This window comes from Capricornis sumatraensis, chromosome 17 (assembly GCF_032405125.1).
Source record: "Capricornis sumatraensis isolate serow.1 chromosome 17, serow.2, whole genome shotgun sequence".
Classification (NCBI taxonomy): domain Eukaryota; kingdom Metazoa; phylum Chordata; class Mammalia; order Artiodactyla; family Bovidae; genus Capricornis; species Capricornis sumatraensis.
The window spans coordinates 12,044,450-12,114,753 of record NC_091085.1 but is presented as its reverse complement, the minus strand read 5'-3'; the positions used below and the strand labels follow the sequence as shown (position 1 = coordinate 12,114,753).

The 70,304-nt window shown below is 51.3% G+C and overlaps 1 protein-coding gene across 1 annotated transcript; it reads left to right on the top strand.

Annotated features, from left to right (window-relative positions):
• The first annotated feature begins 9,951 nt into the window (after window positions 1-9,951).
• FHDC1 (FH2 domain containing 1) lies at window positions 9,952-44,102 on the top strand. Its single transcript, XM_068990211.1, has 12 exons — window positions 9,952-10,425; window positions 20,553-20,614; window positions 21,544-21,646; window positions 27,268-27,353; window positions 27,441-27,541; window positions 32,053-32,123; window positions 32,225-32,332; window positions 34,065-34,135; window positions 36,190-36,307; window positions 39,644-39,808; window positions 41,824-43,852; window positions 43,996-44,102. Exons 1-12 carry the CDS (start codon window positions 9,952-9,954, stop codon window positions 44,100-44,102), a joined length of 3,495 nt encoding a protein of 1,164 aa, XP_068846312.1.
• Window positions 44,103-70,304: the final 26,202 nt, after the last annotated feature.

Genomic DNA, 70,304 nt, shown 5'->3' with positions numbered 1-70,304 from the left:
TTCATCAAATACATGTTTTAAGAAGAGCAAAGATGAAGTAAATCTCAGTCTATATTAGAGAGAAAGGGAGAGGGAGAGAAAGATTCAAAAATTAGTTTGTGGCCTCACTACTAAGCCAGAGGGGATTCGGTGTGTCACTGCGGTCCCCAGAGGACCACACTGCTTGAGCAAATAAGCCTGTCTCAGAACTGTGAGGTCTTCCTTAGATTGCATCCTGACATTTGCCTCATTTTGGTTTGAAAGTTTTCTTTCATGGCTTCCTGGGCGGCTCAGACAATAAAGAATCTCCCTGCAATGCCGGAGACCTGGGTTCGATTCCTGGGTCAGGAAGATCCCCTGGAGAATGGAATGGCAACCCGCTCCAGTATTCTTGCCTGGAGAATCCCGTGGACAGAGGAGCCTGGTGGGCTGCGGTCCATGGGGTCACACTGAGCCAGGCAAGACTGAGCGACTCAGCACCCACACCAAGAGATCCAAATCTGAAATGCTCCATGTAGGAGAAACTAAAAACTTCTCAGGCCGAGGAGCAGAGGCTGAAAGAAATACAATGAGCTGGGCAAAGGAAATGAAGCCCTCAGGGAAGGACAGCCTAGGGAGAGGGAGGGAGAGCTGCAAACAGAATTCTTCAGTAGGGCTTGCAGCTGGCACCTAGGAGGCCACTTTGAGCCCCTGCCACGCTCCCAGGAGGCCCAGCTGGCCTGGAGAGGTGCGGGCTGGCCACAGCCCAGGAGCCCAGAAGTAGCAGCAGCAGCAACCTCCTGGCCACAAACTCCAGGAGCTGCGCTGACTTTGGGCAGCCTGGCTTCAGGAGTCTTTCCGGGCTCCCCGCAGAGTGGCTCGCACATTACTAGGAAACAGATGAACTGCAGGTCTTAACTCCTGAGCACAGTCTTAGATGAGATGAAGGTGTGGCTCACAATGAGTGAAGGATAAATTGTCCTCCCAATTTGCAGCATCAGATCCAACCCAGTGGGACATTAGAGTGAGAACTGTGTTCTACTCTGTTCAAGGGCGTTTTGGCCGCCTCATATGCACAACAAAGAGAAGAAGAATGAAAATAAATATGTCTCTTTCAAGGTCAGCACACGGTGCTGCTCAAGGGAAATGGGAGGGAATCAAGGTGGCGGAGTACAAGGAAGTGGAACTCACCTCCTCCTGCAAATACATCAAAAATGCATCTCTATACAAACTGAGTGAAATGGGGTGCTTCACACTGCAGGAGATGAAGGAAGGATGCTGCCAGAGTGTCAGATGGAAGATGGCCATCTCCTCCCTGCAGGCACCTATGCAGACCTACAGAAGGTTTCAAACGGGTGGGTAATGGGATGAAATCAGGCTTTGAAAAACGCTGACCCGACAGCAGAGTCAGGAGAAGAGAGGCAGAAAGACTGCTGAAGCAGTGGATACAGGAGGCCAGGTTTCAATTGTCCAAGCTGCAAAATAGAAAAGGTAGGATTTCTAGGATGGTTGTGAGAATCAAGCGGGATGCCTGACACACAGCCAACAGCAAAGAAACATCACCTCCTCCTTCCTCTCACTGGGGCTGGTATAGTGGCGGTGGATATAAAGTACAGATGGAGTAGATACCACTTGGTAAAGAGCAACAAATGTGGCAAATACTTGGATATAAAAGATGTAAAAGAGAAAAAGAACCCAGAGGAAAACTGGGATTTTAAAGTTTAAAAATCTGGTCTTGGGATTTCCCTGGAGGTCCAGTGGTTACTGACTTGGACTTCCAATGCAGGGGACGCAGGTTCCATCCTTTGTTGGGGAACTAAGATCCACATGCCTTGTGGCCAAAAAACCAAGACGTAAAACGGAAGCTGTATTGTAACTCATTCAATGAAGACTTTTAAAAAAATGGTCCGCAACAAAAAAATAGGTTTTTTAAAAAATCAGGTCTTAAATAAGAGGGGCAGGTGGAAGAGTACTAGTACTGAGAGACAGATGTGACTTTTGGACAAGGAGTTTGGACTTGAACCATTACAGCGGCAGTGAGTACGGATACAGAGGTGGAGTCAGATGTGAACTCACCTCGGAGCTCGCGTTCTCCTGCCTCTCAGTTTCCCCAGACACTCCTTAGGACACCTAGCTAGGTTGTGTTTGTCAGTCTTTACTGTTCTTCTTTTAAAAGCTCCCTGGGGAGTTGTATATCCAAGCATCAGGCTCTACAAATTCTGGACCCCTGTGGGTTGAAGTCAGAAGGCAGTACCCATGGGATAAGGGGAAATAAAGAGCTAGAAGAATCCAGTTACTGTCCTCAGAGGACAAGAAGGGTCAGTAGAGGAGGCCGGAGAGACAGAAGGCCTGCAGTCAGGATGCTGCAGGGACATCAAAGGGCTGAAGGACTGAGGATGGGTCACTGGACTTGACCCTGCAAAAAAAAAAAAAGTGACATTTTAAAATGCACACTCAGTACATTGTGAGGAAGGGGGCTTGCTGAGCAAGAAGTGTCTGTAGATGCCTCATCAGGCAAGGTTAACATAAAAGAAGAGGATGCCATTAGCGCTTCACTTTGCTATTCTGTAATTTAACTTTTGGGCTTCCCTGGTAGCTCAGATGGTAAAGGTCTGCCTACAATGCAGGACACCCGGGTCGGGGAAGATCCCCTGGAGAAGGGAACGGCAATCCACTCCAGTGTTCTTGCCTGGGGATTCTAATGGATGGAGGAGCCTGGTGGGCTACAGTCCGTGGGTTCGCAAAGAGACACGACTGAGCGACTTCACTTTAACTTTTGTCTCTGCGGTCAGTATTCCTTTGAGGCCATCTCTTCTGTAACAGACACTCAGCACCCCTTGAGATTTTCCGCGGTCTTCCCTGGATCTCCTTTTCTTGATGGTAGTGTAAGCTTGCTGGGCAGGATTTTGTTTGGGGTTGGGGGGTTGTTTGTTCTCCGTTTTGCCCTAATAGCTTCTCGTTTTCTATCCACGTGGAGGCCAGGAATTCTGTCCTGGGAATTCAGGGGCAGTGGACCAGGGCACAAAGGCGGAAGTCCTCAGGCACCAGAAGCTGGATAAGCCCTGGTCTGTTATCTGCGAGCGCAGAGCCAAAGGTAGCAATGACTTCATCCTCGCAGAGGGCACCTCCCCACCCCTGCAGCTGATTTCCCATCAGCCGCTTCGCTCGGGATGGGTTTTCTTTGATTACTCCTTTCTCACTGCCTGGCGTCACAAGTCACTTTGAAAAAAGATGCGATTAAACCGTTCCCGGGTTTCCTCCTGTGAGGGGCCTTTCCCAGACAGCTCTGTTTATCCAATCAGTCCTGGGGTGGACTTTTTCTTTTATATATAACTGAAAGGTTTCTCTTACCACTATCATTGAGGAGATTAAAGAAAAAAAAAAAAAAAGTAACTTACCGGATGGCAGGGGCCAGGGAGAAGCTGATTTGGGAAGCTACGGGCCCGGCAGGGACTCGGCCCCGCGGGCTGGGACAGTTCACCCCGGTACTGACTCCTCCTCCCGGTAGAAACAAGTGTGTTAGGCAGAGGGTGGCTTGGCACGCGTTTGTGTGTGCGCGCGGGGTTTGAGCGTGCATGAATGTGCTAATATGCGTGTGCGCGCGCGTGTGCAGAGGCAATGGTGTTGGGGAGGCTGTCGCAGGCTGCTTTGTGGAGCCACTTGCCGGTTCAGAACCAGTTGGCGCCTCCCTTTGCTGGTTCCAGGAAGACACCTGGTTTTTCTGCACAGTCCGTACCTCTCTGTCCCCTGCCGCCCCTCGACTTTCCTCGGTGGCCGCTCTGCGCCAGCCTTCGGGTGCCGGCAACCACGCCCCCGAGGTCCCGCGCAGGTGAACACGGCAGCACCGGCGTGGGCGCTCACGGAGGGAGGGCGGAAGGGCCGAGCAGGAAGGGGCGTGCTGCCCTTTGCGGCTGGCGCTGGGAGCAGCCTGGTCTGCAGCATTGTTACCTGCGGCAGCGGCCGCGCCCCGCCCCGCGCCGCCCTGCCCCCTCGCGGTCCCGAGCTGACGAGGCTGCAGCAGCAGGGAGGAGGCGGCGGCGCCGGGAGGCTGCGGACGGGTAGGAGAGGAGCGCGCGCGGGGAGCACCGGCCGCGGGTAAGTGAGCGGTGCGGCCCCAGAGGAGCTATCGCTGCTCGGGAGTACCCGGGGACGGAGAATCCTCCACTCCGGAGGAGCGGATCAGCCCGGACCCGGTGCTGGGGCGCCGAGTCTCGGCTGTCTTGGAGCTTCACCAGGAAGGCTGGGGAGGTTTGAGCTCCCCTGACCTTGTGGCTGCAGTCGCCCGGCAGCAGAAGACAGCGATCGACCCCCTAGAGGGGAAGACGCTCCGGTCTGGACGCGCGTACGTAGAACCAGATAGGTCCCCGGACGCCTCCGGGTTAAACCTCGGCTGGCTGATTGAGCTTTAGCTGCGAGGACGCGGGTAAATTGCGCTCCCACTGGATCCCCGCCCATCCAAGAGCGCGCAGCGAGGGGCGCCGCGCCGGGTCCCTGGGCAGCTGGGAGCCACGACTCGCCCCTCCTGCCAGTGGGCGCGGGGCTGGCCAGAACGGCGTCCGGGTGATGCGGGCCGACGACAAGGCGGCACTCGCACTGGCACGTCCGCTCGGCCCGTGCGAAGTTCAGGTTGGAAGTTGAACCCTGCGCTCGTCGAAGTTGAGGGAGGAAGAGGTGGGCTGGCGGGTCACCTCCAGCCGCCGCGGTGCCCCAGCTCGGGGACCCGGGGCTGCCGGTTTAATCCCCTGACCAAACACCAGGCGTCTCCCGTCTGTTCTCGCCGGCTCTGCCCCGCTCCCTTTGGCCGCTCCGCACTGCGGCCGCGAGGCTCTTTCCCCCGCGCCCGGGACTCGGACCCCGCACCTGGGAAAGCGTCTCCGCGGAGATTCGAGAAGCGGGCGGAACCCGCCAACCGGGAGACCCCCTCCTTTGTGGGTTCCTCTGCCTCTTCTCTCCACACCCGGCTTGCTCTGCCCCCGTTTGTCACCTCCCCTAGTGAGCGAGCCCCCCACTCCGCTTGGGGGAGCCGGGCTCGGCGGCGGGGCGGGGCCCCGGGGGTCGGCGGGGTCCCCGGAGGCGCGGGGCGGAATCGCCGACCCCAGCGGGGCCGGGGAAGGGCGCGTCGGTGCGGTGGTTGCTCCGGGACCTTCTGCCGGAGGACTCTCGCCCGGCGCTCCCGGGAGGCGCAGGGTCCGGCCGGGCCCCGGCGTCCGCCAGACGGGCCCGCGTGTCCCAGCGTCGAGGGCGGCCGGGGCTCCCGGCGCGCTCCCCGGGCCCGCCGCGGAGCCTGCGCGGCGCGTGGGGGCGTCTATCTGGGCCGCGCACCGGCGCCCTCGCCCTCACCCTCCCGCCGCCGCCCAGATAAGGAAGCGCAGGCGCCGGCGGCCCAACCGGCACTGGCCAAACGGGGCTCCCCGGGGACTCGGGCGGAGGCAGCGCCCTCGGAGCCTTTCGTGCGGCCGGGCCGGTGGCGCTTCGGTGAGTGGCTGGGGCGGGACACGAGCCGGGGGTTGGGGATGGAAGGACGCGGTGGACCGCTCGCCAGTGCAGAGACCTGGGGAACTGCTGGGCCTTCAGAAAGAAATCGGGTCCCGGTGTCCCTCACGCCGACTCCTCGGGAGTCCATTTTCAAACAGCTGTTTGCATAGAAACTGCCCCTGGGGTTTGACTGTCTGTGGCCCCCTCTCTCCTGACCCACGGTTGTCTTCCTGGAATGAATCCCAAGCGCTTTTTTCTCTTTAGAGCATCCTTGGGCGCCTGTGTGCTTTTTTTTTTTTTTTTTCCCCTCCCTCTTGGTTTGGGGACATTGAGAGAAGCTGAAAATGTACATTTAAAACACAGGCGTTTTTCCCTCTGCTCCCACGGTGTTGCGCTCAGGGGTGTCTGTGGATTGTTGTGCGACAGCGGATTAACTGCGGGGACTGAAAGCATCTTGGGTTCTTCGCTGCTGGTGAAAGTGCCAAGGTGAAGAATTGGTTGGGTGTTGTCAGCTCTGGTTCCACTGTGTGGTTGACGTTTTGTGTTCAATAATCAAGAAAGGTTTTGAAAGATAGATGATGGGGGGAGGCGTTTTCCCAGTAAGTTGGTGGGAGCAAACATTCTGTGTTTTAGAACTGACTGTTCCTTCCCCACCCTCTCCTCTCCCCCCAAATAAAACAGAGCTGTGGGTTCCTCTGCCTCTTCTCTCCACACCCGGCTTGCTCTGCCCCCGTTTGTCATCAGAAGGGTGTGGGACAGCCTTTCCTCCCACCTCATCTGTGACACAAGTCAGGAATCAAAGGGAGAGGTTTTTCTGGTAGGTTTTGCCTGGCGTTTACTTTTGCTTATTGTTGACCTAGCGGGTGAGTGATCAGCTGAGCAACAGGGCCCTACTAACCCTCTTTCAGGGAAACTCTGAGCCCCGAAGGAGCTTTCAGGAACACGTTCTCCTCCTAAACACACTGTGAAATGAAATACACTTATCCTTTTCTTCCCTGCCACTCACTCCCTTCAAGAGCTTCAACACTGTTTCTGACACCAAGAGCAAAGGCAAGAGTTGGGCTCCTTTGAAGACCCTTATAAACATTCTCATTCTAAGACTTTTTGCTTACTGATCAGCTCGAACATCCCCTTATTAAAAACCCATAGTTGGAAGATGCTCAGCTGAGCTACAACCTCCCCAGGAGGGACCTCCACTTGGATTTACCCCCAGTGGGTCCTGATTAGCAGTCAGGGGACTTGAAGAGAAGTTCTCATCTAAAGAGACGGATTGTGACACCTCTATGATTTACTCAGGGCTGGGCATTTGTCAACCTTAGCAGCCGTCCCCCCTGCTGCTGAGGTCCCCAACCTGTAGGTGAAATGTTAAATACAAGCCTGTCTCTCTTTGCCCTGGGGGAGATTGATGAGACACTTGACATTTTCCAGATAGAGCCCAAAGCTCATTGCATTGTCCGGAAGGCAGCTGCCCACTGTGTGAAGCAGTCTGCTTCGGGGCTGCGTCTCCTGGGTCCTCGCGGGCTTGGAGAGTACACCTTTACGTCTGTACTGCGGACAAGCTTTAACCTGGCACTTTGTGTGCCACACTTTGTGTGTCCTCCGTTTTAGTATCTCATGGGACTGTGGAAAGGGTTAGAATGTCTGTCTGCACTTTCTTTTTCCTGCCATCTCTTTGACATTGGAAATCCTGGCCCAAGGGGGAAGCCCTGTCAAAGCCCCATTGAGGCTCCTAGCAAAAGCATTAGCATCTTAGCTAATCATTGCTGGAGAACTCATTCATTAGAAGCTGTTGGGGGCCTAGGATCCTTGTATGTTACCCTGGGAAAAAATTAGCCAGACAACATACCAGGCACAATGTTGTAAATTTTCTTTTGTTCCTTTAACTGTCTAAAATAGCATTCTTTCTCAAGACAGAATAGTGGTTAGAATCCTGCCCATGCAAAACCAACTAGTGTCACTTTTTACTTTGACAAGCTTTAAGCTTGTACTTCCTCTGCAGAAAAGGCTATACTCAAAAGAACCTATGTGCTTGGGGCTTTGGTATTAGGAGACAGTGTTGTTGCACGACCTTTCTCTCTCTTTATTAGTATCTTCACATTAGCTATGGGAGGCTTAATGGCACAGCTGGGCATATACTAACACAGCAGCAAATGAGTTACTTCTTTCTAGGATGGGGACGTTTTTAGCTCATCACCATTCTTAACAGGGATAATCTATAAACAAGTCAGCATATCTGGAATTGGAGGTGAATTGGAGGATTAGCAGTTCTTCTATATATGAGATATTTCGTGTATAGAAGTATTTTAAAATATGTAAGGATAAACTGCCAAGATTACCTGTACAGTCTTGAGAGAAGAAGAGTTCAAATATAACTATAAACTGTAATTGACAATGAGTCATTTGCTTTAGGGGTGCCAACTATGAAAACAGCCTAGTTACGCCCCTAATGATAATTATGAAAATTCCTTTTAAAAGCTGGTTGCATCTCTAGTGAGTTGTAAGTTGGCTTGGATAAATATTTTCAGTTTTACTTTCTAAAATATTATCCCATGATGACACTTCACACAACAGTGTGAGTGTATTTAATGCCACTTATGTGCACTTAAAAGTGTTTAAAATGCTAAAAAAAGTTACCCAATTATCCTATTTTCTACCCATATATAATTTTTAGAACTTAAATATTTAAATGCTTCGTAAAAACATTTGTTCTTGTGTAGAAATATAATACACAATGACTAAGTATTGAGAAGGGACAAAGGTCACAAACCTAGTGACTTAGAAAGCAGAGACTGGAGATATTAAAGGTATGTTTCTAGTAGCCAAGGGCAATTTAGCATTTTACTTATAAACCCAGTACGTATTTTAAAGCAAATGCAGTACTTGTGAAAATAAAGAGAAATTGTATATGCATCTGCTCCCAGTTGTTAGTAATAGCTAACCACGTACCAGGCGTCTTGGTAAGGGTGTACATGTATGAGCTCATTTATCTCACACAAACCAATGGAATGGTATATGCTTACAGTGTGGAGTACAGAGGAGGATGCTGAAAGGTAAGTTAAATAATCTACTTCAGCCCAGGTTGCACCCCCAAAGAAGTAGCAGACCTGGCATCTGAGGAAGAGACTCTGTTTTGGAGTCTTCCCTCCTCCTCCCGAGGCAGGCCTGCCGTTTGTGTGTGATTCTGTGTGAAACGTTTAATAACACTTACTCCTGTAGAATTCTGCTGTGTTTGAGGAAGGTGCGTAAGTGAGTGCTGTAGAAGGGTGATTCCTCTCAGAAGTCCAGGCTAAAATGCCCCTCCCTGGGACCCTTTGTCACCTGGACAGAACAGCCCCCTTTTACACGCCCACACACTTGGGTGCACACGCCACAGCCTGCTCAGGGCCCTGTGCTCTGTATCTCCACTCACCTGTCCTCATAGCTGAAGAAATGTAGTTGTTTTGACCCCTGTTTTCACACCAGATTCTGCAACAGCTTCACACCAAAACCAAACATTTAAAGGTCAATAAAAACATAAGCCACTGAGATAAGCCCGTGACTGAGCGGATGAGGGGTAGACATGTGACAGGCGTGGTTCGGGCACCTCCCCTCTTGTGCAGGTGTCTGCTCTGCCAATAGTCTCAGATGGAGCAGAAGAGGCAGAGAAGCGCTCTGACAGCGCACAGAGTGTCTTAACACAGGCCCGAAAGCGCTGCTGCGGGAGCGAGTGTGGAGGTCAATCCCAGCCTCCTAAATTTACAAACGAGAAAGCCCAAGTCTAGTGAGGGGAAGTGGCCCTTCTAAAATTGTAAGCAGGAAAGCTGGGTTTAGAGCTGGAACCTTTCATTTTCATGCCTGGCATTCTTTCCTCTGGGGAGAAGCGGCATCACCAAGTATAGGTGGAAGATGGTGGCCTTGATTCTGGGAGAAGGTTTGGCCATTAGTTTATCATATGTGCAAGGTGAAGGATGCCCTTTGACCCGCTGACCCGGGGACATGTCCCTGCTGGAGAAAGGCAGAGTCGCTAAGGCTGCAGCCATCTGGGTAATTTCCCCAGGGATGGGAGATCCGCTGCCCCAAGGAAACGAGCCAGTTAGTGAACAAGTAGCTTATTCAGAAAGTGAGCTGAACCTATCGCAGGTTCTTGGTAAATATGTGTTTTATTGGTGAATGGAAGGTTTCCAGGTGGGGTTTACCATTGCTGCTTTGGCAGCATTTCGAGGTAGTAAAATTTGGTTCACGTTTAGAAAGCTATTAGGCCCTTTCCGTGCTCTTCTGGACCTGCGGCCCCTCGTTGATTTTAACATCCAGCTGCTCTGGGAGGACTGGCAGTGGCCTGGGAAGGGAGTCGCCATGTAGCAGTGTTCTCCTGAACGGAACTGAAAGGTGTCTTGTCTTCGCAGGTTTGGAAGAGGACACACCACCCCGCTGCCTTTTCTCTGGCGGCCTACTAGCAGATGGAAAAGCATGGCGCTAGTTTGATGGCTGTGTCTGCTTCCCCAGGGGCAAGAAACTGCCTCCTGAGAAGGCGCCGGTGCTATGCATGTTATGAACTGTGTCTCCTTGGTCAGCGATAAAGGCAATGGGAACACCGCCATGGCAGCCGGCTTCATGACTGCGCAGGCACCGCCCCCGCCGCCTCCCCCGCCACCGCAGCTCGGTCCCTACTCGGGGGAGGGTCTTCCCCCCTCCCCGCCCCCTCCCCCTCCGCTGCCAGGGGGACCTCCGGGGCCCCCACCTCCTCCGGGACTACCCCCAAACTCTCACCTGAACGGCTACAGCCAGCTTGGTAAGAAAAAGCGGATGAGAAGCTTTTATTGGAAAACCATTCCAGAAGAGCAAGTTCGGGGCAAAACCAACATCTGGACCCTGGCAGCCAGCCAGCAGCATCGCTACCAGATCGACACCAAGACCGTGGAGGAGCTGTTTGGGCAGCAGGAAGATGCCACCATGGCTCCCCCTTCCAGGAGGGGAGGCTCTTTACACTCGTCCTCCAGGGAGGCCAGAGAAGAGGTAAGAGTGGCCCACGGCAGGGCGTGGCTCCTCGTGCTGCGTGGTTTTGTGTTTGGGTATGTGCCTCCGTTCCCAAACGTGCTAGAGGCACCGAGAAATGAGATAACCCGAGTGAACATGCTCTGAAAATGAAAGGAGGGCCGTGTATGATGAGCCTGAGCTAAGCAGCAAGACAGTGTAGGAGGCCTGCGAGCCGTATCCTCCCAGACATCCCAGAGGACCATGACCTCATGCGGAGAACATGCTGTCTGGGGCCTCGCTGGCCTCCCAGCCCAGCCCTGCCTCCAGCACATCTGCATGTCCCACGCCCCTCCCTGCACCCCGGGAGGAAGAGCTCCGCTGAAACAGAACCCTGCGCTTCTGAACTCAGTTACTTGACAGTCACTGGAGCTCTCTGAGACAAAATGTCTTTTATTAAATAGCATCATTAAGTAATGTACATCCTTAGACATTTATCTTTGTTTTTCCCTCCAGTTTTCTTTCCACACGTGTTTTGGGGTGGTCTTTATTCCTCTGGCCTCCTAATTAAATTTTGGCCATTGTGGAACGGAGATTTCTGACAGCTAAAGCATAACGCTATTTTCAGATAGACTTTCTACAAAGCACGTTTCCAGTGAACACGAACTGCGTTACTTTGAGAAAAATAGAAAGCTAGCAAGTTCTGAAAAGTTAAGTGAAAACATGGCCCTAGAGAAACAGGTCACCATGTCTTATAGAAACTGAGGCAAAACGACCTTTGTAAGTATTCTCTGTTTAGAAACATGAAGGTAAACTAAGACAACTCTACTTGCTAGAAGAATTAGGAAACCAAGAGGGAAAAGAATAGTGACACCCCCCAAAATAGGGGCAATAGCAATGCATTATTTTTTAATCTGTTGGAAAGGAGCAAGGAAAATAGGTTAGAGATAGAGCTGACTAGATAGGAGAATGGGCAGGGCTCTGGAATGAAGTAGTAGCTCTCCACATTACTGAATTCTTGAGCTGGCAGTATTGACCTCTTTTCTCTGTCTGGGGGCCCTTGAAACTGGCTGTATGGTCCCCTGTTGAGACAGCCAAGTTTTTATGAAATGCGGAGAACCCTAGGAGTGGAATTAGGCGTGAGCTGAGAGGCGTGTGAGAGGAGGTCTCCAGGACATGCTCAGTGTCCTGGCTTTCCCTGCTCTCTCTCAGAAATCTCTTTGATTTCTGAGCGCAGAAGGAGCAGGAAGTCGTCTCTTCAGTGCCCTGGCCTGTGACCTCACTTCCAGCAGAGGCGCCTGCTGGACAGTAGGTCATCCTCACCGTTGTTCCCCGGCTCTGCTTGCTGGCCTGCCAGCACTTTGAAGGAAAGAGTGGATGGGGGCCCGGAGTCAGAACACGTGTCTCAGGAAAGCCCATCACAGACAGAAGGGGGTCTGGCCAATCGGGCCCTCAGGGAGGCTGCCGGCCAGGTGTTCAAGAGGCTGTACGGAACTTGCTGCTGGATGTTTGTGATTTCAAGAGGGATTAAGACCCACTCTGATGGAAGGAACAGGAGGGGCTTGTAACATCTTTTCCCAACTAAGGCAGAAGCAGAAATGTCTGTATCTTAGGCCAGATCTAAAATTCAGGTAAAAGAGTCTTTCTCTTCCCCGCCCTTAACTCTAGGTACATCTTTTCTTTTCTTTCTTTCTTTTTTTTTCTTTAACTTAAAAATAACACAAAACCTGAAAGTGAATAATTATATTTTAAATTGTGGTGATATGTACATAGCATAACATTCACCCTCTTAAAATTTTTTAAAACTGTTTATTGACTTGGCTGTGCCAGGTCTTAGTTGCAGCATGTGGGATCTGCTTTCCCGACCAAAGACTGAACCTGGGCCCCCTGCATTCGAAGCACAAAGTCTTAGCCGCTGGACCATGAGGGAAGCCTCTCTGAACAGTTTTTAAGTGTATCGTTTAGGAGCATGGAAACATTCACGATGTTGAATGGCCACCGTCACCATCCATCCACAGAAGTGCTGGCATCTTGCAAAATGAAAACTGTCCCCCCTGTCCTCTCCCCTCGCCCCTGGCAGCCCCCTTCCCCTTCTGTCTCTGTGAGTCTCACCACCCTAGGTACCTCGCACAGTATTTGTCTTTTTGTGACCGGACTGTTTCACTTAACACAATGTTTTCAGGGTTCACCCATGTTGTAACATGTGCCAGAACTTTCAGGCTAATATTCCATCGCATGTATATATCACGGGGTTTCCCAGGTGGCTCAGTGGTAAAAGATTCCGCCCGCAAAGGCAGGAGTTGTAGGTGACTCAGTTTCGATCTCTGGGTCAAGAAGATCCCCTGGAGGAGGAAATGGCAACCCACTCCAGGACTCTTGCCTGGAGAATCCCATGGACAGAGGAGCCTGGTGGGCTACCGTCCAGAGGGCCACAGAGAGTCGGACAGGACTGAGTGACTGAACATGCAGGCATATGTTCATCGCATTTTATCTAGTCATCCTTGATGGACACTTGGGTCGCTCCCACCTTTTGGTTTTTGTGAATAATGCTGCCGTGAATGGTGGGTGCGCAGATATCTTTTAACACGTGTAGGTCCTAATCTGAGAGACAGCTGTCTAGAAAGAAAAATGAAATCACCATGACTGTATTATAAGGTGATCTAACTCTTCAGCTCTTCAGCACTCAGGATAAGTAGAGAAGATAGATGGATTTAAGGGTCGATTAGGTAATATCGTCACACCACAGGGGTCCAGAATTCATTTCCAGTTCTCATGCTATCTCCAACATGGCTCAGAGTAAGAAGTATCACACATACTACATATACTTCTTTTTTTTTTTGGCGAAAGAATACAGTACGTGCTATTTTATTCCCTCATTAGATTTTCTTCTAGAGAAGTTACAGCCCATTCTAACACTGGACTGTGTTAGAATGGTAGTCTAACACAGTCCAGTGATACATCTTCTGATTCCCTCAGTAGTAAGTGGGGTCCAGGGCTGAAACTGGGCAAACTGAAGCACACACAGGGAGCCTGTACAGCCAAGGAGGCCCGTCCTGAGCCTGGAAGTGGGGCTTTCCAACCTGCTGCCACACAGCTCACAGTTCTGGAGACTCAGACATGCCACGGATCCAGTTATGTCCCCTTGAAATGTAATAACCTCCTACAGAAATGACCTGCCATTATGCAGTTGGCTGGTCAACTTATAAAGCTTATAAAGCATTACAAATAAGTTCCATTATACTCTGAAGGAAGAAGTTACTGGGAGACAGGGAAGAACTGGATTTGAGAATGGCTAAATTTAGGAAGAGCAACATTTAAAATAGTAAATTAGAACATTTAGTAAGGGGGAAAAGGTTATGAAATACTGTCTGTGTATCTTTGTTAGCTAAAAATTAACTTGAAGAGGCTACAGATGCTACAATAATAAATTGCAATAAAGTAACTAGAAATAACAAACCATGTTCTTGGGGTAGTAATAAAGAAATTCAACTCAAACTCCATCTTCTTTCCTGAGTTTAGTGGTTTCAGGTCTGAGAAGCCCCTGTCCATCTGTTAGCGTTGCTCTTCAGCCCCCCAGAGCTGGTTACTTAGGGCTGCATTTGTCTCCCTACAGAATCTGAAATGCTCTGAAGGGGAAGAGAGTCCTAGCCATGTGGTCTCCTCCAAAGAAAGTAAACTGAACTGCCAGAAGTGAGCCAAAGGAGCAAAGGGACTGTCTTATAAGACATCAGTAGTAGAAGTAGTTTGTCGCTCAGTCGTGTCCGACTCTTTGGGACCCCATGGACTGTAGCCCACCAGGCTCCTCCCTCCATGGGATTCTCCAGGCAAGAGTACTGGAGTGGGCTGCCATTTCCTTCTCCAGGGGAGCTTCCCGACCCAGGGATCGAACCCAGGTCTCCCGCATTCCAGGCAGACGCTTTAACCTCTGAGCCAACAGGGAGGCCCCAAAGACATCAGTATGATGGGTCAAAATAGGTGTTCACAGAGAAAACTGTGAGATGAATGGGGTCTGAGGACATAATGTGGAACCTGGTGACTAGTTGATAACACTGTATTTGCTAAGAGAGTAGAACTTCACTCTGCTGCTGCTGCTGCTGCTAAGTCGCTTCAGTCGTGTCCGACTCTGTGCAACCCCATAGACGGCAGCCCACCAGGCTCCCCCGTCCCTGGGATTCTCCAGGCAAGAACACTGGAGTGGATTGCCATTTCCTTCTCCAATGCATGAAAGTGAAAAGTGAAAGTGAAGTCGCTCATTCCTGTCTGACTTCTCGACCCCATGGACCGCAGCCCACCAGGCTCCTCCGCCCATGGGATTTTCCAGGCAAGAGTACTGGAGTGGGGTGCCATTGCCTTCTCTGAGAACTTCACTCTACACACACACAAAAGAGAAATATGTTAGGTGATGGATGTTATTTAACTAAATGAGGAGAATGTATATCAGCATACAGTGTGTGTATATATATCAAATCACCATGTATTCCTTAAATTTCTTACAATTTTATTTCTCAATTACATGTCCATAAAACTGAAATTTGAAAAAATAAATGTAAACGTTGAAACACTTGAGGTCATTCACTGTTGTGTCTGTAGTAATATTATAATTACTGTTCGTTACTCATACCACATAAGAAAGAATTAAAATTGCTTATTAGAAAAAGGGAGGATGGGACAGAGAGAGGGAGGAAGGAAGACTGGCTTTTCCAAATTTGTGAACAGTAATGTTATTTTCTCACATAGTAATTCAGGTATCAGTCATTCTTTGTCAGCTTCTGTTCTAGTCCCAGAATGTTCTGAAGTCTGAGACAAGTAAGAGGTGGCCTCCAGCGGTGGGGAGGGGAGGTTAGTGTGTAATGGGGACGGAGCCTCAGTTTGCAAGATGAAGGGTTCTGGAGATGTTTACATGATAGTGTGAGTGTACCTATTACCGCTGAACTTTACACTTTTAACATGGTTACCTGTTATGGTAAAATGGTAACTGTTATGTGTATTTTGGGGCTTCCTGGGTGGCTCAACTGGTAAAGAATCCTCCTGCCATGCAGGAGACCTGGGTTTTATCCCTGGTCGGGGAAGATCCCCTGGAGGAGGGCATGGCAACCCACTGTAGTACTCTTGCCTGGAGAATCCCATGGACAGAGGCGCCTGGCGGGCTGCAGTCCACGGGGTCACAAAGAGTCAGACACGACTGAGTGACTCAGCACAGCACAGCACGTGTGTGTTCCACCACAATTTAAAAGGAAAGTTTCTTCTTCCTGAAATAAATATGAGAGGCAGAGTTTGGAGCAGGTGGATGAGAGTATAAGAATGGTAGGAGAAAGGCGAAGTGCTTAGCTGGAGGTTTCACCAGCTTCCCTGAGCACGGAGACAGCACTGCTGTCTCAGTGCTGCAGAGGGGCCTGAGCCCTGGCCCTGGCGGCCTGCGGGGAGGCTGTTCCTAGAGCTGCTGGGCTCCTGCCCTCGCATCTCGGCTCCTCTGTGCACCGGGGGTAGTGATCTCGCAGGCAGGCCCCTCCTGGGAACGGTCACGAGCTCTTTGCACACTGAGGGCACGGCTGTGGCAGGCTGTGGTGTCCCGAGGAGTTGATAGAATTGATTGAACTGGTGGGGAGGGAGGGGCCGGGTCAGTGACCCTGTTCTTGGGCTGCTGGAGTGCACTCCTGGGGGTGACTCAGAGCACCAGCACCTCCTGCCCCACACTGCCGGGTATCTGAACCTCCAGCCAGCCTTTGGGGAAGTGAGATAAGCTAATTTACACGCGTCCTGATAACCCTCTTCAAAGGACTGTGTGATAACACCGCTTTGGGAGGTTCACAGGCGATGCCCTCTGAGAGGAGGCTGCCCGCACTGGGCACAGCTGAGGAGGCCTGGGGAGAAGGGCGCCGTCCCCACCGGGTTCTCGGCCACCTCACTTTCCTGTTCTTTGCAGGAGGCCCTGGGTGCCGGTTTCCCTTTAAGACACTTGGTGCTGGCCAACCCAGGCATTCCCCGAGGAGCCCCTCTAATGACGGACCAGGTTCTGAAGCTTCGCTTCAGGCTGTGGAGACCGCTGCTGCCCCAGGCGTAGCCCCCGTGCCGCACCCCCCCAGCTCAGAGCTCTGCTCCCAGAACCTGGGTGCTGTCGTCCATCCCACGGAACAGCCCTGGGGTCACCGGGGCTTTGGCCAGGCCTATGGACCACTCTCTGCAGACCTGCCCCCATTCCTGGAAAAGCATCTCAGTGTGAATACTAGGCTGGTGGGGACCTTCGCTGTTTCTCTGTATTCCTGTATCCTCAGCAGAAGGGAAGGTCATAAGAAATAGGTGAATAGGAACCAGAGAGAGCCTGCTGCTTTGGGAAGGTATAAAATGACACCCCTAAGGCTCAGTTTCCTTATCTGTGAAATAGGAACAATGACAGTGATTTCTCCACCTGCTTTCTCAACAGCAGCAGCAGTGGTTCCAGACTGAGCGCACGGGGTCCCGAGGGTTACGGGTGAAGAGGCTGAGGGCGGGGCTGGGCGAGGGTGCTGCCGTCAAGGTTAGATATAGCAGGAGGCGGTAGTCGAATGAGAAAGGATAAAAGGTTTGTCCCCATTCTGGGTAGATATGAACGCAGAAAAGCTCTTCAGATCAGTGTGCATGCTCTTACTTTTTAGTTGTGAATTCTAATAACCACGTCGTTCTCTGTCTGAAATCCGGATTCCTCTTTTTGGTGTAAGCTCTCCTCTTACAGGATGTGAAGTGTGACTTTCTCTCCCATCTCCTCTCCCCTCCCTTCACACTGAACTTGAACTGTAATCCCTGGGTAGGATTCCAATAAGGAGCCTGTCCTTTTAGCTTAGGAGTTTATTTTACGGCTGGCAGGTGATTGTGTTAAGATGAAATAAACCCCTCAGATAGTAAATAATGTGATTGTTTAAGATTAGTCTTCAAAAGCAGGCAACCATACTCTTGTAAAAATTTAACCTTCTAGCCAGGAAGTCCCATTAACTTTGGTTAACAATCTTGCTGCCTCTTATAAACTTAGAAGCAGGCCCAGAGATCAGGAATTTAATCTGAAACCTGATTCTTTTCTGTTCACAATGAATCACATACATTTGGAAAGAAAGAGTGTTCCTATTTAGCTTGTTTCCCTCCTCCAAAAAACAAATGGGGAAAATGGGAGAATTTTAAGGTTATCTTTCCTCCAGGTATTCTGGCTGGATATTTACTTCCAAAGAAATGGCTTCTGTGTTTAATAATACCCACCCCCTAAAAAGGGGCTTCCCTGATGGCTCGGACAGTAAAGAATCTGCCTGCAATGCAGAAGACATGGGTTGGATCCTGGGGTAGGGAAGATCCCCTGGAGGATGGCACGGCAACCCACTCCAATATTCTCACCTGGAGAATCCTGTGGACAGAGGAGCCTGGCGGGCTACGGTCCACAGGTCGCAGAGAGTTGGACACGTCTGAGTGACTGATACTACTACTACCTCCAAAAAAGGTTCTAATTTCCAATCTGATAAGCCCTCCCCACTTATTACAGTAGTTCTCCTGTGTCTGCAGGGAATGCTTTCCAAGACCCGGGTGGATGCCTGAAACCATGAACAGTACCAAACTCTGTATATACAGATGGTCCCATGATGTTTTTGACTTAAGGTTTTTCAACTTTACGATGGTATGGAAGCAATAGACATTCAGTAGAAGCCGTGCTTGGGCTTTTGAGGTCTGCTCTCTCTGCACTGGCCGTCTGCGGCACAGTCCCATCTTCCGAGACTGGGCAGTGGGCGTGCGGCCGCTCCCGGCAGCCAAGCCATCTCGAGAGGAAGAAGCCGGCGCACTGACAGACGTTGTTTTGCACTTCCAGTACAGCGTTCCGTCAGTTACAGGAGGTGTTCAGCACTCCATTATAAAATAGTCTTTGTGTTAGATGACTTTGCTCAACTGTAGGCTCACGCAAAGGTTCTGAACACTTTTAAAGCAGGCTGCGCTACGCTGTGACGTCAGCCGTTTAGGTGTGTGAGGTGCACTTTTAGCATTTTAGCTCGTGATGGGTTTCTCGGGACATAAGCTGCGGAAGATCTGTACTGTGTTTCTCCCGGTACATACACAACTGTGATGAATTTTAATATCGGCTAGGCACAGTAGGAGCTTAACAACAATACGGAATAGTAAAATAGAACGGTTATGATGTTGCTGAACAGAGTTTATCTAAAAAAGACAGAAAATTTTATTTGCGCCAAATTGAGGACTATAATCCGGGAACAGCCTCTCAGGAAGCTCTGAGAACTGCTCCTCTCATTAGATACAAAAGCACAGTTGTATCAGGTTTTGAGACCGAGGGCTGTACATCCTACACAATCCAGATCTACCCACACCAAGTGGGTGATGGGCCATGGTGGCCCCTTACAAGATTAAGAAGGAAGGTTATCTCCTAAGGAGTTATCTCGTTGATGCCAAGAGAATGTTGCCTTTTATGGGTGAGCAGGTATTTCTGCCGATGGGGAGTTTTGGTCGATGCGTAAAACAGATACACAATTCACACTAGAGGAGAAGAGGAGGCCAAAGAGCAGAGGAAAAAAATTGTTTACATTTTCCTTGCTTTGCCTTAGAATAGGAGTTTTTATTTCATGAATAATAATGTATTGTAATAAAAGTTATGTGAATGTGGTCTCTCTCAAAATATCTGGCACAAATGTAATGCCTTTTCCAGCATAACGAAGCACTTATGCACTGTGGCTGTAACTTCTGCAACTTCAGGTGCAGCAGCAAAGCTAGGAGGAATTTCTTTTTCCTTCCTACAATTTCATGGGTGGAAGATTCTTTCTGACCATAGATCTTAGCAACCTTAGCAAATGAGTTTTTTCTTTCCTTATTAAGTTAAGAACTTTCACCTTTTCACTTAAAGGAAGCTCTTTACAGCCTCTCTTTGGCATATCTGAGTTGCCAGTGTAACCACGCTTGTGCTTTGGGGCCATTACCAAGTAAAATGAGCAAGCATTGTGAACGCAAGTGCTGTTATACCATGCCAGTAACCCCATAACCCATAGCTACTGAGTGACGAATGGGCAGGACACGCTGGACAGGGGGTTGACTCACGTCCCTGTGGATGGATCGGGATGGTGCGAGGATTCCAGAAATGCTCGCATGCCAAAAAAAAGCATCTTAGACTTGGTAAAATACAGCCTAGAAGTTTTCCCTTATAAATTCCCTTTTAAATTCTGAAAAAAGTGTAGGACACTTTCTTACCTCCTCCTTTAAAAGGGGTACTGGATCTATATAGTCTCCTTGAATGAAAATAAAATTTTTGTTTAGAAAAATACTAAGAATTTTATTACGTTTCTGAAAATAACAGTGTTGGTCTTTTAACATCCCTAAATCAGGGTTGGAGCTCATGCCTCAAAATCTTCAGAGTTCAAATCTCATATGATTCTTGCTATGCTAAGACAGCTATTTCCAAATTGGGGCTTTTAAATATGGGCTGTGTTGTTCTAAGAGGAAATTGTAAAATTTAGAAAATGTTGATATAGTTTATTTAAGATTATGCAATATTAAAATAGATCTGTATGGGAATTCCCTGGTGGTCCAGTGGTTAGCTCAGTGCTTTCACTGCTTTGGGCCCAGATTCAATACCTGGTCAAGAAACAGGTCCCCAAGCCCTGCAGCTTGGCCAAAACATACATATTTGTATGATTTGGCCAAATCATACATATGATTGTTATATATATAAATATATATATATATATGATTGTTACCATTAAGGAAATATTGCAGAAAGCTTGGCGAGATAATATTTTGAAGCTATATTAGGTATCAGTCTGCAGAATTACATACTGGGAATTATTCTGTTACTTTAATACATTAAAATTATTCTCATATTAATACATTATGTTGTATTTTGATAGGTCTTAATTCTCTTCTCCGACTCTTTTTTAGGAAATCATTTTATTTCAGCTGTGCCGGGTCTTCGCTGCTGTGTGGGCTCTGCTCTGGTTGCTGCGCGCGGGGCTCCCCTCTAGCTGTGGCGTGCAGGCCGCTCGTTGCGGTGGCCTCTCTCGCTGCGGAGCACGGGCTCCAGGGCGCTGGGGCTTCAGCAGCTGCCGCGCACGGGGCTCGGTAGTTGTGGCTCCTGGGCTCCAGAGCACAAGCTCAGCAGTCGCCAGCTCTTCTCCTTCACACTTTAACAATCTTATGTGTCTTGTGTTTTCTTCCAGATTACTCTCTTGGATGCAAAACGGAGCATGAACATTGGGATATTTCTTAAGCAGTTTAAGAAGTAAGATTTTTGCATGCATTTGAAACTTTAGTCACACCTCTACTGTCAGCATCAGACTCTGTGGGTGTGAGCTGACACGCAGCTTCTAATGAGGGAAAGGCATCCCTCACCCCTTCAGATTGTGTTAGGCACATGTCTTAAAGAGTCCCCAAGTGTGTCCCTTTCTGCTGTTTTCCTCCATAAAAGCATAATCTAGTTGCTTGGAGTTCAGGGAGAATTGCCTTGGGACATCTCTTCAAGCCTGACATGTCAGGGAATTTACAAATTCGCCTGAGGTGTTGCCCTGTTAGTGGAGGATGGACAAGTGAGTCAAAGAGTGGTTAAATTCAGGTGTGCTAACGTGGAAAGGCGGAGAAGGCAGTGGCACCCCACTCCAGTACTCTTGCCTGGAAAATCCCATGGACGGAGGAGCCTGGTAGGCCACAGTCCATGGGGTCGCTAAGAGTTGGACTCGACTGAGCGACTTCACTTTCACTTTTCACTTTCATGCGCTGGAGAAGAAAATGGCAACTCACTCCAGTGTTCTTGCCTGGAGAATCCCAGGGATGGAGGAGCCTGGTGGGCTGCTGTCTGTGGGGTTGCACAGACTCGGACATGACTGAAGTGACTTAGCAGCAACGTGGAAAGGAGAGGACTCTGGCTCCAGGAGGTTGACCAAACTGCTTTTCTTCTCCCAAAGAAGATGCTACTGTTAGCCTCTCTGGGATGCCTGAGGGTGGTTTCCCGTGGAAGGGGCCTGTGGCATGTCAGGACCCCCTGTGTCCCCTGGCAGGGGGCCGTTACGGTCACTGACACAAGGCCACCTGTCAGACAGGGAGGGAGCCAGGGTGGGAAGGAGGGTGGAGGTGGTCTGTTTTCATTTCCACTGGCTTGTGTTTCTTAGGCACTCCAGCAAATGTGAAATGGAATCTGATTGTTGTCTTTTCAAGGTCTCCTCCATCTATCGTGGAAGATATCCATCAAGGAAAGAGTGAACACTATGGATCAGAGACATTGAGAGAATTTCTTAAGCTTTTGCCAGAGTCAGAGGAGGTAAGGAATTTGGGGCATGAGTTTTTGATGCTAAGAGTGATAATAAAAGCTTCATCTGTTTTAGGAATGTCAGAACTCACATGGAATGGGCACTCTTTTACCCAGAGCCCGAGTTTTCTCTTGTGACAGTAAAAAGTTACCAGTAGAAAGAGTACAAGTTATAGAGGTAAAGAACCTAGGTTTAAATTGACATGCCTTCCCTTAATTGAGAACGTGGGCAAGTTTCTTAAGTCCTGTGAACTTTAGTTTCCTCGCCTGTAAAATAAGGATAATGAGGCTTACCTCATTGAATTGTTGAGATGATTAAGCCCTCGTTATGAATCTAATGTGGTACTTGGCACAGGGGAGCTCAATAAATGTTAGTTCCCTTTTCTGTCAGCTAAGGTGATCTTTGCCTAGGGTGTACCTGGGGTTGTTTGATAATGCATTTTTTTTTAAAAAAAAGGAAAGATTGACCACTTTTGAATAAAAATGCTTTAAAAACTAAGAGGTAGGTAAATTGTTAATAGATATTGTATATTTTAATTGACTGAAGATGGAGATGGCTATGGTGACAATATAGTGCCACAGTGTAAATAAAGTTACTGATTTTGCAGGGGCTGACTTAACTGAATCTTTGCATGATTAGGAGCTTAAAAAAGAGAGAAAGACAGTTTTGTAAAACCTTCCAGAAGTGTGACACTATTTCTGAATAAGTGACCCTTGAAAAAAAAATTCGTTAAAAGGCTAAATAAATACGTGCTATTTGAACAATACAAAGTCTTATAAAGTAAAAAGTGTAAGTTACGCTCTTACCATACGCTGCTGGTTCCTCCCTCCCCAGGCTCTCTCCTTTTCCCAGACATAATTTACGGAACTTGATTTTAGCGCCATTAATAACCAAAAACAATGTATTTATGCTTTGTTCTTTTCGTCTCTGTGCTGACTTCACAGTGCCAGGCTGAGGGTCTTGGTGGGCGACTGGGTCTTCAGGTATTCTGAGCTGCTCTCTTCACCTCAGGTTTCTGTTCGCAGGTTAATTGTCATTTTCCAAAGCCAGGATTAGTTAACAGCATTTGTTACTGTTAGGAAAGGGTCTTACAGAGTTGAGGTTAAAGTACATCAGATCACAGTTCACCCTGGATCCTACCTACTGAACACTCCTTAATCTTTTTTGTGAAGAAAGACATTCCAAAATCTTTTTTTGTAATTGAACTATATTGATTTACGGTATTGTGTTTCAGGTGTACTCAATATCTTTTATTAGGATGGATAGAAGATTTGGTTGCTCTAGAAATCTTTATTCCTGCTTGGGCATTTCTCATGCCTGCTCCTGAGCCCGGCTCCAGTACCTTCCTAACAGAGCTCTGAATTTCCAACTCAGTGGGAGTTAAGCATGAGGGGAGGCTGCCAGCTTTATGCCACTGAAGAGGGAGGAGGTTAGATATGGTTTCCTTATTATCTTCCTTCCTAATTTAAAAATCAGAGGCAATTGAAAATTACGTTTGAAAAATCTTTGAATGCAAAGGCTGTGGAAGACTTAGGGATCTTCCAAAGAAGCAACTTAGCTGTCCAACCTCTCGTTTTCAAGAATCCTGTATTTTTGTATGTGGGAATAATTCAGAGGGAAGAGGTGGTTAAGGACGAGGTGACCAAAACCCACCCCAGCGCTGCCCTGAGGATCCCCAGGCACTCTCAGCTGCAGATGATCGGCTGACCCCAGAGTCGAGACAGGGTCCCGCTGAGGCCTTGGGGTCCTGCAGGGCCTTCCCAGCCCCGGGACCCGCCGTCCCCTTCCCCTGCAGGGCCCCCCTCGGTCTGTATATTTGACAAGTTCGGTCACACTCTGCTCGTTTACATTCCCGCCTCCTGGCCTTTGACGGGGCACACCCTCCTCCGGGAGCTGAGCTTCCTGCAGCAGGAACACCCTGACAGTCCCCAAGGCTGCCTGGCAGCCCTCCTTCAGCCCCTCCCTGGGGGCTGTGTGCCTCCCTGGGCAGGAGCCACCTCCCGACCGCTGCCCTGCAGGGACAGGCTGGCTTTGCCATGAGTGCTGGGCGGCTCTGGCCGCCCCGGACCCCCACGAGACAGGGGCGACCCTAGAGCCCTGGTGGGGGGCAGAAGCTGGAGAAGAGGCCAAGGAGGAGGCAGGGCCCAGTGAAAGAGGCTGAGGAATGCGGCAGAAACACGCTAACCAATGTATCAGCGGGTGCACAACTGCACCTTGCTCAGCCCGAGGGGTACGTCCCGTGCTCGTTTCAGGCACAGGGAGGGGCCATGCACTGACTGCGTGCCCCGAGTTCCTGGCACAAGCCAGGGCCACAGGGAGCGAGTGCTCAGCCCGGCTCTGGCACACAGAAAGTCGGTAAATCATCCCTGTGGGGGCTGGGTGTGTTTTTTTCATTTGATCCACACAGTGACATTGTAAGCTCTTCCTCAGGTAACAGACAAGACCCCATCCGGTGCCATAGAACTGATGGGCCCCGGAGGGCGGGGGGCTTGGCCTGACTCATCTGACCCCTGGGCCACCCTCGCCACCTCCCTGTGAGGAAGGAAGGACAAGGGTTCCCCACCCCCTGCCTGCTCCAGGCCAGCCCCCCAGGCCTGCGTCACCTCCGCTCTCACAGGGAACCGAGGCACCAGTGTGTCAGCACAGTGACACCATCAGCAGCAGCTGAGCTGGTGAACAGGACCGGCTTGGCCACCAGCTCACCTGGGTTCATTTGTTTCCTGGTGTTTTCTGCCCTTTACCACAAAGCTTTTTATCTGGCACATTTTGTTCGTCTTGCCTCAGACTCGTGTTTAAAACTTGTAGAGGGAGATGGTGGTGGTTTAATTGCTAAGTCGTGTCCAATTCCTGGCAACCCTGCCAGGCTCCTCTGTCCATGGCACTTCCCAGGCAAGACTGGAGTGGGTTGCCATTCCCTTCTCCACGGGATCTTCCTGACCCAGGGGTCCAACCTGGGTCTCCTGCATTGCAGGTGGATTCTTTACCAACTGAGCTCCCAGGGAAGAGGGAGATGGTAGACCCAGAAATGAAAGCATGTTCCCCGCCTGGGCCCCGAGAGGGGTCTTGACAAGGAGCCGTGCCCTCTGTGGGTGCCGGTGCCCTTCTGCCGGCTCAGCATCAGGGACTTGGGGCTGGAGGTGGCGCTGCTGTCTGTAGCAGCAAGCTGACTTGCCCCTCCTGATGTGTCTATCACCTCATTCTTACCTTGTTTGTTCACTCTGCTCCTGGGAGAGGAGGAAGCCCTGGGGTCTTCTGTTGGTGGGTCTGCTGTTTGGTGGGAAACCCTGCTGCTTCACGGCCATGTGAGCGGGCTTAGCCGGATGGAGGAGGCCTGCTCTGTGGAATGCATGAGTCTTAAGGAGCAGGCTGTTTGTTGTCAGGGCAGAAACCGGGCACAGCCGGGTCATAATGAGAGTCCCTCGGCTCAGCCAAGAAAATGATGCCTAACAACGTTTGATAAATGCTTTTTGATGGTGATGAGAATACACAATAATTACAGGGTTTGTCCACCTCTCTTTTTTACCTCCCTCACTGTGAAGGCACAGTAATCCCTCTTAATGAACATAAATCTCATTTTGAAATGGAATTAAGAGCTGTATACATGGCATTTAAACCAAATACTATCTTTAGTATCACTATTTTCTTAAACTCCATAAACATTTTTCACTCATTATATAAGAGAAGGCAATTAATCATTGTTCATTTACCGTTCAGCACATGTTTAACAGAAATATCTACCAAGTGTACTTCGCATGACCTGTTCCTGTGCTTCAGACAGGAAGCCGTGCTGTGATTCTCAGAAGTTTGGCCCATGCTACATATGTGGTCTTGTAAAAGACACAGACAACCCCGCTCTGCCCCTGCCCATATATGGTAAATCGTTAGACTCCAGCTCAAGAGGGATCAGAATTCATCTTGTGGCTTTTTCAGTTCAGAAACTGGGCACTAGTTTGGGTTTAAGTAATGCAGAAGTTCCATCTCTCCTTAAACTTAGTAAGGCTGAAAACGGAAAATCCACTTTGAGGCCCTACAGGTAGGGGAAATAATGCAGTGCCATAAATGGCTGGTTTTGCCCATCAGGAAGAAAATGCAGTCTGAAGGCCCAGACTTAATGCTGGGGAGTCTGGGGTGTGTGTCTGCACTGTCACATTTTGTATTTCAGAAAAGAAATTGATGCAGATGTTTCAGTTTGGGGATCTTCGCAAATACTCCCTCCTCCCTGTTTTTGAACGGTTAATTCCTATTTTTCAAGAGGTTTGAAAATTAGGTTTTTATTATGGGCACCTAGCATAATTCAGGGGATAGGAAAGAGAAAGCTTTATAAAGTGTTAAGTGCTTACTGGGAACAGTTAGCTGCAAGGATAGACTATCAGCTTGACTCTACGTCTTCTTGTTTGTTTGCTTTTAATTAGAGTAGAGTTGATTGGTGTGTTAGTTTCCGGTGTACAGCAAAGTGATTCAGTTATACGTGTACACACATCTATTCTTTTTCAGACTCTTTGCCCATATAGGTTATTACAGAACTCTAGCAGTCTTAAGGTGCTACTGACCGTGAAGTGTTTGTGTTGGGAAACTCCAGTCCAGTGGACAGGAGTGTGTTTGGGGTTGGTCCTGTTTTCTGTGTGGGGAAGGCACAGTTTGAGAACTTTCTGTGCCTGCATCCCTACTTGCTAGCTGTTATATTCCTGTGTCAGAATGCTTTTTTTTTCCTTTACCACAGTTGAAGGAATATGTGTGCATTTAATAACTTCTAGTTTAGTTTAACTTTTTACAGGACTAGTGCATGTTCACTGTGGACATTTTAGGAAATGAGAATGAGCAGCAGATGCAAGAGATACTGTGATTCCCTCACCTCGTGTCGATGCCTGGCTCATCTTGTTCTTGTTTGTAGCATGTGCCTGGAGGGCCAGGGCATAGAGGCTTCTTGTCTTAATTTATAGAAGTGGGATTCTACTGATCCTTACCTGACTCTTTTTCAGAGGGGAAGATCTTGACATCTTTCAATTGTTTAAGACATTTTCCTCTCTAGCTTCCTGCTGGAAAGCCAGTGCGTACTCACCTCCACATCCAGTGGTCCCTTCCTATAAAGCTGCTGAATGTGAAGGGGAGCTTGATCTCAGAAGGAAGATCTGTGTTAGCCATCCCGCCCCCCATCTGAGTATCTTATATCCGAAATACTCAAAATAATGAGACATTTCATTTGTCACTTAGGCTCTGCTAGAGTGACTGTATATATCGAGTCTCGTCTTTCTTTTTCCAGACGGGGTCTCCCCTCCAGCTTATGACTTACTCAGCATCTCCATCCTGGGATGACCCTCTGTCTGGCTCCCTTAGTAACCCCTGAGGACTCTCCAGTGGCTCCGGCTCTCCGGTTTGTGTGGGACTGTTCATACCCACATGAGTGACGCAGCTCTCCTCTCCCTAACTTGCTTGTTTGGGTTTCTTTGAAACAGCAAACTAGTCGATGACTTTCTTTCGTCTTTCCTTAGGTCTGCATGTTTACTAATTTGAATTTAGCTCTGAAATCCTTATTTTCTGGAAGGAATTCTAAGGTGGAATTTAAAATAATGCTGTGTTTCAATCATTGGTCCTTTTTCCTTGACCCCCACCCCCTTTTCCATTTGTCTTTCAGATAAAGAAACTAAAGGCGTTCAGTGGAGACGTGGCCAAGCTGTCCCTGGCAGACTCCTTTCTGCACTGCTTAATCCAGGTGCCAAAGTAAGGACCACCCATCTCTGCTTTTGGCAGCTCACAGTTCTCAGGTCAACAAGCATCACACGCTACAGCTCGCTTCTTGTTTTTCAGCTATTCCCTGCGGATTGAAGCCATGGTGCTAAAGAAGGAATTTTTGCCTTCTTGTTCTTCTCTATACACAGATATGACGATTCTAAGGAACGCTACAAAAGGTGAGTAAATGCATGATGCTTTGGGTAATTTGTTTTTATTAATTTTGGTAGCAGCCTATTTTTTAAAAACTGTTCAAATGAAAAGTTGTAGATATGGGAAGTTCCATTTCTGATACACTCTTAAAAGGGAAATGACATGTTACCAAGGATGGTATTTAAGGTTTAGCTCCATTTACTACCCCCGTTAATTAATTTAATTAATTGACCAGTCAATCAATTAATTAGCATATTATCCTCCAATAAAAGAAAGTTATTTCATCTCAGAAAGGGAACGTGTTAGTCGCTCAGTTGTTTCTGCCTCTTTTGCAACCCCATGGGCTGTAGTCCACCAGGCTCCTCTGTCCATGGGATTCTCCAGGCAAGAGTACTGGAGTGGGCGGCCATTCCCTTCCCCCGGGGGTCTTCTGGGCCCAGGGATTGAACCCAGGTCTCCTGCACTGCAGGCAGACTCTACCGTCGGAGCCGCTGGGGGAGCTCCTCTCTCAGGTTCAGGAATGAGCCTGTTGCTCGCAGCGTGCTCTTGTTCCTCGCCTAGACTAGCTTTCTGAACGTGTGTGTGTGTGTGTGTGTGTGTGTGGTGTATGTTTCGTGGGTGGTGTGTGTGGTTGTCTGTGTGCTGTATGTTGTGTGTGTTTAGTGTGTGGTGTGTGTGTAGCGTATGTGTATGTTGCATGTTCTCCCTGTGATGTGTGTGTGTCCTGTATACACTGTGCATGTGTGGTGTGTGTCATCTGTGTGTTTACTGTGTGGTGTGTGTGTGTAGCATATGTATCTGTTGTGTGTTCTCTGTGTGGTGTGTGTGTGTCCTGTGTACACTGTGCACGCATGGTGTGTGTCATGTGTGTGTGTAGTGCGTGTGGTGTGTGTGTAGCATATGTGTATGTTGCATGTTCTCTGTGTGATGTGTGTCCTGTGTACACTGTGCATGTGTGGTGTGTGTCGTGTGTGTGTAGTGTGTGTCGTGTGTGTGTAGCGTATGTGTATATTGTGTGTTCTCTGTGTGATGTGTGTCCTGTGTACACTGTGCACACGTGGTGTGTGTCATGTGTGTGTTTAGTGTGTGTGGGGTGTGTGTAGTGTACGTGTATATTGTGTGTTCTCCGTTTGATGTGTGTGTATCCTGTGTACACTGTACATGTGTGGTGTGTGTCATGTGTGTGTTTAGTGTGTGGGGTGTGTGTGTAGCGTATGTGTCTGTTGTGTGTTCTCTGTGTGGTTGTGTGTATGCTGTATGTTGTGTGTGTGTTTAGTGTGTGTATAGCATATTCTGTGTGGTCTGTGTGTATCCTGTGTACACTGTGCATGCATGGCATGTGTCATGTGTGTGTTTAGTGTGTGGGGTGTGTGTAGTGTATGTGTATGTTGCGTGTTCTGTGTGGTGTGTGTCCTGTGTACACTGTGCATGTGTGGTGTGTCATGTGTGTGTTTAGTATGTGTGGTGTGTGCGTAGTGTTTGTGTATGTTGTGTGTTGTGTGGTTGTGTGTGTGGTGTATGTTGTGTGTTTTTAGTGTGTGTGGTGTGTGTATAGCGTATTCTGTGTGGTGTGTGTATCCTGTGTACACTGTACACGCGTGGTGTGTGTCATGTGTGTGTAGTGTGTGGTGTGTGTGGCATACATGTATATTGTGTGTTCTCTGTGTGGTGTGTGTATCCTGTGTACACTGCACACGTGTGTGTCATGTGTGTGTTTAGTGTGTGTGGGGTGTGTATAGTGTACGTGTATATTGCGTGTTCTCTGTGTGGTGTGTGTATCCTGTGTACACTATACACACATGGTGTGTGTCGTGTGTGTAGTGTGTGTGGGATGTGTGCAGCGTACGTGTCTATTGTGTGTTCTCCATGTGATGTGTGTATCCTGTGTACACTGTGCATGTGTGGTGTGTGTCATGTGTGTGTTTAGTGCGTGTGGTGTGTGTGTAGCATATGTGTATGTTGCATGTTCTCTGTGTGATGTGTCCTGTGTACACTGTGCACGTGTGGTGTGTGTCATGTGTGTGTAGTGTGTGTGGTGTGTGTGTAGCGTATGTGTATATTGCGTGTTCTCTGTGTGATGTGTGTGTCCTGTGTACACTGTGCACGCGTGGTGTGTGTCATGTGTGTGTTTAGTGTGGGTGTGTGTGTGTAGTGTACGTGTATATTGCGTGTTCTCCGTGTGATGTGTGTGTGTCCTGTGTACACTGTACATGTGTGGTGTGTGTCATGTGTGTGTTTAGTGTGTGTGGTGTGTGCGTAGTGTATGCGTATGTTGTGTGTTCTGTGTGGTTGTGTGTATGCTGTATGCTGTGTGTGTTTAGTGTGTGTATAGCATATTCTGTGTGGTGTGTGTGTATCCTGTGTACACTGTGCATGCGTGGCATGTGTCGTGTGTGTGTTTAGTGTGTGTGGGGTGTGTGTAGTGTATGTGTCTGTTGCGTGTTCTCTGTGTGGTGTGTGTGTCCTGTGTACACTGTGCATGTGTGGTGTGTCATGTGTGTGTTTAGTGTGTGTGGTGTGTGCATAGTGTTTGTGTATGTTGTGTGTTCTCTGTGTGGTTGTGTGTGTGGTGTATGTTGTGTGTTTTTAGTGTGTGTGGTGTGTGTATAGCGTATTCTGTGTGGTGTGTGTATCCTGTGTACACTGTACACGTGTGGTGTGTGTCATGTGTGTGAGGTGTGAGGTGTGGTGTGTGTGTGGCGTATGTGTATATCGCATGTTCTCTGTGTGGTGTATGTATCCTGTGTACACTGTGCACGTGTGGTGTGTGTCATGTGTGTGTTTAGTGTGTGTGGGGTGTGTATAGTGTACGTGTATATTGTGTGTTCTCTGTGTGGTATATCCTGTGTACACTATACACGCATGGTGTGTGTCGTGTGTGTGGTGTGTGTAGCATACGTGTATATTGCGTGTTCTCTGTGTGGTGTGTGTATCCTGTGTACACGGTGCACGCGTGGTGTGCGTCATGTGTGTGTATGGTGGCATGTGCTCACAGCCTGGGCCCCGCCCGCCCGTGCCCCCCACTCTCCGGCCTCTGTGGGCGGCTCTGCCCCTGCGCCCTGCTCTCTGGGAAGCGGGCCTCCTTGCCTCCTGACCCCTCCCCAGTGGAGTCTTCCGCACCCCAGGTCCCCCCCAGACGCTCCCGTCTGAGAGGAGCGAGCGGGCCGTTTCTGGTCCTTTGGACAGCGTGCTGAGTTGCACTTGCCGCCATGGAGAGCCTCCTCGGGCCGCTCTGACGCCTTCTCCACAGAGTGGGGACTTGCTCTCCTGCAGGCAGGCCGGGGAGAATGCTGGCCGCAGCTCCTGCTTCCATCTCTGGGGCAGAGTCTCCGGCGCTCCCTGGACTCCTGCTTCCCTTTGTCCGCTGGGGTCCCTGACCTCATTTCCTCCTGGCCACTTTCTAGATCTCTAGTTGCTGTGGTCCACTGCTCATTCCTATTTGTTTTCCCTGCTTAGTGACTCTGACTTGTGTTGACATTAAGTCGTATTTCCTTCAGCTCATTATCTTTTCTTCATTTAGAGAAGAAGCTAAGAATTAAGGGCATTTTCTTCTTTCAATATGGAGCCCTTTTAAAATTTCTTCCTATACTAAGACTAAAGCAGCAGCTTTGAACGGATTGTTTCCTCTGTTCAAATAGAGATGGAAGAATGTGTTTTCATACTAAGCAATGCAAATTTGTGGGCACCGTGGAAATGTTTTTTATCTGGTTACCCTTTAAAACCTGGCCTTCTTAGATAACACATTATAGGCAGTGATCCATGTGTTACTTTTTGAAAGTAATACCAGACATAATGGAGAACATTACCAGTATCATAGATGACATTATATTACCTATATCTACTATAATTTTAATAATTAAATTATCTCTTTATCTTTTCAAATACATTAACAAATTTTAATATTGTTTATTTGTCTTGGTGGATAATACAGAAGCTTTATGCTTAAAGAACTGATTTGCCAATATGGCAGTGATGGAGTTCCTTTTGAAACCTTTAAGCCAATCCAAATAAAATGTTTCATTTTGAATACAGTGGAAAGATTCTCTGGGTACCTGCCTCTGAGAGTTGGAGCTTTGCAAGTTATTTACGTATCATGCCAGCCTGTTTATTTTGTATCTCCTCACAGCTCATCAGCTAAGCAAAATGCTGCTTACGATTCATTTTTATAGTCCATAAACACAATCTCAAAGGATATAAAGGAGAAAACAAAGACATAACTGTTGAGGAGATTATTCCTATAATACAGTATGCTGCTTTTCCTAAGATTTTTGTATTTTCTGCTCCTTGAAAATTTTCATCATTGAAGTATATGGGACACTTAAGTGTCATACATATCTGATTTCCAGTTTAATACTAGGCTGGGCACCACCAGTAGCCGGTGGTACATTAGATATACCATGCTGCTTTGTTTCAGTCTTTTACACAGTTTAGGGTCAGAGTTTGCTTCAGACACACTTAAATTTGGGTGTGGTAGCTGTCTTACGCGTGTTTGAGCTGCAGGCTTCTCTAAGGCACCGTGGTGTGTTCTCTCTGGCAGAGCTGATGTCGTGTGAGGAATTACATTCCATATTACACTTGGTGCTACAAGCAGGGAATATCATGAATGCAGTAAGTAAAGTTCAAAAAAATTTTTAATGTTGCATTTCCAACTTTATTTGTCTGTCTAAAAGTGCGTATATTTTTTTTTTCTTTTGATTTGTCTTCTTTAGGGAGGGTATGCTGGCAATGCGGTAGGATTTAAACTGTCTTCTTTGCTCAAATTGGCAGACACAAAAGCAAACAAACCTGGGATGAATCTCCTGCACTTTGTTGCACAGGTATGTGGAAGTGACTGATAGAGTGTTCGTGCACCCCCGCTGTGAAGTTTTTCAGAGGTGTGAGGTGGCATCAAACAGTCAGAAAAGGGCATGGTAGATGCCAGGAAGGCTCTGTGTGCAGATTCCTGAGTTGAGCTGCGCCTGGAGTTACAGGGCTGGAGGGAGGTGAGGGGTCAGGACTGGGCACAGAGGTTGGTGAAGCCAGGTGATGAAGGATTCACACCCACAGCTGGGGAGTCTGGATTTCACGCATTAGCACTGGTGAGCCAGCAGTGGTTTGTACACATCATCATGGCATGACCAGGGATGTTTTTTCTAGGAGAATGAGGCATTGTGGGGGATGGGTTGGAGTGGAGAGAGAAGAGAAATAGGGGTGCCTCTGGGTGGAAGCTGGCGTTCATCGTTTGAGAGAGTTGAGAATCCGAGTAATGCCATGGGATAGAGAGCAGAGGCCTGGGTGTTGAAACATTTCTTCCTAGTGTTGAGTTGACTGGAGTCTGACCAGTTGTGCGTAAAGAGTGAGGGGTCAGAGCAATGAGAGGATGGGTCACTTCGTTTTCTTTGTGAACTGGGGGTGAGGGAGCCTTGCCACCCACGCAGAGTCTGGGGTCTGAACCCTGTCCACCACTTGCACACACGGACTGGGTCTGTGTGACCCCCAGATAACTAGTCACAAAGCCAAAGATAGCCAAGGACAGCTTCCTCTTTGTTGAATTATCTCAAATAACGAATTGTGCGGGCTCGTTTTTCCTGCTGAATCTCCTTGTTGTTTTGACAGCAATCATGTAGACATAACCGGGGAGGAAGGCTATGTTGCAGGCTTAAATGTGAGCTTCTGAACAGGACCAAAGGGAGATTTTTGACCTGTCCTTTATTAGCTGTACTTCCTCACACAAGTTATGTAAGCCTTAAGTTCCTCAATTTCTTCATCTAATGATGAGGGGCAGGGAGTGATAACCTCAAAACTAGGTAATTGAGAAGGCGGAGGAAGATAATTCCAGAGTGTGATTATTAACTCAGTGTTCTGAATATAGTAACCACTCCATAAATAATACACCCTATTATTACTATATTCTTCAGAAGACAGAGGGCATGTTGCACTTGGTACTAACTGAAGAGTCCATTTTCAGGACATTAAGACCAGAAAATGTGTTCCCCAGCCCTGTTAGATCCCCATATCCAGGTGCTCTGTGTGACTTGGCTCCTGCCCCTCGTGGGGAGGTGTCCTGAGTTGCAAATTGCCCCCTTCATACTTGCCTTCCTTGTACCCTCTGAACAGGGGAAGGGTCCAGACTCCTCCATGGCCTTGTGCCGTCTAATTAAGCTCAGTTTGCAGACTGGTCTAACAGCTGCTACTAGCTGGGTCACACAGAGGCATCCTCATAGGTGTGGTGGTTTTCAGCAGGATAGATTGGATTCTTTTAGGAGCGGTGGGTCTTGCGAAGCCGCCTCCTCCTTCCGCTGAGTTTTCACACGCATGTGTTGTGTTTCATGTCAGGATCAGTTGCTCCGGGAAGTTAAATGTTTCCTGAAAGTGGGAGATTTCTGCCCAGTCTTACTGAGAATGTCAGACTGAGTTTGTGTCTCTGGGAGTTACTTTGACTATATCAAGCCTTAGAGGGGGACAGTGATTTTAGGGTTCCTTTAAGCCCTGAGAAGAATTTCTCCATGTAGTGGATAAAATTCCAGTTTTGTCCCCATAGAGTGAGAGAAAATTCTGTTTTTGTTCCAGGAAGCCCAAAAGAAAGATGTTGTGCTTCTAAATTTTTCTGAAAAATTGCTTCATGTTCAGGAGGCTGCCAGGTAAGCAAGAAAGAATATGGTGAGACAAACGTGGCTGGTTGTTTTTTCCTTAACTACCTTCTTATAAAACCTGATGAATATTATACAACTTCTGGATTCAGGTTTGAACTTTCAAAAGTTTTGTCTAGTTGAACTTCAGACCTTTCTTTCATTTGGTTATAGAGGTGTGTGTGCACCTTTGGAATTATGGGGGTTTTGAAAAATTAATCTTTATTTTTAATCTAAAAAAAAACCCCTATTGCAGTTTATTCTAATGAATATCATCAGTGTAAAAATGTATGTATATGGATTAAGAACTTCAAATACCTCCACACCCAAAAGACAGGGCTCAAAGAACACAGTACTTGGAGCTGGTATACATCAGTCAAGCTCTCAGGGCCCTACGTCACTGATTCCTTTAGAATCTAACATGGTACGTTTACTTTCTATTGCATTAAAAGAAGTTGGAACCATATCAAGGGCTGTGAAAGGATCTTGTTTTAAATTAGTCACTCACCTTTACAGAGAAAGTATCTGACAAACATAACGCTCTATTTACATCGCTGCTCTTTGCTTCTGACCCCCATATAGATGTGTATTTTAATGGAGCTATAATCTGTGTATCCATTCTGAGTCCTGTGCTTTTAAATTTACAGTGCATACCCGTGCATGTAAGTGTTAAATGGTGGTAATGTCCCATAGCCAGCTTTTTAAGGTAAAAGGTCCTGATTTGTAGCTACTGCTGATTTCCGTGGTATAAATACTGCTGCCATGGCTGACCTCAGGTTCCCAGTGGCACTGTTGATTACGGAGCTGGGGAACGATACCCACAGCCACAGCCGTGTCCCGTGAGCAGGCAGCAGCAGCCACCTCACGTATCAGCCCAGCGCATGTCATCTGCTTGTTATCTGAGGGACTCTATCCAGCTGGGACAGCTGTGAACCAGATGCATAAACACTCACCAGAGCTTCTCAAGCCCCGCCCACCACTGGCCCGCATCTCAGGGTTACTGCCTGAGAACATCTAACCATCGATGACGTCTTTCCCAAAGTGAGAGGATCAGTCCTAAGCGTGAACAGTTGGTATAGTTCATATTTACAGATCACCAGAGCATTCCTCGTACAGAATGGGCATCTGCTAAGGTGTAAACTGTTTTCACTTTTGAATTACTAAAAGAAATTTGCGTGGAAATATTTTTTCCTCCTTCCAACACAGAAATGTTTCTAAGAGATACACATAGAAATAAAGGTCCCATTTCTGGTCAGAGTTAGATGGGGAAGGTTAGCTAGATATTGTCTTAGGAAAAACTTACTAAGGTTTCTTTGAACTGGAAAGTGAAGTATGAGTAGGACATAGGTGGGTGCCAGCGAAGGTGGACCACTCCTGTGTAAAGAAAAGTTAGAATTGACAGTGGAGCTTGAAAGCATCTTGATCTGTGAATGTGCTAACTGAATTCCTCCTGGACTCAGGCTTCCCCTGTTCACTTTACCAGGTGACATGAACATCATTCATGCTCTATTAATCTCGGTGTGACGCTTATAACAAAAGCCTTGCCAGCAATCCCTCCGTTTCTCTGCAGAACTCTTAGCTGTGTGTCCATTCTCTCCAAGACCCGGAGGACTGACTCTGGTTGCTTGTGGCAGGCAATGTGCAGTCTGTGCAGGGTCTCTGCATCCTCGGTAACGTCCTGGTTATCAGCATGTGCCGCCACCTTGCTTTTCATGGGTTAGGGCTTTTGTATTTGCATTTTTGTGGCCAGAGGAAAGTATAAGTATGTGAGTCCTGCTGGATGCTAATGCTGGTGGCATAAAGCTGTTGAGAGTTTATGAAAAGCTTCGGAAGTGGTTATCTCTCCAGCAAGAACAAAATTACAGCCCACTGTCTTTGAACCACTATGTGTCTTTAGGAAAGAATCGCCTCTTAGAAAAACATAAGAGGGAACTATAAATATAGAGAGTGGTAAAGGTGATTGCAGCAGCCCTCCCCTCTATTTCCAGGTTCTTGTTTGATGTGCCTGGGGTGGCCGCCCCCTCAACCCCAGTGCCAGCTGCCCACTCTCTCCTTTTTTCTTTCAGATTATCTCTGGATAACACGGAGGCAGAGCTGCACTCGCTCTTTGTCAGGACGAAGTCTCTCAAGGAGAACATCCAGCGGGATCGAGAGCTGTGTCAGCAGATGGAAGATTTCCTTCAGGTGAGTGACTCGAGTCAGTCTCTCTGATCGCCTCCTCAGTGGCCGTGAGGCCACTTAGGTTTGCAGGGCTGTGTTTGTGGAAGCAGCAGGTTCCCATTCATGTTTTCCTCCCAAGCCAGTCAAAGGAGCTTGATACTTCAGTCTTTATGGGGGCATCCCCGGTAGCTCAGCAGTAAAGCATCCGCCTGCCATACAGGAGACGCAGGAGACCCAGATTCGATCCCTGGGTCAGGAAGATCCCCTGGAGGAGGAAATGGCAACTCACTCCAGTATTCTTGTCTGGAAAATTCCACGGACAGAAGGGCCTGGCGGGCCGCAGTCCATGGAGTCGCAGAGTTGGACACTGCTGAGCAGCTGAGCATGCGTTCTTTGCTGGATTGGTGTTTTGGCAGAGGATATGCAGTATGTCTGACCCTGAGCTTGGTTAGAGATGGGGTCTCTGTTTATTTCGGCTCGGTCTGCAGGATGGCACCCACTCCCTCGTGGACTGGGATCACTTATGCTTACGCTTGGCGGCTGCTGCTGCCTGGCGACTCAGGTTTTGGTTTGAAAGCTCAGTTCTGGAGTTCCTGCCTCCCAGTTAAACTTCTGGATGTCAGAATGAGGTTCTCATTAAAGACACCTGAGCACCTGTTGTTCCTTCAGTTGTTTCTGTGGAAGAAACAAGCTCCGTTTTGGCATGTTTTATAGGGAGGCAGGAGAGCACGCTGGAGCCAGGGCCTCCCAGCACCCTAGATCCTCCGGCCCACAGGGTGTGGTGGGAGCTGCCCCGAGTAACGTCAACAGAACCCGGCAGAGTGGACCTGTTTGTGACAGCTCATCGTGACTCACTAATCACATAGTCTGACATACTTCTTTTATCTTCCTTATTTAAAAAAAAAAAGAAGAAGTGGCACCTCTTCATGCTTTCAGTCTTCAGGAAATGGTGTGCTACTCAATTTGCCTTCGCCAAACAGGTCTGAAATCTCGGCGTCAGGGCTTTGAGGCTTGTGGGCCAGGATATGTGAGGCAGGGCCGCCCTGGGAGGTGGGAAAGGGACCGTGTGCTTGAAGATCAGACCAAGGTCAGCCCCAGCCTCCCCTGGTTTCCTTGAAACGAAGCCACATCAGATGCTGTGAGCTGCAGCTCCCATCAGGGAACACCTGATTTTGTTTGGCTCTGCTGGGAGTTGGTTTTTATTATTAAACACATATTCTGTATTTTCTTTCAAACGTCACTGAACTTTAATTTTCCCTGAAAAGTGCACAGATTTTCTTCTCTGAGACAACTAAGTAGACCTCACCACAGAATCACATGAACAGGAGCCAGGAAAACACTCAGCAATAAATAAGCCTGTTGAGACAAATGGAACAATCCAGGAGTGTGAGGAGAAGGCCCGTCACACGTGCAGAGGCGCATTCTGGAGGCCTGTTTCTCGGTTCTTATATGAGATTCACTCGAAACTCATCTTCCTGGTACTCATTTTTATCTGTGTAAGCGAAATATTCCATACAGCTATGGAATATTTTTCTCAAGTTTACTTTCTTTTTAAATAGGGGAAATACAGTTGTTAATGTAGGTTAGGGTCAGGCCATAGAAGGCCCTGAACGCCAGTCTGAAAGATTTGCTGTCTAAGCCAGGTGGGGAACGATGGAAGGGCTTTAAAAGCATTGTGTTTTCATTTCTTACTTTGGCTGTGCTGAGTCTTCGTTGCTGCTCTGGCTTTTCCTCCAGTTGTGTGGGCTTTTCACGGCAGTGGCTTCTCTCGGTGCAGAGCACGGCTCTAGGTCGGGCGGGCTCCAGCACTTACGGCTCCCAGGCTCTGGAGCACAGGCTGCATAGTTGTGGCGGATGGGCTTGGTTGCTGCACGGCATATGGGATCTTCCTGGATCGGGGGTTGAACCTGTGTCTCCTGCACTGGCAGGCAGGCTCTTTACTACTGAGCCCCCAGGGGAGCCCCATTGAGGGTTTGGAGTGGAAAAATGATCTGCTATTGCAGGTCTGTTTCACATTTTGACCCTTGGGGTGAGAAGTGTCAAGTGCACTGGGGTGGACTTTGATACTCCATAGCAGACAAGTTTGAGTTGAAGTTGAATTGGCCGCCACAACCACCCATCTGTCATTCATGCTTTGCCAGCGTTGCTTTGAACTTTTTCATCTGCGGCCCCAACCGTGAGGGAAGAGTTCAGAAACCAGCTCTTGGGCAGTGACTCCAAGCGTGGTGGCTTTTAGGCTCTGTTCTCCAAGTCCCGGGGGGCATGCAAGCGTCCAGGCGCTCTGCCGTCCCCACGGCATCTGACGACAAGATGGCCCAGGTAGAGTCAGCGCCCGTGAAGGTTCCTGTCGCAAAGTCCTGTTTTTCTGCAGTTGAGCTGTTCTTGGCTAGGATCCATCTTTCCCCCTGTGCAAGCACGACAGGCAGAGATTTATCCTTCCATTAATACCCTTCCTCCACGAAGGAAAACACAGCGTGAACGCACACACTGCCTCAGGCTACTGACTCAGATGGTTCCTTTCTCTGGCATTTGGTTTCCTAAATAGTTTTGGTTTCCTACTGCCTCTCAAAGGCATTTGGTGTGAGAAAAGGGCTTTGAAAGGGGGTGGTGCGTGGAGGGGATAGGAAGGAGCGCGTCTTCTTAAACTTTCTCTTTCTCTTGAGATTCTCTTTTGGGTTCCGGATTCAAGCCCAGCGGCCAGGGAGCAGCCCACAGCGTCACTGTTGCCCAGGCCTGGCCCCCTACCCAGGAAGAAGTTTCTCAAATATCAGTTTGGCCAAAAAGTTTGTTCAGGGGAAAAAACTTATAGAAAAACCTGAACAAACTTTTTGGCCAACCCAATTAAAGTGTGATTTCATAAAGGCATATACCCCATGCATGCCTTCTTCATAAAATCCTTGTTTCCCACTGAAAAAGAAAGCACGTGAGGCTTCTGTATGAACCTAATTGCAGTCATTTGGGATTAAGTTTAAACCCTTCCCAACTGTGAATAAGACAACTGGTCAACACAGGGGACCTCTGGGACCCTGACGCAGACCCACGACCAGTGTGTGACTCAGTCATGAAGGCAGGAAGAACAGAGGCAGACGGGGTTCCCCTTAATGACACCCACTATGCCAGTGCCACGTGTCCAGTGACATTACAGGGGGACACTGGGTGACAGCCTCCAGGTTAGAGCTCCTCGGCCTCCTCTGGCTCCCCCGACACAGGGGTCCACCTTGCTCCCTGGAGTTTTGTTTGGGGTGACTTACTCCACTGTCGGCTCTGGGGGCCCTGCCATGAGATCTGAGACTGAGCCCTGGGCCCCTGGCAGCCGTCGAGTGCTCAACTCCACATCTGCCGTCTGTGCCTCCCCCGCAGTTTGCCCTGGAAAAGCTGGCAGAGCTGGAGCGATGGAAGCGAGAGCTCCAGGACGAGGCCCACACCCTCATCGACTTCTTCTGTGAAGACAAGGACACCGTGAAGCTGGACGAGTGCCTGCAGATATTCAGAGACTTCTGCATCAGATTCAACAAAGCGGTGAAGGTACAGCTCGGGGCAGCTCCATGTTTTCTGAGTTCTCTGGATTTCCGCCTCTCCTCTTCCCAGCCTGGCCCCTGCCTGTGGCGGAAAGGTGCCTCGGTGGCTTCACAGCATCAGCAAGGTCTGGCCCCGGTGGCGCTGCCTGGCTGTCCCTCAGGGCTCCAGGGAGGCTCTGCCCTCTCCGCCCTGAGCCTGCCCCTGCTGCCAAGTCTAACGTGTGCTGCTCGTTCCAGTGCTCGTGCTGATGCTCTGAAAGCATTCTGTTCGGCAGGTTTGTTTAGGATGGCACTCATGCTATTAAGGCATCTCTTTGAAGGTCCTTCTCTCTTCCCAGGAGATACTTTCTTCCTTCAGGGGGTCCTTTGTTGCAGCGGGGTGATCGGAAGGTCCCCTTGTCCCTCTTTCAAGCTCTGTAGCCATCTGGGGGTCGGCATCTGGGGAACCAGGCTGTCCTTGGCCAGAGTGGGCTTCAGAATGCCCAGAGACTGAGGGAGCAGGCTGCTGTCTGCCACAACTGCCACCTTCTTGCCCGTCAGCCTCCAGGTCATAATCTCTGAGTTCATGCAGAATCCAGAAAACTCTTTGGGTTTCTTGACTTTGCACATAAAACTTTCATCTGCCAACTAAAAACAGAACAACAGCCCATCATTTCAGGTGTTGATAAGGAACCAAATACTCCTGTGCACCTCTTTCCCTCAGTTTTAAGCACACGTTTGTCCATAGCTGAATTTCTCTGAGGGGCTGCTCAGTGTCTCTGCAGCCCTAAATGAGTAGCTCAGAGTGACTGGAGTTCCCAAACTGCCTTTCTCTGTCCACTGAAAAGGAGGCTGAGCCTGTGGCCACGTTTCCTCTCCTCTGTCCAAGCAGTGAGGTCAGCAGGGGAGGTGCTGGTGGGGTGGTACTGGCCAAACTGGCCCTGAGGCCCTCACTCCCAGCCGGAATTCTCCGCGCTTGTGAGGCCACCTGTGTGATGCTCTCAGCCCAGCTGTCCTGAGAGCCAGGAGCTGGCCCTGTGCCCTCCGCAGGCAGCCTTGAAAGAAGACCCGGGGACCTTGGGGAGGCCGAGGCTGCAGGAGGGGCCCAGAGTCCCTGGTGGTTGGAGCCAGAGGCTCACAGAAACTTGGAAGGGAAAGTGCACCACTTGGAAGGGAAAGTCCACTGTTTGCGGAAATTGATTTTCAAGTAAAAAGCACTAATGATAACAGATTTGGGTTGTGGGTTCCTCACGTTTGTGTGGCGTGAGTATAATGAAAGTGCAGGCAGTAAACTGTTCGGTGTGCGCGCGTGTTCTGTTCGGTTTTGTTGGGCGAGGGCTGGCTCCTTGGAGCAGGGTGAAAGGCAGAAAGGTTGATAAAGCAGATCCCCGTCTCTGATTGTGGGAAGTGTGTCGGGAACAAGGGACAGAGCCTCTGTGGCATTTCTGGTGTTTACCAGGGAGCATTCAGAGAACACAGGCATCTCTTAATACCCTGAGTCTGCATTTATCCATCCCAACCACGAAGTAGAACGCGTGCACATAAGTGTGTGTGTGTAGACATATGTGTATATGTATGTATGTTGGCAACACTGATTCAGACTCCTTTTAATACCCATAGTATTTTTCTCTGTGTGCCTAAATAGCACTCCTGAAAGTCCCTTCTGTCTCGCCCTACTTAGAAACCAAGTTGCATTCTGGGAGTTGAGGTCACAGACACATGTGCAGTCACAGCCCACACTGAGGGCACAGTGCCTAGACTGGAAGTTGGGCCCCGGGTTCTGATGACCACCTTAGGCAGATGGTTGGGGTCAGGCCTAGTGTGTCCTGGTCATGCCCACGCAGCTTGAGGGGAATGGAGGCCTCCAGCCCTCCCGGCACATGCATGTGCAAACACAGGCCGTCTCCCTCAGTGAGTGAAGCCCGTGACTCTGGGCTCTCCTCCAGCCAGTGTCTCTCGGTGGGGTGTTCGGATAGCTAGCTCTGGAACTGCACTCGGTCCCCGTGGCTCATGCATCTTCCCGCCTCTCCACCCCACCTTCAGGACAACCACGAACGCCAGGTGCAGGAGCTGAGGCAGCTGCAGCGGCTCAAGGAGCTGGAGCAGAAGCGGCGATCCTGGACGGCGGGGGAGTTTGGATTCGGCCGGAGCAGCAGCGAGAACGACGTGGAGCTGCTGACCAAGAGGGGCGCGGAGGACCTGCCCCCTTTTCTCTGCTGCAGGCCCGCCAGCCCCTCCTACCGGCCCCCCACCACCCGCCGCTCCCGCCTCTCCCTGGACACCATGGCCGACCGGGAGCTGCTTAGCTTCCTGGAGAGATCCACAGGCAGCCCCGAGGAACTCAAGCCCAGCAACTCATCCCAGGGCTGCCTCTGGCAGGTCCCACCTGATGGAGCCTGCAGAGAGCCTGGAGAACCGAGGGGCCAGGACTCCAGCCTAGCGCACAGACCTCGGGCCTTGGAGGGCCAGGAGGAAGCCCGCCACCCCACCACAGCTTGGGCTAGCTGGCTCCCTGCAGCCCACCTCGAGGATCCCGCCTGCACTTTACGCCACCCTAGGCGCAGTGGGGTCAGCACCCTCCGAAAAAGGAACAGCGCACCGGTGGGCCTGGATCCTGTGCGGTCCTCGCCCCCACTCTCACCGTTGGCTCTAGGGATTAGGGAGCATGAGCTGGTGACCGGGCTGGCCCAGTTCGACCTCCAGGCTCCCAAGGGCCCGGAGGAGCCGGCCCGGCTGACCGGGAATGACTGCAGCCCAATGGAGCTCGTGTCCGTGGGGGATGCGAGCCCACAGTCCCTGGGCGCCCCCAAAAGCAGCCCGACGACGCCCGTGGGCAGAGGTGCGCGAGTGGCTCCCAGCCCCGTCCCCCAGGATGGCGAGGCTGCCCCTTATGAGCCCAGAAGCGCAGCTCAGCTCTCTGAGGGGAGCAGCGACCCCGGGAACCAAGACCCTGGGCCTCTGTTCTGCATCTCGGACACCAGCGACTGCTCGCTGACCCTGGACTGCTCTGAGGGAGCCAACTCCAGACCCTTAGAGGGGGACCCGGGCCAGGCGGGCGATGGGGAGGACTCCGCGTCCCCCGGGGCCTGGGAGATGGGCGGCAGTCAGGCCACCTCCAAGCCCATCTGCAGCCCGACTGCGGGGGCTCCCGCTGCTGCCTCCACCCCCGCCTCCGTCTCAGGAAAGAGCGAGCCGGAGAGCTGCAAAGGCGGCCCGCCCAGGGACAGGCCGGCCAGAGGGAGGGAGGCGACGGCCCTCAGGAGGAGCTCCCCCAGAGAGGCTCCGCCGTTGGCGGCGCCGCTCCGGGCCGGGGCCGCCCGGCGGAGCGCAGGGCCGCCGGGGCCGGTGCGGCCGGCGGGGCCGGTGCGGCCGGTGAGGACGCTGACCGGCTGCGAGGACGAGAGCATGCGCAGGGTCGTGCCCATCTCGCGCGCCGGCCGCGCGCCCCTGGCAGCCAAGAGCGGCCCCCGCGAGGCCCCCGGCGGGCCCGCCCCGCCGCCGCCGCTGGCGCGCCGCAGCTCCACGCGGGGGACCGCGGACGCGTCGCCTGCGAGGCCCGCGACGGCGCCGGCGGCCCGGCCCGGGAGGGAGCCCCCCTCCCTGCTGCGGAGCTCCTTCAGGAAGCCCAGCGCCAAGCCCGTGCGCAACGTGCCGCGGCCCAAGCCCGAGGAGGACAAGGCGTGCCGCGCGGGCGCCCAGGGCCCCGACGGCCCCGGAGAGCCGCCCCGCGCCGCGCCGGCCGCCAGCGTGCCGCGGGGCCCGGCCCCGGTGCCCAGCTTCGCGCGCAACACGGTCGCCTCCTCGTCTCGAAGCCAGAGGCTGGACTCCCCCGCCCCGGCCAGAGCCCCCGGCCTCACCCGGACCATGTCGCAGCGGCAGCTGAGAGTGAAGGGCGGCCCCGAGGGCGCCGCCCCCAAGGACAGCGGCGCCCTCCGGCGGGCCGGCAGCGCCCGCACCCTGCGGAAGGGGTCCGAGTCGGCCGAGGGCCCCGGGGCCGGCGCCGAGAGCCCGCCGAAGGGCCGGCTGAAGGAGGCCGGCCGCGCGGCGCTGGGGCGGGGGCTTCACCCCTCACGTAAGTGAGGGGCGTCCGCCCTCCCCGCTTGCCTTCTGGGGTTCGGATGGTGAGGACTGACTTGTGCGGAAGGCCGACCCTGAATGTCTGTTCCACATAGAACCCCTCGCTGGGGCCGCCTGCCAGTGCCCCTGTGGGTGTAGCCCGCTGGGCCCACATCCCCGCTGGACCGATTGGCCCCGGAGGTGGACCCGCTGAGCCCCGCCCTCCAAACACAGCGGTGAACGACTCAGACAAAGTCGCTGTCTGACTCAGCATCATCTGATGTTCTTAGGTGACCAGTAACAAGATTTGGGGGCCAGTTTTTATATACCAGTGACATTTTTTACTATTATAAAATTAAACGTTGTTTTAGTTGGCTCCTTTCACAGAGTGAAATGCCTCCCAGGGGGAAAATGATGAAGGTATTTTTTATCTTCCTAGTTCCCTGGCCTCAGGGTTCCTCCTGCCCATGCTGTGCAGCTGGCAACTGGACTTCCGCCGCAAAGCCTTTGGGTGTCCTGTGGTTGGCACCGTCTTCCTGAAGACTCTCCCTTGCTCATCCACCTGCTCATCACCTTTGGTGAGGTGAACAGGAGGGAAAGCGAAACTGGTGGACAGAAATCCAGTGCTCCGCGTGTATTGGGGCTGCGGGGCAAGCCTCCTCTGTAGACGGGCGGCGGCCCCGGGGAGAACGCTGCAGCTTCCAGAATTTAGAGGTGCCATATTTTGATGGAAGGTCAGCAGGGACTGTTCAGCTGAGCACAGCTTTCCCGTTCTCCGTTTTCTCATTTGAGTCTTTGTAACACTGAGCGAAGGCTGCTATGACTTGTGTTCACTCTAATTCCTCCAGGGAGGAATAAACCCAGACTTTCTCCTTTGCTAATGTAACCTGGAGCCTGGAGAGAAAGATTCGCTTTCTCTCTCCATGATACTTTTAAATGTTGATGTCTGTCCTTTGGTACAATGGTTTTAAATCCTGAGAAAAACCAGGTCAAGTTTGTAAAACCAGACCAAAATTGAAATTGCTTTAAGAAGACTTTATATTATCAGGAAAATTTTGAAGAAAAAAAAAAGTAAGGCTTCATTCAAAAGAGGAAAACATACTACTCAGTTCCAATTTCACTGTTCCCATCCCAACTAGCTAATTGGGAAGTGGGGGGATTCTTGAAACATTTTTGTTATTTAAAAATTGCCCCTCCTCCCATTTTTTCACTCTTGATCACTTATTAGTGAAAGTTTGTTTCAGATCTGACAGCGGGAGGTGGGTTTAGGCAAATATGGTTTGTATTCCTGGTGAATCCATGCGGTTGATATTACAGTCCCCCTCCTGTAGAATGTTGCCCCCCATCCAAATTAACTGGAAACTCTGAGCTTCCATAAGTCAGCTAAACTGAAAAGGAAAACAAGGCGCCTGACCACAAAACCTCTTATAAAACTAGCCCTGAGCAGTATTTCCAGGGCTCCACAAATATGGTTGTGAGAATCCTGAGCCATTTTTCGTCATCTCAAAAAGCCTTTAAAAAAAAAATCATGTATTTAACCATGCAGACAAAACTGTTTGAAACCTAGGGCCTGTGAAAGAGGTCAAAAGTTTGTGGGTTTGTGGGTAGCGTCAGGGTTGTGGCCCCTTGGAGAACCTGGAAAGCAGGGTCCAAATCCCTGTTCCCTCACTGATGCTGTGAGGCAAGTCAGCCCCTCTCCTTAAGCCTCTGTTTCCCAGTCTGCATAAGTGAGGGCATGGCCTTTGCTGCGGTCTTCAAGGGTCCTGCCAACACCCAGAGTCCAAGTCATCGTGAACAGCCAAGAACCCATCTCTGCCCTGGCATCAGCTTCCAGAACTAAACTCCAGCATTTCCACGGTGGAGGTCTCACATAAAGGCTTGCTTGGAAGAAAGCACCTTCAGAATGAGTTGTTGGTTTGAAATCTAATAAGCTGAGTTTCCTGAGAAGTGGCGTTTTGCTTAGCCCTGTGGACCAATTGTATGCATCTGTGTGAGCGGGTGATCATTCTGTTACCTTTTATTGGTAATAAGTTTGGAAAATAATTTAAATATATAATGCAGAAATGTAAATAAGTTTATATATAAATTTTAAGATGAACTGAATGTATTTAAAGGTCCATTTATATGTTTGTTCTTTTATGTAATGTGTAGTTTAATAAAGTTCATGTTTATGAGATTTGTGTTTTCTCCTCAACTGTTTCTGTGGACGTGGGTATGTGACCCTGGTAAGAGAGTGCGTAATTTACTGTACAGAGAGAAGGGTGGAGATGGGGTGGACAGGAGGTGCCAGAAGGTTGGGATAGAGCAGCCGTAGCTTCAAACGTCTCAGGAGCCAAAATGAGCTGTTGATGTGTGTCTTCTTAATAGCATAGAACCTGTATTTAACTGTGCGGGCCCCGGGCGGAGGCCTTGTGCCATACCTGGGATGCAGGCATGCATCTGATATGCGGGCCACGCATGGAATGTTCAGCACCTCGTGCACACTTGCGTTATTCCGTGTTGTGGGCCAACCTTTGCGCAATCTCCATGGGGCCAGCAAGTCTGAATCTGCCTCTGTGCGCTCACATGTGTTTTGGCTCGGGACACTATTGGGAAATCTCAGCTCACCTCAGGCTGCCTCAGGAATGAGTAGAGAGGGAGGGAGGCATGCTTTTATTTTGAATGCAGTATTGGTTTGAAAAGAAAGGGGGATTGTGTCTAAGATGAGACTCATACCTTGGGATTTCTATCAAGTTTTAGCCCTAGCTGCTCTCCCAATTTAGCTGACGGTTAAAGGAAGATCCTGGGGTCAGACAGCAATGGATGAGAGCAAATGACGTCCTGTCCGGCTTGTGAGGTGCTGCCCCGTAGACGTGTAGAGCCTGGTATTGCCTGGGTTGTAAGCGGTTTGGAACATTGGATCCCTCCTCTACCATCATCCCTGTGGTAACAGGGCTTACTGACACAAACCAAAGCTAGGCCTTTTATTTCCATAGTGGGTCTCAAGTAATTATCTCAGCCTTTTTATTTTATGACTTTCTCAAGGAACCTGTGTTCTAGTCTTCTTCTAGCAATTCTCGTGGAAACCCAGGGACCACAGTTTCCTAATTGTTCATTCAACAGTCTGCATATTTATATATTATGGTGAGAGGCTCTGGAATGGTTTGCTAATTCAGGTTTCCGAGGTGAGCAAATTTGCCACCTCCCGCCTCTAAGGGCGTACTCTCTTTCCTCTATCTCCTCCCACCTAGCAATGATGATGTTTTGCAGTTTCACAGAATTTTCTACTGACACTTAAACTTTGTTCTTAATTCTTCATTATACTTTCGCTTCATGCTTCTGTCCTGCCATGAAAATAGAAGTGGTTTTTTTTTCTGGTATGTGTTCCTGAGCGCATATGAGCATACACATTTAGGCCAAATGTGACTAAGAGACATTGCAGTTGCCCCACTAAGCGCTTCTTAAAATTATTTGGGTTGCGAGCACAAAGTGAGTGACAGTGGGTCTGGAGAGTCGCCCTACTCAGCTTCTGTGGAGCCACAGTGCACAGCTCGGAATGAATCCAGGACAGGCTTGAAAACATAACCCAGCGCACCCTCTCCCTGGGTGTATGTTCATCTGCAAATATCTTCCTGTGAAATGCCCCGTGGCTCACTGGGATTGCCTCAGTGAAGACGAAGGTAACGTCCTTGTCGTTGAAGAAAGTGGCTTTTCTATCTTCTAGGCCAGAGCCCTGCAGCTCACTGCCTCAGCTTTCCTTCCTAGTTGGCAGGTGGGACAACTGGCCCCACTGCAAGGGGGGTCTTGGCCCAAGCAGCACCCACGGTCTCCTTCATGGCCCTTGACCAAAGGCCACCTGGAGCCTGGCGCAACCTGACCGCCAGCCTGTCAATGCTCGAGGTCCTCTTAGGCACATTCGTACCAGACCTCTGGAGTCAGGCTTTGTCCCCAGCCTCCTCAGAAACATTCAGACGCTGAGTCATAGAGGCGGTCCCTAACTTGCCAGCAAATGATGTTCCCCAAGTTTGCTCCAAATTAGATTTGAGAAGTTCAGAATGCACATTCCCCGAGCAACCATGTCACGGTTATAGGTAGGTTTCCAAGGGAGCCCATCAGAAACTTCCTTAACCCGTCTATGGGTGGACGGCGGCACTGAAGTTTTGTAGGCGAGAACCTCACTTGTAACTGTCTTTCTAGAGGAAAACACCAGGGTGCCACGAGCCTGTCCCCCCTAGTTAATGATGTTGTGTGGAGGTGAGGGCACAGCCATGCTCACTCTCTGCCACTGGACAAGAAAATTCTCTCCCCTCTGAGGTCAGCCACAGGAGCGCCCATCTCCTAGGCCAGTTCCAGTAAACACAGGCTGTTTCCTATGGGAGACTGCTTTTCGTCTGTCCTTCCTGATAGCACACCGCGCAGCAGAAACGTATGTGCCTTGTGCTTTCAATCCTCCAGGACCGGACTCAATCACACTCCCTCAGCCTCCTGAAAACCAGCGGCAGGTGGCAGGGTTGTGGGGAGGCCACCTGTGTGACCAGGGCGTGCCTCATGAGCCAACGGCAGCTGGCTGCGGGGCCACTGGGCCACTGCAGTGACAGCCGGGTGTTTGACGAGGGCGGTGAGCTCTCCATGGTGACCCCCGACCGTGTCAGAGCACCAAGCGGTGCCCACTTTCCTCTGGTGGGACGGGAGCCCTGCGGGGAAGGGTGGGGGATTCCTGGTCCCACCCCAGACCTGCACCAACTCAGCATCCTTCAGTGGGGCCCCTGATTTGCATTGAATGACTCCCCAGCGACTTCATTTTTTGCTCTGCTCTTGAGAACCAGTGGACCAGAGAGAGGCCAGAGGCTGACTTCTCTGGCCTGGCCCTCTCCTTGGGCCTCTGCCGGGCAAAGCAGGTGCTTTTCCCCTGGGCAGGGGACACAGCTCCCTGCGGACTCAGCACCCGGATGGGAGGAGAGCTGCCCCCAGGAACCTGAGGAGGTGGTCTAATCTGGATCTTGCAGCAGAAGCACCTCCACTGGGTGGCACGGCCACTCCTTTGAGTCTGGAGCTCTCAGGAGCACGGCACCAGAGAGCCCAGAACAGTGGCTCCAGGGGAACATAGGAAGTGACGCAATGACCGCCTTTAAGGAAGATCATAATTGAGTGTCAGTGAAGCAATTTGGTAATAAGTGCTGAGCAATGCCACACCCACCTGACTGCCCACGGTGAGAATTTTGTCAGCAAAGTTGCTCTTTGGAACCCTGCTCCCTAGGCCTCTTGGATTCTGGAATTTTCACAGCCTTCATGAGTCACTGCAACTCTGTTCTTTGGAGCTTTTCCTCGTGGCCGCGGCTCCTTCTCCCGCTTCGAGCTGAGGCCAGGCGGGCGCATCTGCGCTGACCTCACCGCTTAGGATGGGGGTGGGGCAGCTCTCCAGGGTGCTGACTCAGGGCGGCAGCGCGGCGCCCTCACGCGAGGCCGCAGCGGCCCGAGCTCAGCCCTTCTGTCCTGCTTTAGGAGCTAGAAGCCCTCCCTGGAAGGAGGACCGCCCCCTGGTTCTTTCCAAAGCTGTCAGCACAGAATAATTCACCTTTCACCGCTTCGTGCTGTAAACAGCTCCCCATTAGACCGGGAAAATTGCTGAGGTCTAGCCACTTCCAGGGACAACTGTTTTGCCAGTTCCCAGAAGGCAGCAGAAGCGATTTAGCTTTATTTGGATTAAAACCATGGTTCAGCCTTAGAAGATGCTCCAGCAGGAAGAACAGTGCCTCCATTCAGCTGTGGAGATGGCAGCCTGGCTGGTCAGCTTTCTTTCTCTTTCCCAAGGCACCAGCAGTTCCCACAAGCTGATTCATCTCCAGGGAGGAGAGGGAAGAGGTGGGCTGCCTGCAGGGCAGGCTTCTTGCCCCAGCCAAGACGGCGGAACTACCTCCCCACCCCCACAGGGCCTCCTACTCCCGAGTCCAGGTTTGGCTTTTATACAATGGAAACGAGAGTCATCAGATCAGCACCTGGATAAGGTGCCCACTGCTCCCAGCCCTTCCCCGGCCCCTGTGGTTCTCAGCCAGCTCATAATGGGTTGGACTGCGGCTAGTGCTTTCCTCCCAAGAAGCTTATGGCTTTGCAGACAGGTACTCACCACACACCCACCATTCTAGTGACCTAGTGGGAGGTCCCACTTTTCAGCGGAGAAGTTCCTTCTGGGAGAGGTGGAAGGGAAGCAGGTGAACCAGTGATGCTGTGTGGCTGCCCAGGGCACCATCTGTGGGGGTGATAATACCCAGCATGAGGTCCTCAGCCCTGGGCTACCTTTTAGGAGGAAGTGTGATGAGCTGGATCATGGTGGAAGCAATGAAGGGACCCCCAAGGGTCTGGTCGTCATGTTTGAGGATGAGCCCACTAAGAGTGTTCAAACTGAAAAAGAGTGATAGAACATGGTGGTGAGATTAATCGTATTCTGTGTTGTTCCAAAGCAAAGCACAGCTAAATCTTCAGGTACAAGAAGAGCTCATGGAAAGCTGCGCGTCCACCTCCCTAGGCCAGAGGCTCCCAAGTCCCTTCCACTTGGAAGACTCTGAGCCTATGAGATGGCTGCCTCAGACTCAGTTGCTGAGTTGACCCAGTAGCCCCTGAAGACCGCTTTTTCCTCGAAGGGGATCACCTCCTGGGAGGCCCAGCTGTACCTTATATGTCACAAGAAGCACCTTCAGAACAGGCGCCCCTGTCACTACGCCAAGAGGCCCTCATGTGGGGTCTCCTGGGCGTAGGGCCTCTGTTGTCATGGAAGCACCCGCTCAGTCCTCTGGATCTGACCGCACAGCAGGAATGCAAGGACGGTCGCCTCGTGACAGATTCTCGGTGGGAGTTCAAGGCGAGCTTGGGATCCTGAACAGCTCCGGGTCTTGCAGGGATTCTAGGATTCTAAAACGCGGTGCCCAGGCCTATGCCATCCGGTGGCTCCTCAGAAGCACAGCTGTCTCCAAGTCCAGATCAAATAGTTCTTTCCTCCTCTGTCCTTTTGCTCTGGAAATCTATCTTTCCCTCCCCTGAACTCACAGAGTGCCTGGGATTAAAACTCTGATCCCCACCTGTCTTGTAAGGATGGTTGGTCGTATCTGACTCCTGGACTAGGGGTATGTGTCTGTCTGGAGGGGATGGGGGCGATTCTCCATCTGTGGAGGCCTCTAGGTCCCAGCAAGGGCTGCCGCCAAGTGGGTGCCCCCCCACACGAGTGGGCAGATGGAGTCCAGTGAGTGAGGGCAAGGCTGAGGGACCTGTGTGCTAGCGGAGCTTGTGGGTGAAGACCCCTGCCTGTGTCTGGACCTGGTCTAGGCAGATCAAGGTGGGGTGCACGTGACTCCCAGCAGAAGGCCCCGTGGAGGGGGCAAAGGGCTCCTGGGAGAGGAGGACTCTGAGAAGCACGAGGAGGGACAAGAACAAAGATAAAGACAGTACTGGGCACCCAGCTGCTCAGTCTGCACTTCACACGGAAAATCACGGGAGCCTCGTGGCCACGCCGCCAACCTGCAGGCCTGCTGAGGGCAGCTGGACACCCCTTAGCCTTCCCCTTGGGCACTGAGAGCAGAATGAAGTGGCCATGGGCATATCAGTGCGACGCTGCATCCCTGATTTGCACAGGGCGGTGACACAGTTCTGCGCACGTGGGGAGAGGGAGGTAGCTAGGTCCCGGCCCCCTCGACAGCCAGGCTCCTGCCCACTCTGCCATTTTATAAGCTGTGTGTGACTTTGGGAATTGCTTAACACCTCAGCTTGGAAACCATATCCCTATGTAACTTCAGAGCAGCTGAGGGGGTTTGATGGTTAAATACGCTAGACAGCACGTTTACCATCGTCACTGTCCGAGGTCAGAGCCCAACCTGGCAGTTTCTCAGGGGCCCAGTGACGGGGGCTGGCTCTCGAGGAGGCCAACAGACCCAGGTGCGGCAGGCAGGGGGCTCACCTGAAGCAGCCTGCCGACTCAGCCCTGTGTCCTCACAGGACTCTTTCCCTATCCATCTGGTGACCTGGTCCCTGAACGCACTTTACGTTTATTTCTGTTTCCTCCTCTTGCCGAGTAAGCAAGGCAGGGCCCCGTGACACCTGCCAGTGTATAACCAGGAGGGTTGTGTCTAATTTATTGGATCTATAAAATGCAGCTGCTCCCAAGACCCATGATCTCACTCTCGAGGCCAAAGTCTTCAGGGGATTCCCTCTCACCTGGGACTCACCTGGCTGTCCTTTCCCTGGGAAAATATTTGTCCACCAGGTGTCTGGGGGGAGGTGCTCTTGACAGCAGCAGGAATGGTGTTGGTTCGGGAAAAGGAGCCTCCCTGGAGGTCAGCGAAGCCCAGTGGGAACGCGAGGAACAGGGATCCAGCACCTCCTCCCTTCCCGGCTCCACCGTGGGACCACCCGCTGCCTTGGGCCACCTGAGGGGGTGTGTCCTCTGCCCACTTAAAACCTGCCACCCCGGCTGCAAGGAAGGCCAGACAGACAGACAAAGGAGGCCATCCAGTCTGGGGGGAAGCTCAGGGGCCTGGAATTCCTTCTGGTCTGCCCTGGGTCACCCTGCTCAGTTACACATCCCCTCAAAACATCTGTGTCCTCGTCCTCCAAGGAGGGCGGGGGGCTGTGTCCTCCCAGTTGCCATCAGTGCTGATGTTCTTTGGAGGTCTGTTTCTTGGCGAGGGTGTGAGTGGTGCTGGGGCCACGCCAAAGCCCACCCCTTCTGCCTCGTCACTCACATCTTACACCAGCAGCCTCACTCCTCTCCCAAGAAGGGCTCAAAGAGCCCACCCGTCTCTTGTTCTGTGGTTGCCCCAAAGGGCCTTTCTGAGGACCCTTGAGGGCATGGGCTGTGGAGAATGACAGACTTGACTCAGATCTCAGCTCTGCTAACTGGATTACTGTGGGGAAATCACTTACCATTAAGTCTCAGTTTTCCATCCGTAAAATGGTATAAATCAGGCCCACTTTTGGGGGTTGCTATTAAAATGGGAGATATATTCTGGTGCATAGAAGGTACTCAATAAATGGTGACTGGAATGATTAGGGAAGTTTGTTTCATGAATATTTCCCATTTGCTTAGTGACAGTTGACTGGGGCTCTAGTTTCTGATGAGCCCCCGTGTGAGAAAAATGGTGGGTGGTCCAACAGGATTATAGTTGTCTTTCATTGCAAACATGACACAACCTCAACATAAAAGAAAAAAGACTAACCATCTGGCTCCACTTTGCCGATAAAGGTCTATCTAGTCAAGGGCATGGTTTTTCCAGTAGTCATGTGCAGATGTGAGGGCTAGACCGTAAAGAAGGCTGAGCACTGAAGAACTGTAGTTTTTGAACTGTGGTGTTGGAGAAGACCCTTGAGAATTCCTTGGACTGCAGGGAGATCAAACCAGTCAATCTTAAAGGAAATCAACTCTGAATATTCATTGGAAGGACTGATGCTGAAGCTGAAGCTCCAGTACTTTGGCCACCTGAAGAGCTGACTCATTAGAAAAGACCCTGATGCTGGGAATGATTGCAGGCAGGAGGAGAAGGGGACGACAGAGGACGAGATGGTTGGATGGCATCACTGACTCGATGGACATGAGTTTGAGCAAACTCCGGGAGATAGTGAAGGACAAGGAACTCTGGTGTGCTGCAGTCCATGGGGCTGCAGAGTCAGACGCGACTTAGTGACTGAACAAGAATCTGGCTCTGGAGGAATTTGTAAAAGAGAAATTCTGAGTGATCTGAGCACACCAGACCACTGTTTCTCACACGTGGCCACAATGTTTGATTGTTTTCCACAGTTTAATACATCTTTAAGCTTGAGGTTTGTCGCCATTGGAGCCTCTTAAAGGAAAGTGCTGACAACTCATCCAGGTGCCTACATCACATGCCAAACCTCTGTGCTCCCAGCAGAGCCCAGGTGGCTCAGCAAAGAGCTACTACCCATTGCATGATGCCCAAGGATGTCAGAAGGTGCAGGGCCAGCCGGGAGTCCGCCCACTGGTGGACTGGTTGAGCAGCAGGTTTCTGCTGACTCCTCACAGGGCTCTAAGACGAAGCAGTCCCTTAGATCTCTTGGTCCCTCCGCACTCCAAGGGATGGGGACGTTGCCAGTCACCTGCCTATCTCACTAGAGAACAGTGGGGGCAAATGCATCGCTGTTTTAAAGGGACTTTGGTCAACTAGCCCAGGGTTTCTTTTCTGCTGACACCCTGACCTTGAGGCTGGCAGAGTTAAGATGGGAGACACACACTCATCTGTGTCCATAGAAGTCAGCATAGTAGCGACTGCCCTGGAGAGTGGGCCCAAAAGGGACTCTGCAGTCTGGGACTATTCTGGAATGTGATCAGATATTGATTATATGAGGAGGGAGAATTTGTGAACATTCATTCTTTTCTTCTTTTTTTTTTTTGTGTGTGTGTTTTTCTTTGTTTTTGAACATTCTTTCTTACGATATACGCTCTTTCCCCTGTGTAAGCTTATTCTGCTTTAATCATGAAAAGCCGTGCTGTGTAGGATTGGGGGGCGTTGATGATCTTAGCCCGTCTTTGAGGGCTGCTCCTTAGAGAGGTGCCCCAGGATTCACTGTTCATTTCCTTCTCCCAGGAAAGTTAGCCATAAATCTCCACCAACTGCCTACGCTACTACCCCGTCCGATTTTCTCGTCAGCAGTGTTACGGGTCTGCGGGTTCCAGCAAATCTGTTGGCGTCAACACCCGAAGCCCACCCTGTGCAGAGCTTCTGGACGCGCAGAGGGCTGGCTCCTCCCTGCCTCGGCACCACAATGACACCATTTCCTTCAGCAGGACTCACTCCCGTTAAAGCCCTGTCCAAGTTCTGCGCTTACCTGCCCAGGTGAGTCGATGAGCTCATCTGAGCTTTGAGGCAGTTGTCCTGGAAGGAGGAAAAACACTAAGCAACAGAGATAAAGGAATCTCTGAGCCTCTCAGTTCCCCAGGAGGTTCTCACCTTGAACTCCACACAGGAAGGGCCAGTTAATGCCAGTGCATTACCTCAGCCTGTGTGCTCAGACAAGCACAGCCCAGCCCTTTAAACAAACACTCTCAGGAGGCTGGGCTGGGCGGTCAGAAAATGGAAATGGAGAGAGTAGAACACGGGGGCCAGCCACGCACCAGCTCTTCCTTTTGCACTCGAGTGGTTGCAGCTGGCCTACTCATACGCCCTCCCTGGGCCCTGGGTTCCTCAACCCTCCTGGTGGGGAATTGGGTTGGAATAATTCCTATAGCCCCTGAAAAAAAATGGAATGCAGTCATCGTGCTCAGCTGAACAAGGCCAGGGCTCTCACTAGCCAGTTGGTTGGCTTTGAACTGTCACACGCTGTGTTGGACCACGGGAGCCCGGGGTAAAGCTGCCCAGACTCAGTCTTGGAGCACAGCTCTCACCCATCTGTGCAAAGCCCCTTCGTGCTGGACACTGCTCTATCTCTCCACCTGTGATCTCCACTCCCACCCCGGCTCCCCTCGGGAGCCCACCGTAAGATATTTGATGTCTGTTCTTAGATTTGCGTCTGTGTCTGTGTGTGCTCCAGAGAAGGCGATGGCACCCCACTCCAGTACTCTTGCCTGGCAAATCCCACGGATGGAGGAGCCTGGTGGGCTGCAGTCCATGGGGTCGCTAAGGGTCGGATACGACTGAGCGACTTCACTTTCACTTTTCACTTTCATGCATTGGAGAAGGAAATGGCCACCCACTCCAGTGTTCTTGCCTGGAGAATCCCAGGGACGGGGGAGCCTGGTGGGCTGCCGTCTATGGGGTCGCACAGAGTCGGACACGACTGAAGCGACTTAGCAGCTGTGTGTGCTCAGTTACTCAGCCATGTCTGACTCTTTGCCACCCTTTGGCCTGTAGCCCACCAAGCTCCTCTGTCCATGGGGTTTTTCAGGCAGAACACTGGAATGGGTTGCTATTTCCTTCTCCAGGGGCTCTTACTGAACCCGGGATCGATCCAGCGTCTCCTGTGCTTCCTGCATGGCGGGCGGATTCTGTACCTGCTGAGCCACCGGGGAAGTCCATGTGTGTCTATATGCCTATGTTTAAACACATCCCATTGCTTTGCGTGTGGGTTTTTAATTTTCATGGCTGACGGCACGCTATGCATCTCGTCCCGTGTCTTCACTCCCCACTGTTCTATGACCCTTCCGTGTTTCTAGCTTATTCATTCTTACTGATGCACTTGAGTCCTGAGTATGTGGCCACCACGTCGTTCCTGTCCATCCCCTACTGATGGACCCCTGTGGCACTCCCTCACTGTCCCCAGCCCCGGCACCGGGGCTGGCATTTCCACACACACCCCCTGAGAACCGCAGAGCTTCTTGAGACTGCCCTGTGCAGTCTGTGTGCGGCCACTGTCGCTGGTCCTGGCAGATTGCTCTGGACGGGACGGGGCGGGCAGCTGCCTAGGGCTGGTGAAGCCGGGCCTGGATCAGGGCCTGTGAGCCTGGGCGGCCTGGGGCTGAGCTGTCGGGCGCTGGTGCTGGATTCCCTTCTCTGGGGAGGGCACAGCTTTCGCTGATTGGCTCCAATTTTGAGGCCAGTGTCCTCTTCCTTTATAACTCACGTGTGTGTGTGTGTGTGTGTGTGTGTGTGTGTGTGTGTGTGTGTTTGTGTGTGTGCGTGCACGCACATGTGTGTGTGTTAGTCATTCAGTCATATCCAACTCTTTGCGACCCCATGGACTATAGCCCTCCAGGCTCCTCTGTGCATGGGGATTCTCCAGGCAAGAATGCTGGAGTGGGTTGCCATTCCCTTCTCCAGGGGATCTTCCCTAACTGGGGGTCGAGCCCTGGTCTCCCACAGTGCAGGCAGACTGTTTATCATCTGAGCCACCCAGGAAGCCCATGACAGTGAGCTGTAATTAAAGGTGAATTGATTGACATTTGATTGTCTCCTCACCTCCTAGACTACAGGTTCTGCAAGGACAGGGCTCTTTGCCCCTGCCATCAGATTGGGCCCCACACCTAAGGCCAAGCTGGTCCAGCAGACTGCGGCAAGCAGATGCTGGGTCTGTGTCAGTGGTGAACTCAGGATGTAAGGAATGCGTGAAGCCTGGGTGGGGCCGGGCCCAGGGGGAGGGAAGAGGGGCTCCTGGGGGGCAGGAGTCAAGCAGGCCCGCCCTTAGGTGCTGCCTACCCACGTGCCCCCTGAGACTGGGGTCCCCTTGCCTGGGCCTAGAGCCCGCTCTGATTGCAGGTACTTCTGCCTTAGCACAGCTCTGACCTCAGCTTAGCATCCAGCCTGCTCCCTTCCTCTCTCTTCCCCCCAGCCTCCACCCCCTTTCATGGACCTTCACTGTGGGCTCAACCCTGTGCTAGGACCCGGCAGGGTCAATGTCCCCAGGAGAATAGCCATTATGATGCATGGACGTGAGTTTTTTTAAAAAAAACAGAACGAGTCATTGCCCAGGATGTTGGAGGCAGGGACGAGAAGGTAGTCAGTCACCTCTGCCAGCATGGAGGGGGGATGGCTTTGGGTGGAATTTTGTCAAGAGGTGGTGGGTGGAGGGTGTCTGAGCCAGGCACTGGGTCAGAACCACGTGTGTGGTCAGGGCCGGGGCGGACCTGTTCCAGAGCCTGAGGTCCAACGCAGAGGCAGGGTTCTGGGTCTGGGGAGCAGTGGGGGCCAGGCTGCAGGGGCAGGGGATGTGGGGGTGGTAGGGGAAGGGTAAAAGTGGGGTGCCGTTCAGAGGGGCCACTCAGGCGGTATCCTGGGGGTCACGATTTATGGAAGAATTGTAAGCTGGGCATGGCAGGAAGAAGCGTGCCCTTTAGAAGATCACACATTTGTGTAAAAGTGTGTAAAGTCATTGCTGGGTGTCCAGAGGATCACTGAGGCATCTAGGGAGCCACTGGGCAGGGTCTCACTGCAGTCAAAAGAAAGGGGGCCCCTCTGAGTCAGAGATGCTTCCCCAGCTTTGTGACCCAAACAACCATCAGCAAAGCTGTTTTCCAGAAGCAAGAAAGGCCCCCCGCAAACTGTCCTCTTGCTCGGAAGAAGCAGGACCTCTACCCCAACCTCGCCCCCAGAGGGGCCATGCAGGCCCCGGGCTGGCTGTCCCCTTCTCAGGACAGGGGGCCTCTTCTCTCGGCCCCGTGAAGGGGGCTTTCTCTTCCCTCTCCGGAAACTGAAGCCTCCGAAGCAGCCTTGGGAGGGAGTGGGACCCTCCTGCAGGGCCAGGCTGAGGAGCCTCACGACCGAGGGAGAAGCCATGATTGCCGCGCTCGCCTTGCCCGGTGCTGAGAAGGCTCTCCACCCGGCCACCACGCTGGACTTGCAGGCGGGGCTGCCCTCCGGGACGGGGTCGGGGGCTCCCGGCCTCCTCGCCCGCCCCACCCCGGCACTCTGTCCATCGGCTGCTTCCTCTGACTCTTTCCTCTGTCCCGTGACCCCAGGCCACCAGGAAAACGCCGACGAGAGCCAGCTCCCGGGCTCCCTGTGCTTAGAGACACTGCCCCAAACTGGGCTCTGCTGGCTTTGCTGTGCTGCTGACTCTCATGGCGCTGCTGTGCCCCGCACACCTTCAGCCCCGCCTGAGGGCACCAAGCTTCCTCTCTCTCCTGTGGAAACAGAACTTGGGGACATGCCCAGCCTGGTGAGAGTGGCATAGACTTGCAGGTCCCCACTCAGGGAAACGTCAACATTATCTGGGGGCTTATTTTTTCAATTAAAAAAAAAATTCAGTTGGTTGTTTAAAGGTTTTTTTTTTTACAAAAGGTTCAGCCTGGGATGGCGGCTGCCCCACTCCCCTCCCACCCCCTCCTTCCTGTCTTATCGCTTCTGACCCCCCCTGGGCTGTGGGCGGGCGTGAAAGTGTCAGCACAAATCCCCAAGAGAGCTCCCCAGGGCTCCGGTGCGATCCACTGGTCTGGCAAACCGCCCCATCGCACTGTGCACTGTTTGCTCTAAGAGAGCGCTGGGTTGTTAAGATGCTCAGTCCAGGGAGTGGAGGCCTGGGAAGCAGACAGAGAAAGAGATGCGGTTGCTTGGGGTTGAGGCCATTTGTGTCCATGGAACCCGGCCCGCTATTTGGCCTGTTGGTCAATGAAACCTCTGACCTCAGCCCCCAGGGCTTTCCACGTGTGAAGCCTTGACCTTCCCCTGTGTGTCTGAATTCGACTCTTTGCTATGGCACAGGCCAGGTCTCTGAGTTCCTGCGTCTGCCTGCAGCCCAGGCAAGATAGGAAAACAGAAGGAGGCGGGGAGAGCACAGCTACCTGGGATCCTCCGGAAGAACTTATTTAGGCTTAATTATTGACAGTAGCTATTTCAATGCTCGTGCTCTACAGATGTGTGTGGTACAAGATGACAGGTGACGCCCCACCGCAGGCCAGCGCTGCTGACGGCGCTCCTGGGAGCCCATCTGTCTCCCTGGCCTCCTCCCTGAACCTGCGCGCACGCTGCACACCCAGGGCCGCGCGGCATACTTGCTCAGCACAGCCTCGTGCCCATCCGGGAGAGCCTGAAGCCGGTGCTGATCCCCCCGGCGGGGGAGTCACCAGCAGCCCGTCCTGCCTGGCAGAGGGTGAGGCCACCTCTCCAGTGCCAAAGCGGGAGTGAAGAGTGACTCACGGCTGTTCTCAGGTGTCCAGCGTGTGACCAGCTCTGTGCACTGAGTAAAAGAGGGCAGGCCTTTTTTGGGGGATGAGCTGTTTTATTCACCTGATTGGGCCCCAGCTTTATGGTTTCTTCTTTTTTTAGTTTTATTTATCCCATGCAGCATGCCAGGTGTTAGTTCCCCGGGAATCAAACCCGTGCCTCCTGCAGTGGAAGCTGGGTGTCTTCCAGCAGTTGCTGGACCACCAGGCAAGGCCGTAAGGTTTCTTCCTAAATCCCTGGTTCATAGGTGGGTCAGAGAGTAGATCATCAGTGTAGAAAGGGCACTGGACTAGGAGCCCACCAGCCAGTCAATAGCTATCTACTGATGTCCTACTGTGTGTCACTGGTCAGGCACAGCGGTGTAGGAAGGACAAGAGAAAGCAAGTCCCAAGGAACTTACCTACTGGTGGAGCTTATGTTGGAGATAGGAAATAGTCATGGAAATATGAAGGCATTTAGACGCTGGTCACTGCCATGCAATTGAAGTTAAAATGAAATTAAAATTTAATTTTAATTTCAATTAAATGAAATTAAAAGACGCTTGCTCCTTGGAAGAAAAGCTATCACAAACTTAGACAGCATATTAAAAAGCAGAGACATTACTTTGCCAACAAAAGTCCTGGTAGTCAGTCAAAGCTCTGGTTTTTCAGTGGTCATGTACGGATGTGGGAGTTGGACTATAAAGAAGACTGAGGGCCAAAGAATTGATGCTTTTGAACTGTGGTGTTTGGAGAAGACGCTTGAGAGTCCCTCGGACTGCAAGGAGATCCAACCAGTCCATCCTAGAGGAGATCAGTCCTGGGTGTTCATTGGAAGGACTGATGCTGAAGCTGAAACTCCAATACTTTGGCCATCTCATGCGAAGAGTTGACTCATTGGAAAAGACTCTGATGCTAGGAGGGATTGAAGGCGGGAGGAGAAGGGGACGACAGAGGATGAGATGGCTGGATGGCATCACTGACTCAGTGGACATGAGTTTGAACAAACTCTGGGAGTTGGTGAAGGACAGGGAAGCCTGGCGTGCTGCAGTCCATGGGGTCGCAAAGAGTTGGACACGACTGAGCGACTGACCAACACCACCACCATGCCGAAGGTTCGGCAGGATGAGCTGCTTGGGGGCTGAGAATCCGCAGGCACGGGCAGCTCCACGCCAGCCAGGAAGCCGCTATGTGATGCAGACAAGGCGTGGATCCCACTCTCCTCTCCCACGCGGGGATGATGTCGGCCTAGCTCGCCTCGTGCCTCCTATCCACAGCGGGAGCACACCGCTCTCAGCACAGTGTTCTCCGGTTCTTCCCGGAGTCCATTTTCAGTGATTGCGGCCTCCAGGAGCGGTGATCTTTGTTAACATTCTTCATCTAACAATGGCCGAAGCCCTAGAGGACACAGAACAGAAGCAAGAGCAACCCAGCCTCGAAACCAACACATCCTTACAAGTCAAAGTGGTTCTGTGCCCTCTGGGGCTTTGTCAGAAGTGCAGGTGGGAGGAAGGCAGGTGACTCCCTCCAGGTGACAGCACCAGGCCTCTGGGCTCCTGCAGTCAGAGACCTCGAGGGCAGGGCAGAGCTAGACACCTGCGGAGGGAGGGGGGCAGCAGGCTCTGAAACAGACTGGCAGAAGCCTCACGGGCCCTGGGGCCCAGCACCCTCAGCTGCCACACACCTGCTGGCCGGGGAGGCTCCCAGCCCGCTCGTCACACCCCAACTCCACCAGTAGGTTCCCCTCGGCACGGCTCTGCTGCAAACAGGGCCGGCAGATCGGGTTTGCTGGGTGCTCCCAGGACCAGCCCCAAGGGGCCCTGGGCGCAGGCAGCACCAAGAAAATCCTGCTTTGCAGAGAGGACCAGTTTGGCCCTTGAGAACCAGAGTGGAGAGGAAGCAGTGAACAGGCTCTCTCTCCCTCTCTCAAAGTGCAATGACTCATACGATCTCTCCCATTTTTAAACAATTTTTTTTAAAGATTTTTTTGATGCGGACCATTTTAAAGTCCTTACTGAATCTGCTACAATCTTGCGTCTGTCTTTTGTTTTGGCTTTTTAGCCGTGAGGCTCCCTGACCAGGGATCTGACTGGCACCCCCTGCATTGGAAGATGAACCACTGGACCACAGGAAACGTCCCTCTCTCTCTCTTTTTTAAATGTACAGGTTCACGTGTCACTTAGTAAATGGGGAACGGTGCCAGGGGTTTGAGGACCGGCCCTGGGCTCTTTGGGCTCTAGTGGGTATAGGATGCCAAACGTCAACCCATGCTGAGGTTCTCCCGTCTCAGCCTGACAGGCATGATGCACAGCTGAAAAGACCGTGCTTTTACTTTAGGGGAAAGAAGAGAACTCTCTGGAAACGTCCTCTCTTCTGATGCATGCTCATTCATAACACAACAGGCTTAGGGACTGTGAATGACATACATTAGTGCAAGAAAGCAAGCCAGTTAGACAGACTCGTATATCATGCTCCCTGACACACAATTATTCACACTCCTCAGGCCGGTAACTTCACAGGGACCCAGGAAAGCCAGGACCCGAGGCAGCTTGGGGGTGGGTTGAAATGAAGGCAAACTTGAAAGCTCCAAACTACACCACCTTGAGTCTCTCTGAACCTTGGACCTGCCACTGGAGGAACATTCCAGATCAGATGGGTCTGCTTACAAAGACCGGAGCCCCCGCTCAGCAGCAGGGCATGGAGCTTCCCTGTTTTGTGGGCAAAGTGGGAACAGACAGGAGGGCAGATTAAGTTCTCCTGCCAAGCCAGGAATCTGGGGGATTTGCCTGACCCACCAGTGGCAGAATTCTGACTTCTCAGCTGGACCTTCCAGCATGGAGGCTGACCCACAGTGCTTTGCCTCTTCAATCCTGCCAGAGCCTTTCTCCTTCAGGTGGAGCATTCGGTGGTGCTGGTGGTGCCCACAGATGAACCTGTTCTCTGAGAGCTGAACTGCGGCAGGGAGTTAAGCCTCTTCCCACCGCCCCTCCCGCTGGCCGTCCACTCACCCTCCCACTTACTGTGTGGAGGTCAGTGGTGGGTGCTGTTCGGGCCCAGGGTCCCAGTGACACATCTCAACTGTCTGCAGACTCACACTAACCACAGGTGACCTCAGAGGGGTGGGAAGTGAGCCAGGGATGCCCAGCACTCCCAGTCTGCCTGGACTGAGTGCAGAGCCTCAGATCTGATCCTGCCAGATTCCACACTAAACTCCGCCCTTTGTCCCATCCGAGCAGTCAAGCCACTCTGAGACTTCCCCAAGTCCTCTTCCTGAAGCTGGGAAGGAAGAGACCGGTGCCAGGGAAAAAAAATCACTGGGGTGGGGGCGGGGGCGAGGAGGCTGGAGGTGGGGCGCGAAGTTACCGTCTTTACCTGCGCCCCGCCCCACTAACTCGGGCTGCCCGCCAACCTGGCCGCTCCTCCCAGCTGCTTGCAGGTCTGCGTCACCATTTGGGATTTGGCTCTGGGAAACCTGAGCTGATCTAGCCCCGAAGCAGAGGTGACTCCGCCCCCTTTTGTATTGCCCCACCCAGCACGGAGCACACCTCCGAGCTCCTTGTCACTCAGAGATTACCTGGGTGCTTGCTGGTGTCTTGAACTTATTTGTGCCCCTGGCACTTAGCTCGATGGGCACTTAAGATGTGCTTATTACGGGAGGAAATTTGCTCAGTTGTGAAGACAAGTCCTGGGGAAGGAGCAAGAGCTTAGAGCGGGGGCAGGGTGACAATCTGCAGGGTCACTTTCTGGTTGTGTGCCCCTGGGGGAGAAAGGAACCTATGGGAGCCTCGGCTGTTAAGTGGAGAGATGCCCATCTCAGGGTTATGATGGAAGTTCAGTGAAAGAATGCTCAGGACAATAATAAAACAGTATGATTGGGCACCAACCGTGTGACAGGCACCGTGATCGGCCTGAGGAATTAAGCAGCACATTAACTAGGAGACTGGCAGGGATAGACCTAGGGGACACATTTGTGTGGGAAGGCCCCTGCCAGGTGCTTGGTGTTCAGTAAATGCAAGTTAACAACCTGGGGGTGAGAGGCCAGAATGGACCCCCGGGACCAGTGGGAGCTAATGGCTGACAGGGGTTCTGTCTGGGTGAGGGGGTGCAGGGTGGGGGTGGGGGGCAATGTTCTAAGACACTTGCAAACCAGCAAGAGGCCCCACCTCCTCCCCGCCCCCCCTCCCACTCTAGTAGTCCAAGGAACCACTTCCGTGGAATTATAGAAAAGACCAGGGACTTCTCCATTCCATGACTAAAAGAAATGAGACAATGTTACAGAAATACTTCCCCGGGGTTTCTAGAAAGGACTAGACATGTGTTTATTTTGCACCTCATAGAGATTAAAGGCGGGAGAGGGCAATGGCACCCCACTCCAGCACTCTTGCCTGGAAAATCCCATGGATGGAGGAGCCTGGTGGGCTGCAGTCCATGGGGTCGCGAAGAGTCGCACACGACTGAGCGACTTCACTTTCACTTTTCTCTTTCACACATTGGAGAAGGAAATGGCAACCCACTCCAGAGTTCTTGCCCGGAGAATCCCAGGGACAGGGGAGCCTGGTGGGCTGCCATCTGTGGGGTCGCACAGAGTCGGACACGACTGAAGCGACTTAGCAGCAGCAGCAGCAGAGATTAAAGGCACAGCCTTGGGCAGCTTTGCCGGAAGTCCTGAACCACCTAGCAGTGCCCTCAGCCTGTGCGTGCCCACGTGCTGAGTCCTTCATCGTGTCTAACTCTATGTGGCCCCAAGGACTGTAGCCCACCAGGCCCCTCTATCCATTGGATGCTCCAGCAAGAATGCTGGAGTGGGTTGCCATGCCCTCCTCCAGGGGATCTTCCCCACCCAGGGACCGAACCCACGTCTCTTTCATCTCTTGCACTGACAGGTGGGTTCTTTACCACGAGCTCCACCTGTGAAGCCCAAATACCTTCTAAGTTCCTGTAAACATTTCTGTGTCAGCCAAGCATTGATCCATTCACAAAGAGAATGAGAAAACAGTACACGGCTGGGAACGCTAAGGCTTTCACTCTGCCTTTCAAGGGCTCGTGGCTCCTGAAAAGGTTACAGACAACTGTCCCTGAAATAGGCCACCTTCCCAGCTTGACCCCTCCTACCAAGGAGGTACGTGAAGTGAGGGGTCATGACCCTACGGGAGTTGGAGGAATGTTCCTGGGACTTCTAGATCTCCAAATTCAAAAGCATTCACAAAAGCTCCAGTGACCCTTTCCCACTGAAGAGCCAGGCCTTCCCCAGGGGTCCAGGGCGATGGAGGTGGGGATGTGTCAGAACGCCAGGAGAGCTTTTCAACAAAGGGGAGCAGTTTGAAAGAAGTCCCCAGGAGGTCTCACTCCCGGTTTCTCAGGCCTGACTCTGTGACTGTCCAGTGGCTTGCCACACCACCACTCCAAACCCCACGTGACCTCTTTTTGTGTCTTGGTTTTCAGAGAACGGGCTCTCTGAGAGTTTGCCAGACCTGGGTTTCCATCCAGACCCACCCCTTGCTTGTGGCTCGTGTTCTCATCTTCTTCCCCTTTGCAGTCTGGCCAGGAAGATCACGTGAGAGCATATGTGTCTGATATGCAACAGCCTGTTGACTTAAAAAATATTCACAACCTAAAAGTTGAGAGTTACGTTTTATTTGGTGGGTATTTTTAGGACTTCAAGCTCAGGAGACAGCATCTCAAGTGACCCTGAGAGAACTGCTCTGAGGAGGCGAGGGGAGGAGAGAGGTGACGCAGAAGTTTTGCAACAGAGGGCAGGGAGTCTGAGCATCAAAAGCTACTCTTCACTAAAGAAAACCAGATATCCCAAGTAAAGGAATCCAATGCTTTTTTATGCATGGGAAGATGTAAGAGTCTGGGTCCACTGAAATCATTCCTTTCCTACGCGCCTCAGGTATCTCAGGCCACTATCCTGTGTTTTGACATCCTGAGCTTCCTTTCCTCAAGACTCACTATAGGGTGTGGCTGCAGTCTGATGGTTGCTAAACAGCAGGTATTCGTCTCCTTCCTGTGTTCTGTTTTAGGGCTCCCAGGCTCACACTGGCGGGCTGCAATCACTGATGACCGTGACGTCCTTGTTTACTGATATGGCAGGAAATATTCCATTTCTCAAGCCCCTGCTGAAAGTGCCTGGCCAGGATGCCCTGGACTGCCTAGCTGCCAAGGAAGTTGTGGCCCCTACGCCCAGGAACCCTCGGTTGGGGAAGCCCCAGTTCCCCCAGGAAGCCTCTGTAGCAGTTGGGGGAGACTTGGGTCCCCCAGGAACCCTCTGTAGCAGTGGGGGAGCCCCAGATCCCCTCGCAGTTCTCTGTAGTTCTTGGGATCCCCAGGTCCCCCAGCAGCTCTCTGCAATGATGAGGGAATTCTGGACAAGGCCCCAGAGGTGAATCCAGTGTGAGAAGCTGGGATGCCTGGGGGTCTAAGGGAGCCCCTAGAAAAACCACAAAGTTAGTCTGGCCCCCAGGAACCTGCAGGCTGACCAGGGACCGACGAGGTTCCTGGTACATGGGATTTTTGGTGCGCAAAGCAAGACAATCCCAGGCAAACTGGACAATTTGATCCCCCGGCAGCTTTCATCTTACTTTCATCCCCATCTTACTGGGGAACTCGATTCCAAGGCAGGGCAGGGGGCACTCTCCTAGGATGGAGAAATGTGGTTCCCTGGGGCATTTAAAACAGCAGATGGGATGCCCCTGGCACCGGGGCCTCAGCCGGGTGGTTGAGGCAAGCAGCTCTGGCTGCTGGGGAGGGGATGCTGGGGAGCGGGGAGCAGGGCAGGAGGCTGCTTGGGGCTCCGCTTTTGTTTTTCTGCCGCCCTCTTTGTCATTCAAATGACCGTCTGGGAAGGAGAGTGCCTTCAGAGGAGTGTCATCTGGGAAAGGCAAAGGACAGAGTAGAACTTCCCTGATGCCTGCTTTACCCGGAGAGCCCAGGATTAGGGGACTCCGCATCTTTGGGGGCTCCACACCGTGGGAACAAATAGCCCTCCTCCAGGCAGAATCACACAAAGTCCTGCTAGTCTTCCCCTTCCGGCCAAGCCAGGCCGTGTCTCCAGCCTGGGAGAGGGTGCAGCCAGGCCCCGGCTCCTCCCTCCCGGTGTGGCCCTCGCCTGCCCTCTCAGCCCTGTCCCGGCCTCTCCAGCTCCTGGAAATTCAGCCCCCTTCTCTTTGGCACTTCACCCCCACTTTGATTTCGTTTTCTTTAGGCCTCTTGCAACCATCCTTCCCTGTGTTCAGATGGATAAAGTAAGGCCTTGGCCAGTCCCCTGCCCCAAGCCTCCTTTCTGCCTCGGAAATTCTTTAAAGGTCTAAGAGAAAGAGGCTAGGACTTCACACAGGAAGGGGCAGCTTTGATCGCTAGGCTGGGAATCCCATGAGGCAGAGCTCGGCCTTCCTCCTGTCCCGTTGCCTCACGGAGCTCAGCCTGTAAATTTGCTCTCAAAGAATGCACAAAGAAGACAGCTTTTAACAAGGCTGGCGTTCAATGACCAGGGAGGTTGGGAGAAGAGAGATTCCCACTCCTAATGCATTTACAAGTGTCTTCTTTTTAAAATTTGGGTTTAGTTGGCCCCTTTGATCTCCCCGGAACCATAGCCTCAGGCAGTAGTGCCCTAGTCCAGGCCTCCTAGTGAGATGGGAGTTGTGAGCACACGGCCAGCCGGCCCCCCTCTACCTCTGAAAGTAAAGCTGAAGCCAACTACCTGTGTTAGTCTCACAGTCACGGCCGACTCTTTGTGACCCCGTGGACTGTGGCCCGCCAGGCTCCTCTGTCCACGGGATTCTCCAGGCAGGAATAATGGAGTGGGTTGCCATGCCCTCCTCCAAGGGCTCTTCCTGACCCAGGGGTCCAACCCAGGTCTCCTGCATTGCAGGCAGATTCTCTACTGTCTGAGCCCCTGGGGAAACCCTAAGGAAATCCCTTGACACAGGGAGCCCCGAAGTGCGATGAGCCCCAGTTTAAAGGAACTTTCTCCATCCAGGCAGAATCTGGGCTTGGATCCTGAGGAGCAGGGCTAGATGGCAGCCTGTTTTATTAAGCATCTACTATGTGCCTTTTATATAAATTACCTCACTGATCCATAAACATCCAATTTGATGATATTAGACAGAATGAAAATACAGTAATTAGACAGAATGAAATACAATAATTCACCTGAGTTCAACCCCCCATGAGAAGTAAAACCAGGAACATCTTATCTGGTCCTTAAGCCTGTGACTCTCTTTCTATTATACTGTGCTATGCAGTTCCTGGTAGAAAGAAGATAAAGGAGTCAAAGTAGAAGAGAGAAGGAGCTCTTAAAAATAGAGCAGTGTTTGTAAATGTTATGGATCTTCACTGGGCTTTGGGCTCAAAGCTAGCTCGTGAGATTTTGAGTAGTTCCCATTGAACGTTTTGAATGCCAGCCACTTCTCCCATGTCTAAATGTATATTCCGTGATGCAGTCTGCTGATTTGAAGTCTTTAAGCCCCCTTGTAACATAGCGTCAGCCTGTTATATCTTTCATTGTTAACCACCTGCTCCAACAGTAGTACTTGCCTTTACTTGTCTTACAACTGCTTTTCCTAAATTTCAGAGGAAACGTTGGTTTGTTCAAGTATTTCAGAATATTCTCTTTCTCTGAGATGTTCATGATCTCTTAAATTTCAAACTTATTCTCTCTTCCACTTTCATCTTCCAAACCAGAGGTTCTTTCCTTTCTGTCTGGCAGAGCTGATTCTATGGACTCATCTAAATGTCACCCTTCCAGTCCCTTTCAATGTGACTTTTTGTGCCAATAATATCTCAGGACAGTTTCCCCATAGTGGTATTCCGAGTGAACCTCTGGTCAAGAAGATGCTCATGTCAGCTGTGGTGATTTGTTGAGGCCAGCTGGGTGTATGGTTTTAATAAAAAGCCTACTATTTCCTTTTTGTTAATCAGAGGATAATCAGAAGAGAGAGTGCCAACAGGGCCATTCTTCCCCCAGAAGCCTGGGTCACGTCCCCGCAGTGAGTGAGGCAGAGGGTGGGTGGCCCTCAGCTAGGCCTGCTCACTGCTCTGGGATTTCCAAGTCAGCCCTGCCGTGTGGCGCCACGTTCATGCCCCAGACAGGTGACAACATTCCACCTGTCTCAGAACTTCAGTTCCTCTTAAATACTGGAAACTATGAGTGGGATTCCCTGACTCCTCAGTTGGTAAAGAATCCACCTGCAATGCAGGAGAACCTGGTTCCATTCCTGGGTCGGGAAGATCCGCCAGAGAAGGGATAGGCTACTCACTTCAGCATTCTTGGGCTTTCCTGGTGGCTCAGCTGGAAAAGAATCCACCTGCAATGCAGGAGACCTGGGTTCAATCCCTGGGTTGGGAAGATCCACTGGCCTAGAGAATTCCATGGACCGTTTAGTCCATGGGGTCACAAAGAGGCAGACATGCCTGAGCGAATTTCACTTTCATGAATGGCCGGGGGCTGCTGAATATCAAGGAAGAATGGATCTTTCCTCAGTCTGGAGGGCAGCTGCTGTGGCTCAACGCCTCCTGCTGACACCCCGACAGCCCGTGCTGGGGTGAGGAACAAGCAAGTCTGAATAATTCTGTGTCTCCTCTGGGCTGGGGTGTGGGCTGCCCCTCACTGAGCCCTCAGAGGCTCCTCTCATCCCACTTGAAACCCGTGGCCTGAGGTTTAGAGTGAGTATCCCAGGGTGGTGGATTCTGCAGGGGTTTGGGGACGTTTCGGTGGTAGGGGCTGGTCTTTGCACCTGCAAGTGTGTGTTCTGGCCTCCTTGAGCTGTCATCAACCTCTTTCCAGAACCAAGGGGCCCAAACTAGACGTGGGAAACCCTGGCACTGTGAGTTGAACTGTGTTCCCCGCCCCAAATGCATGTGTTGAAGGGCTCACCCTCAGGACCTCAGAATGAACTCCTGTAGGAAGATAGGGCTGATCCAGAGGCAGCTAAGGCGAGGTCATGCTGGAGGAAGGTGGGCCCCTAACCTGATGTAACTAGTGCCCTTATAGAAGGAAATTTGGACACACACACACACAGAACATCGCGTGAAGATGAAGGCAGAGACTCGTGTGATGCGTCTGCAGGCCAAGGAACACCAAACCTCACCAATAAACTGCCAGAAGCTCGAGAGCAGCCGGGAACAGAGCCTCCCTCGTGGCCCTTCAGAAGGAGGCAGCCTTGCTGACTCAATTCTGGCCCCCCGGGCTGGGAAACAGTGGATTTCTGCTGTTTAAGCCACCAATTTGTGGTGCTTTGTTACTGCCATCCCAGTAAACTAGCATACCTGCCTTACACCATTTTCTTGACCTCAGAATTTCTCAGAGCCTTTAATATAAATTAGATTTGTGTGCAGGGATTTCCAAATTTCACCTTAGGACACTTTTGCTCCACTGGGCATCTAGGAAGACTAGTGTGAACGGGCACACACACACTCTGGAATACACTCCTTATGTGAGTTGTCTACGTTCCTCGAGCCCACCCAGTAGAAATAAGGTGCTGTTTCTAAGCCACCTGGCGCCTTGGGTCTTGGCGCCCGAATCGCTTAACTTCTCTGTGGCCCCGTTCCCACCGTCATGCAGCTGGAATCGTAGACTGCTCGGAGCCTGACCGCAGCAGATGCTCTGTGCACATCGGGGACCACGGCTAGAGCCGTTTTCACAAACAGCGCCGACGGCTGCTGGCGGGACACGTGATGGAGCTGGCTCTCCCGCCAGTTCTGCTGTGGAGTCGGGGCGCCTGGCGGCTGTGGGTGGGGAGAAGCAGCGCTTGAGTCTGGCTTGAATCCAGTAACAGCAGGGACAGCCAGGCCGCTTTCGAGAGGCCTCGGGGGCGCTTTCAGAAGGCAGATTCCCGTGGTCCCGAGGGCTGGCCGGGGGACGTCAGCCTCGCCACTGCCCCTCTGCTTGCCAGCATCCAGATGGCTTGCTCTTCACCCA

Coding starts and splice junctions, on each gene's coding strand:
- FHDC1 (XM_068990211.1), top strand. CDS start 9,952: ATGCATGTTATGAACTGTGTCTCCTTGGTCAGCGATAAAGGCAATGGG. Junction 27,354..27,440: donor TGCTTAATCCAGGTGCCAAA/GTAAGGACCACC, acceptor CTTGTTTTTCAG/CTATTCCCTGCGGATTGAAG. Junction 27,542..32,052: donor TCTAAGGAACGCTACAAAAG/GTGAGTAAATGC, acceptor TCTCTCTGGCAG/AGCTGATGTCGTGTGAGGAA.